Source organism: Schistocerca nitens, chromosome 5 (assembly GCF_023898315.1).
Source record: "Schistocerca nitens isolate TAMUIC-IGC-003100 chromosome 5, iqSchNite1.1, whole genome shotgun sequence".
NCBI classification, from domain to species: Eukaryota; Metazoa; Arthropoda; class Insecta; order Orthoptera; family Acrididae; genus Schistocerca; species Schistocerca nitens.
Window position 1 is genome coordinate 83887150 of NC_064618.1, and position 72089 is coordinate 83959238.

Consider the following 72089-nt stretch of genomic DNA (forward strand, 5'->3'; position numbering starts at 1 on the left):
CTCTGGAGTTTCAGTGAGGCGTAATGAAAACTCGGAGGTCATGTCGTACGGCGCGCACATCACTGTCGGCAATAGCGGCGAGCAGCGAGACATCTCAATGTAACAGGAATTATGTAAGAGTATTGTATAAGGTAAACAAAAAAAAAATAAATAAATAAAATAAATAAATAAAAGGGAAAGTACGGTATACTAGGATAAGTTAAACTGTAGGATTTAACAATAACTAGATTATTATTGTGGGGGTTTTCTACCACAAGCGTGGCGCGCGCCTGTTGAGATGCTATTCTTCAGGTCACCAAACCACAGACCCGAGATGGAGGGAAGACGGGCGAACGAAAGTAGCATAGTTGAATGTTCCTTATAGCACAGTAAAACTTCAGCCTGCATAATAACATAATTTATTCCGAAGACATAGAATGTAGATCGTTGGCATATGGTAGTTAATTCTTGAGCATGTCTACTGTCGATCTATATAAGTAATAGTAATATTGGTGCGGGCCCGCACATTTAGTTGTTCATCCATTACATAGCATCAGTTATCACACACCATGTACAATACTGCGATCGGTCTCTACACACATATCAAAATAAATTATTTCCATGTCTAGATTAGATGTTATAATGATTGCCATAGATTAATAACTATAAAAGTAAAATAAGAGTGTCTGAAATGACAGACCATCAATGTTTCATTATGTAAATTTATTATAACATAGAAGGTCATGGGAAAAAGTTAGGCATAAGATTTTTGTAAGAATTGTGCAGATGACGGGGATCGTGGCAATGCGGAGGCCGGCCGGAGCGGGAACAAGAGGTCTGCGGCTACCTGCAAGAAAAGAGCGTCAGCACCCCACCTGACGTGAAGGGCGAGAGCATCCGGACCTACAGGCTGACAGTCACGGGGCCGTATACCTGAGGAATTACGCAGGACCCTTGCCGGGCCACAAGCGAAAGTGAGGCTGGACGTTGACACTGACACGCGACCCACACGCGACAGCCTGCTAGCTCTCCAGACGCGGCAGCCGTTTGGAGGGATTCCCTGCGGCAGACCACGTTGTCGTGAGTACACGAAGAAGATCACATATCGTGTCAGAACCTGCGCCTCATGTGCCTCAGGACAGAAAGGGATGCTCTATACTCACCTGTTTGGGTTTTTACAACTCACTAGCATTGGCCGATCTTCATACACAAAGCAGTATCGTGCCACACTAACAAATGTATGGTCTCATTTCTTACTTCTCCTCTCTATTAGAGAGCAGTTTTAACAATAGTCGCTCCTAGTTCGATCCTGTATGGATGACCTCACACACTTGTGGAGTCACTCCACGTGCCATCATCCCTCGTCGAACTGCAATATTGGGAAACGTAAAGTTCTGTCCAGCGAGAGAAGAGACCTAGACTAGTGATGTATCCCAACAAGTAGATCTCAGAGACAATTAATCGACGTGAGGAGAGCCTATCACTGTGTCTTCCTACCGTACTACCATGATCATATGCGTGGGTCTTGGTGCAATCTCAACAGAGTACTGCAGAAGCTCCAGCACACCCTATTGCCGTTGCAACAACGTAGCAACAACACCCGACGTTTAGCCTTATGTGATGTCAGTACTGTGGAATTTGTGAAGTGCTACGGATATTTAGTGCCTCATTCTCAGCACAGTCGTGAACTTTGTGCAATGTGCAAGCACAATTTGATGCCCCATGAACCTTGTTTTTTTTCTTAAATTTCTTTCTCTTATGTTGTTTTTGTAATGTATGTTATACCTTGTATGCGTTTGTGTTTTACACTGTAATTCTTATTACAGATTACTGTATTGTTCTCCACACCATGTTTTTTTTGTATTTTGTGTTTATTGTTGTGTGTATGCAAACAGTGTGCCTGAAGTCCCCATAAACTGAAGCAGATACCACCACTGTCATTGTGAATGGACCATCAGTTCAGGGAACATTTTGTAAAGGTTATTCTTGCTGCAGGGAGACAGAATGAATCGGAGGTTGTAACTAGATTCTGAAAGCTCACAAAGAGATTGTTAACTTATATAGTATCATGTGTGAATGAGTTCAGGTTAGTTTAATGATTAAAATTGTTGTAACATCTTGGGCATTTAATTGCGGAGCACTCCAACTCTGATTGTAAAGAATAAACTGCTCCATATTTGGCTCAGATGCCCGGGCCATATTTAGAGCGTGAATGTCTCCGTGAATCGGTGTTTGGAAGGGGCTCCCTGGGTATGGATGTGTGATGTGAGTGTTAGTGTTCCATATTAAGAAGGTGAAGTTGGCTACATCATAAATAATCCTCCCTCTATGAGCTGCATTTTTCAGTTGCAGTGATTTTCTTTATAGAGTGCGGCATGTGGAGCCAGTTTGCGAGATTGTTCTTGGGCGATTGACTCACTACCTTGCTCCTAAGTGAGCCAACCGCTCACCAATTACAATCTAAAATGGCGTAGGGGCTATGAGAGGTGGCATGAGCCCCCTCTCATATTTCTATCTTACGATTCTCCTCTCTAGTTGCATGCGGTGGAGGGTTGTTATTCCTTCACACGCGGACTTCCCACGCAGCGTCTCTTGTCACCCGGGTGGTCCGGTGACAGGCGGGTTAAGCCGACGTGTGTGAGGCACTCGAGTGAATGCTTTGCAGACGCCGACATTGTCAAGAGACACGCCCGCTGGAGTGTGAAGTAGCGGCTGGGCTAGAGGTTCCGTTACTTCGGAGAAACTTAGCGAAAACACTTTCTGGCGGGCTACCAGCGAGGCGTGGGAATGACTTGTGTACCCAGGCAGTTGTGGCGGGAAAATTCCCGCACTTTCTGCAAAATAGTAACGGTGATTGGTTTGCTCAGGGCATAGCGCCGTGACGTAGCAAAATCAGCACAGAAATTGGCGCCAAGAATCTCCATTGGTGGAATGGTAGTGCTCCGGCAATGGTGTGGAATTTCCGCCGGTTTTCGAGTTGCTGATTGGAACGTTTAACCACGGCCACTGTCGTGGGGGCGGGAATGTTCTGTGTTCGGCCTGTACGGGTGCTCTTGTGAGTAGTCGGCGGTCGCCTTTCGGTCGAGGACGTCGAAGCAACCAGCCCTCGCCTGCGGTACGCCAGATCGTGTTCTGGCAGTTAAGAAGACAGTTTGGTAATGTATGTCCGCAGCACCGGCAGATAGGGATTTTCCTAGGTGATAATCAGAGCTCAGCAGAGCGCGCCTGTTCATCCTTTTCTAACTTTGTTCTGTCTTGAGTAGCAGCAATTACTGTTGGGTTAGCTGTGTGTCTCTCTTGAGATTTGAGTGGCAAGGAATTGGCTCCACATACCACTTCGTCTTAAACCTCACGATCTAGTTTAGGGACAACTTCACCTTCACAGCGTTTGTTTGTGTTTCCAATTTGAGCCAATTTAATGTATCATAAATTAGAATTCATGTGTTTTTGTTTATTATTTTGTGCTTAGTCGTAATAAATCATATTGTTATTTTGGACAGAACTTTCATTCTGTTAATCGGTAGAGCAACCCATCATTTCTCACTACGTTTATGAAACCTTCCTTTATTTAACTTATTAATCAAATTAAATTATTGCAGGTGCCAAACTCTTTTCTACTCAACTTGCAGGGTTGATTACAGTCAGTTCGCGTACATTTTTAATCCTTGTGCAACAGCAAAAGTCGGAGTTAGAAAAGGGGGGGCTTAGAGCATCATTTACATATGTAGCTTCTAGAATTTAGTGTTAAATACACTGCTTGCCCCGGCACCTCGCATAAAATGGCGACCCTTGGCCTCGGATCTTTCCTGTGAATCTCTGATAAGCAAACAGGATTCTTAGTAGTAACATTCAATTTTTTTTCCTCTACGTTTTTAATGATTAATACCCAACTTGTTTTTTTCTGGTAGTTCCGCGTTTAGTTTTAACTAGCGGCGCATGATTACAGTTTTTGTTTTCAGTGTATATATTTTTTTTTGTTCATTGTTTTTTTTGTGTTTCGTTGATGTGGTGTCCGTACCACATCGCACTTTGTCGGATTTGTGTGCGGTTTCTGTACCACATCAAATTGTGTTGTTAATTACAGCGGTGGAACAGCGTTGTTGAAATTTTATGTCTATGTGTAAAACTACAGTGAGTAGATAATTTTTACTGTATATTTTAGATAAATTTGTTTTTTCATGAATGATCACGAGAAGTAAGGCACGACTATAAGCGAGCGAAACTAAAACAAAAGAGAATAGCATAATGGATAAGAGGCAGGTTACTGACGAGGATAGGTTCAGAGATGAGATGGGCACATTTTTAGCAGCACAGGACGACAGGGTCATTGATGAGGAAGGTGATTTGGACGCAATCTTAGAGCAACGTCGCGGCCATGCTTATGATAGTGAATTGGAGGATCGAACAGAGACAGGCACACAGGTCGAGACGGTAGCAGAAGTTTATAGCCAAACGAACGAGTGCAGACAGAGGCCAGCTCGGTCACGTCAGAGCTCTAGCGCCCAGGTGTCCAGAGTTACATCGCCCATGTTTGAAGAGGATCAAGAAGATGACGTAAACCCAATACTGAGCTTCCTACGATCAATGAAAGAAGAAGCTGATGAACAACGTAAGAAAGAGAAGGAAGAAGATGAGAAACAACGTAAGAAGGAAGAAGATGAGAAACAACGTAAGAAGGAGAAGGAAGAAGATGAGAAACAACATAAGAAGGAGAAGGAAGAAGATGAGAAACAACGTAAGAAGGAGAAGGAAGAAGCTGAGAAACAACGTAAGAAGGAGAAAGAAGAAGCTGACGAACAGCGTAAGAAGGACACGGAGGCAATAATTTCGCATATAGGGGAAATTCGTGGGGAATTATTAACAATAAAGAAAGAATGTGGAGAAGCAAAACAAATGTCAATGGTAGCACAAAAAGTAGCAGGCCTCGCCAAAACTGCAGCAACAGGGGCAATGAAAATCGCAAGAGTAACTTCTCAACTCGCAGAGCGCTTGCGACGTGCGACACAAGTCCACTCAAAATCCGTAGCGGCCTTAAAGACTCAAGGTAATATTGCGGTTACGAACATCACGAAACGAATGAAAGAAGTAGAGAGTCGGATAGCGAAACTAGAGCGAAACGGGCACACGAGCACTGCGCGTTCGGATACCAATGATGGAGTACACAGGGTTGTGTCTCCGAGGAAAAGCCCGCCGTGCTCTAGCCCAGTGACAGCGTGCGGAACGAACAATGCACACGCAGAACCAGCGAGTAATAGCTCCAATAATTGCAGCCCACTTAGAAGAGTGAATGCTGAATGCCACTTCCACTGTGATACAGACGTAGCACATCACAGTTATCAGCAAGATAGAACAGGACACTCAGCAGACGTGCAAGTATCGGAAACGAGTGACAACACCAGTGCGAGGATCAGACAGGATTTTGATCACAATCACTTCCTGTCGATACTAAAATTCCAGAAGTTCAAAGAAAATGGAGGGTCGATGCATCCGAAGAGCTGGGTGATGCAGTTTACAAATTCATTACCGGCATCATGGCCAACCCAGGCAAAATTAGAATTCATGTGTGGACACATCGAAGGCCAAGCAGCGGAAAAGATGCGGGGCGTGGCTGCGACGTGTCGGACTTATCGGGAATTTGTTGGTGCATTCCTGCGGACCTACTGGTCAAAGGAAACGCAAGACAGGATTAAAGAGGAAATAATATTTTGTCCTGAACTGGAAGTGTCCGGGCATAGGAGCGCAACCAAATTTTTTGATGATTTACTCAAGAAGAATCAGTTTCTAGATAGTCCATATAGCAACGGAGAAATCTTTAAATTTTGCTTTTCGAAATTGCCGGTTAGGTATCAACAGACACTTGTCGGGAAGTGTGGATCTGACATAGATGCATTCAAGAGTCTACTGCGCGAACTCGAAGTAGTCTTCGATAAACAAGACGCAAAGGACAGGAAGAAGGCGCAAAATAACAAATACCACGGGCCAGCAAGGGAAGACGACAACAGATCGCATAATCGCACTGGTCAGTTAGGAAACCAGGGTTACGGAAGTCAAGGTTACGCTATTCAAGGTTATGGAAACCAGAGACACGGAAACCAGAACGTCAGGGAACAGGGTCAATCTAGACAAGCAATCTGGGATAGGAGGAATGACGAACGGCAAAGCGACCGTAATTGGAGAGAGCGAAATCAAGGACAACAGGAGAACCAGGAGATTGAAATTAGACCTCCAAATCCTAATGCACGTCAGAGGAGGGGGAGTCTAAGAAGAGATTGACGCTAGTCCATAGGACTCCACCACTTCTCTCACACAAAGAAGTTCGTGGAATAATAGTAGTTTAAGTGGTGTACATAGTAGAATAGGCAAAGATATGAACCTTTCTTCGGGGAACAATAATCGTTGCATTATAAGATTAAGATTGTTAAAGTATTAACACGCTGCGTTTTCTCGCATAAGAATTTACTACTGTTAACTTTTTGTCTATGTTCGGGATCTCCTCTGTCGTTGCGATAAGAGGGACTACCTTTCCATGAGCAATGTTTTTGTCCTTTCCTATCTGGTGTCCATGTTAAGGGATAAAGATGAGTGACGAAATGTCGCACAAACGGGCGCATACAAGAACATGCTCTTAGCAGCGTTCTGAGAAGTCGTGTTACGCTCAATAGCGGCCACAACCAGTTCGTGAAACGTTCATACCAATGCTTGCAGGCACGCGTCAGTGCACTGCAAGATTGTGGTATATTGCGTGATTTCGAGGATGAATATGGGCAGTATAGTTTTTTGCAGAGCTGCGCCAGCATCGTTGTCTTGCAAGTCGGGGTGATCCTGTGAGGGTTTGACTCCAATGGTGCCCTAGACGAGAGAAATGCGAGCATAAAGCCTACCATGCCAATGTGCTGGTTGGGGATTTAGCGTGCTGCTCGTGACTGTCACAGATGAATAACCAGGGACTTATACTTGGATATTCGTGACACACTGTGTAGCTGGCGTGTGTTGGGCGACTGAATCCTCAACAGGAACCAGTCCTGGTTTGGTCATATTACATTGCCTCTGGAAAGGTGTGCTTTGATCGCGAAAACCGCATCACATAGAGAAGGAAGTTGCAACTATAAATTTATTGTCGTGTATAGCCATGGCTAACCCAGTCTCTGGAGTTTCAGTGAGGCGTAATGAAAACTCGGAGGTCATGTCGTACGGCGCGCACATCACTGTCGGCAATAGCGGCGAGCAGCGAGACATCTCAATGTAACAGGAATTATGTAAGAGTATTGTATAAGGTAAACAAAAAAAAAAATAAATAAATAAAATAAATAAATAAAAGGGAAAGTACGGTATACTAGGATAAGTTAAACTGTAGGATTTAACAATAACTAGATTATTATTGTGGGGGTTTTCTACCACAAGCGTGGCGCGCGCCTGTTGAGATGCTATTCTTCAGGTCACCAAACCACAGACCCGAGATGGAGGGAAGACGGGCGAACGAAAGTAGCATAGTTGAATGTTCCTTATAGCACAGTAAAACTTCAGCCTGCATAATAACATAATTTATTCCGAAGACATAGAATGTAGATCGTTGGCATATGGTAGTTAATTCTTGAGCATGTCTACTGTCGATCTATATAAGTAATAGTAATATTGGTGCGGGCCCGCACATTTAGTTGTTCATCCATTACATAGCATCAGTTATCACACACCATGTACAATACTGCGATCGGTCTCTACACACATATCAAAATAAATTATTTCCATGTCTAGATTAGATGTTATAATGATTGCCATAGATTAATAACTATAAAAGTAAAATAAGAGTGTCTGAAATGACAGACCATCAATGTTTCATTATGTAAATTTATTATAACATAGAAGGTCATGGGAAAAAGTTAGGCATAAGATTTTTGTAAGAATTGTGCAGATGACGGGGATCGTGGCAATGCGGAGGCCGGCCGGAGCGGGAACAAGAGGTCTGCGGCTACCTGCAAGAAAAGAGCGTCAGCACCCCACCTGACGTGAAGGGCGAGAGCATCCGGACCTACAGGCTGACAGTCACGGGGCCGTATACCTGAGGAATTACGCGGGACCCTTGCCGGGCCACAAGCGAAAGTGAGGCTGGACGTTGACACTGACACGCGACCCACACGCGACAGCCTGCTAGCTCTCCAGACGCGGCAGCCGTTTGGAGGGATTCCCTGCGGCAGACCACGTTGTCGTGAGTACACGAAGAAGATCACATATCGTGTCAGAACCTGCGCCTCATGTGCCTCAGGACAGAAAGGGATGCTCTATACTCACCTGTTTGGGTTTTTACAACTCACTAGCATTGGCCGATCTTCATACACAAAGCAGTATCGTGCCACACTAACAAATGTATGGTCTCATTTCTTACTTCTCCTCTCTATTAGAGAGCAGTTTTAACAATAGTCGCTCCTAGTTCGATCCTGTATGGATGACCTCACACACTTGTGGAGTCACTCCACGTGCCATCATCCCTCGTCGAACTGCAATATTGGGAAACGTAAAGTTCTGTCCAGCGAGAGAAGAGACCTAGACTAGTGATGTATCCCAACAAGTAGATCTCAGAGACAATTAATCGACGTGAGGAGAGCCTATCACTGTGTCTTCCTACCGTACTACCATGATCATATGCGTGGGTCTTGGTGCAATCTCAACAGAGTACTGCAGAAGCTCCAGCACACCCTATTGCCGTTGCAACAACGTAGCAACAACACCCGACGTTTAGCCTTATGTGATGTCAGTACTGTGGAATTTGTGAAGTGCTACGGATATTTAGTGCCTCATTCTCAGCACAGTCGTGAACTTTGTGCAATGTGCAAGCACAATTTGATGCCCCATGAACCTTGTTTTTTTTCTTAAATTTCTTTCTCTTATGTTGTTTTTGTAATGTATGTTATACCTTGTATGCGTTTGTGTTTTACACTGTAATTCTTATTACAGATTACTGTATTGTTCTCCACACCATGTTTTTTTTGTATTTTGTGTTTATTGTTGTGTGTATGCAAACAGTGTGCCTGAAGTCCCCATAAACTGAAGCAGATACCACCACTGTCATTGTGAATGGACCATCAGTTCAGGGAACATTTTGTAAAGGTTATTCTTGCTGCAGGGAGACAGAATGAATCGGAGGTTGTAACTAGATTCTGAAAGCTCACAAAGAGATTGTTAACTTATATAGTATCATGTGTGAATGAGTTCAGGTTAGTTTAATGATTAAAATTGTTGTAACATCTTGGGCATTTAATTGCGGAGCACTCCAACTCTGATTGTAAAGAATAAACTGCTCCATATTTGGCTCAGATGCCCGGGCCATATTTAGAGCGTGAATGTCTCCGTGAATCGGTGTTTGGAAGGGGCTCCCTGGGTATGGATGTGTGATGTGAGTGTTAGTGTTCCATATTAAGAAGGTGAAGTTGGCTACATCATAAATAATCCTCCCTCTATGAGCTGCATTTTTCAGTTGCAGTGATTTTCTTTATAGAGTGCGGCATGTGGAGCCAGTTTGCGAGATTGTTCTTGGGCGATTGACTCACTACCTTGCTCCTAAGTGAGCCAACCGCTCACCAATTACAATCTAAAATGGCGTAGGGGCTATGAGAGGTGGCATGAGCCCCCTCTCATATTTCTATCTTACGATTCTCCTCTCTAGTTGCATGCGGTGGAGGGTTGTTATTCCTTCACACGCGGACTTCCCACGCAGCGTCTCTTGTCACCCGGGTGGTCCGGTGACAGGCGGGTTAAGCCGACGTGTGTGAGGCACTCGAGTGAATGCTTTGCAGACGCCGACATTGTCAAGAGACACGCCCGCTGGAGTGTGAAGTAGCGGCTGGGCTAGAGGTTCCGTTACTTCGGAGAAACTTAGCGAAAACACTTTCTGGCGGGCTACCAGCGAGGCGTGGGAATGACTTGTGTACCCAGGCAGTTGTGGCGGGAAAATTCCCGCACTTTCTGCAAAATAGTAACGGTGATTGGTTTGCTCAGGGCATAGCGCCGTGACGTAGCAAAATCAGCACAGAAATTGGCGCCAAGAATCTCCATTGGTGGAATGGTAGTGCTCCGGCAATGGTGTGGAATTTCCGCCGGTTTTCGAGTTGCTGATTGGAACGTTTAACCACGGCCACTGTCGTGGGGGCGGGAATGTTCTGTGTTCGGCCTGTACGGGTGCTCTTGTGAGTAGTCGGCGGTCGCCTTTCGGTCGAGGACGTCGAAGCAACCAGCCCTCGCCTGCGGTACGCCAGATCGTGTTCTGGCAGTTAAGAAGACAGTTTGGTAATGTATGTCCGCAGCACCGGCAGATAGGGATTTTCCTAGGTGATAATCAGAGCTCAGCAGAGCGCGCCTGTTCATCCTTTTCTAACTTTGTTCTGTCTTGAGTAGCAGCAATTACTGTTGGGTTAGCTGTGTGTCTCTCTTGAGATTTGAGTGGCAAGGAATTGGCTCCACATACCACTTCGTCTTAAACCTCACGATCTAGTTTAGGGACAACTTCACCTTCACAGCGTTTGTTTGTGTTTCCAATTTGAGCCAATTTAATGTATCATAAATTAGAATTCATGTGTTTTTGTTTATTATTTTGTGCTTAGTCGTAATAAATCATATTGTTATTTTGGACAGAACTTTCATTCTGTTAATCGGTAGAGCAACCCATCATTTCTCACTACGTTTATGAAACCTTCCTTTATTTAACTTATTAATCAAATTTAATTATTGCAGGTGCCAAACTCTTTTCTACTCCACTTGCAGGGTTGATTACAGTCAGTTCGCGTACATTTTTAATCCTTGTGCAACAGCAAAAGTCGGAGTTAGAAAAGGGGGGGCTTAGAGCATCATTTACATATGTAGCTTCTAGAATTTAGTGTTAAATACACTGCTTGCCCCGGCACCTCGCAATGTTATTAATACCTCCAGCACAAATGTCCGTCATTTTGTATCTTCTCTCACATAACACACACACATCTGCTTCTGTCACGCTTATCTATCACAGTGGTCACTTCGCCAGCACTTTCTGCCAAGGGCAAGATCAGACAGGTAGGTGCATTCTCTGTACACATCAGAGGCTGAGCTAACCTGTAACTTCCGGTTGCTGACTCCTCGTGACCGCCCTCGCATGCAGCCACAGTCTAGTGTGAAGCAAGCTGCTGCAGTTTGGATGTACACATAAGTTCTAAACAACTCCATGCCAACAAAGGTCCATCTGTTTAAAAAACTGACATACTCAATCCGAGGTGACGATGCTGATGACCATACACCTTGCATGTAGATTCATCCCATGTATGTTATTTTCGAAGACAGAAGAAATCGGACAATACACACGTTTCCACATTGCTAAAGTATAGTTACTTTTTTTAGAAATCCTGTATACGACTATGGCATAGGCAATATTCCCTCTAAGTATTCTTTCATCACGTAGAAAAATATCTTTTCTTATCTGTCATGCGCTCCGGTCGCAGATTCGAATCCTGCCTCGGGCATGTATGTGTGTGTGATGTCCTTAGGGTAGTTGGGTTTAAGTAGTTCTAAGTCTAGGGGACTGATGACATCAGATGTTAAGTCCCATAGTGCTCAGAGCCATTTGAAACATTTTTTATCTGTCATATCATGCTTCACATGACTAGAATATTAGACTTATTTTTGGCTCATGATGGGTGTTGCAGGAAGCGTTGGTCATAGACAGTGTGAACAGATCTTTCAGCCTCTAACTTTATCTTGAGAATGTTAGAATACTCTGTGACTCCATCCGCATAGGGAAGTATGGGCAATCGTAATCGTAAATTTCCCACAATGACCAAAATGCTAGAAATATGTAGATCGCTGTCTGGTATACTTTGGTGTATATGTTCAAGAATTAAAAATGAATGGACATGCTGCACAGCCATCTATCTACATTTGCAGCAGTACTCACAAAGTAGTGGAGGGACGGTTTAGCGATGATACAGAAATTGGGAAGCATGCTGCCATGTCACTGGTCGGTGTTGTAAAAAAAAACTGGTAAAATTGCTAAAGTTGATCGCACTATCAACTGTGATGCTTATTGCAGTACATCGGTGGTGTCTTTTTCATCCCATCCATCCATTGGTACTCTTTGATTACCATATGATTGACTGACATTGCTTGTTTGATATGGAGAAAGAATCTTGATGGAGAGGCAAAACCTTCTGGGGATGGCTAGCAGTGAAACAGTCACCCAACAAAACACAGACCCTCTCTTGCCACTGATAGGCTTTGGGTGTGGTACAGGCGATGACATTTACATCTACACTACGTGATTACTCTGCTATTCACAATAAAGTGTCTGGCAGAGGGTTCAAGCAACCACCTTCCAACTGTCTCTCTTGTGTTCCACTCAGGAATGGCACCTGGGATAGCGAGCACTTTTTTCTGTGCGAGCCCTGATTTCTCTCATTTTATCGTGATGATCATTTCTGCCTATGTAGGTGGGTGCGAACACAATGTTTTCGCAATCGTAGGAGAAAACTGGTGATTGAAATTTCATGAGAAGATCCCGTCGCAACGAAAAACGCCTCTTGTTTTAATGATGTTGTTGTTGTTGTGGTCTTCAGTCCTGAGACTGGTTTGATGCAGCTCTCCATGCTACTCTATCCTGTGCAAGCTTCTCCATCTCCCAGTACCTACCGCAACCTACATCCTTCTGAATCTGCTTAGTGTATTCATATCTTGGTCTCCCCCTACGATTTTTACCCTCCACGCTGCCCTCCAATACTAAATTGGTGATCCCTTGATGCCTCAGAACATGTCCTACCAACCGATCACTTCTTCTGGTCAAGTTGTGCCACAAACTCCTCTTCTCCCCAATCCTATTCAGTACCTCCTCATTAGTTATGTGATCTACCCGTCTAATCTTCAGCATTCTTCTGTAGCACCACATTTCGAAAGCTTCTATTCTCTTCTTGTCCAAACTATTTACCGTCCATGTTTCACTTCCATACATGGCTACACTCCATACAAATACTTTCAGAAATGACTTCCTGACACTTAAATCTGTATTCGATGTTAACAAATTTCTCTTCTTCAGAAACGCTTTCCTTGCCATTGCCAGTCTACATTTTATATCCTCTCTACTTCTACCATCATCAGTTATTTTGCTCCCCAAATAGCAAAACTCCTTTACTACTTTAAGTGTCTCATTTCCTAATCTAATACCCTCAACATCACCCGACTTAATTCGACTACATTCCATTATCCTCGTTTTGCTTTTGTTGATGTTCATCTTATATCCTCCCTTCAAGACACCATCCATTCCGTTCAACTGCTCTTCCAAGTCCTTTGCTGTCTCTGACAGAATTACAATGTCATCGGCGAACCTCAAGGTTTTTATTTCTTCTCCCTGGATTTTAATACCTATTCCGAATTTTTCTTTTGTTTCCTTTACTGCTTGCTCAATATACAGATTGAATAACATCGGGGTGAGGCTACAACCCTGTCTTACTCCCTTCCCAACCACTGCTTCCCTTTCATGTCCCTCGACTCTTATAACTGCCATCTGGTTTCTGTACAAATTGTAAATAGCCTTTCGCTCCCTGTATTTTACCCCTGCCACCTTTAGAATTTGAAAGAGAGTATTCCAGTCAACATTGTCAAAAGCTTTCTCTAAATCTACAAATGCTAGAAACGTAGGTTTGCCTTTCCTTAATCTTTCTTCTAAGATAAGTCGTAAGGTCAGTATTGCCTCACGTGTTCCAGTATTTCTACGGAATCCAAACTGATCTTCCCCGAGGTCGGCTTCTACTAGTTTTTCCATTCGTCTGTAAAGAATTCGAGTTAGTATTTTGCAGCTGTGGCTTATTAAACTGATTGTTCGGTAATTCTCACATCTGTCAACACCTGCTTTCTTTGGGATTGGAATTATTATATTCTTTTTGAAGTCTGAGGGTATTTCGCCTGTTTCATACATCTTGCTCACCAGGTGGTAGAGTTTTGTCAGGACTGGCTCTCCCAAGGCCGTCAGTAGTTCCAATGGAATTTTGTCTACTCCGGGGGCCTTGTTTCGACTCAGGTCTTTCAGTGCTCTGTCAAACTCTTCACGCAGTATTGTATCTCCCATTTCGTCTTTATTTACATTCTCTTCCATTTCCATAATATTGTCCTCAAGTACATCGCCCTTGTATAGACCATCTATATACTCCTTCCACCTTTCTGCCTTCCCTTCTTTGCTTAAAACTGGGTTTCCATCTGAGCTCTTGATGTTCATACAAGTGGTTCTCTTATCTCCAAAGGTCTCTTTAATTTTCCTGTGGGCAGTATCTATCTTACCCCTAGTGAGATAATCCTGTACATCCTTACATTTGTCCTCTAGCCATCCCTGCTTAGCCATTTTGCACTTCCTGTCGATCTCATTTTTGAGACGTTTGTATTCCTTTTTGCCTGCTTCATTTACTGCATTTTTATATTTTCTCCTTTCATCAATTAAATTCAATATTTCTTCTGTTACCCAAGGATTTTAATGATTGCCACTTCAATTCACGTATCATGTCTGTGGCACTATCTCCCCTATTTTGCGATAATACAAAACGAGCTGCCCTTCCTTGAAAGGCACTCGTCTGTACAAGCGACTTCGATCACTGGCCACCTGCTCCAATGGATCAATACCTGTATATTTAATAGGATCACCACATATGCTCAATGCCGGCAAGCAGATGTTATTGGTTTTCGATATATCAGAAGAGAAAGTTACGGTAAAACTCTTATTGAGGTCTATGTCGGATGAAGTTAGCAGAGCTTTTATAATTCGTAATTTTTCTATGCTGGATGGTACAGAATAAAGATGATAGAATGTTTGGGTGATAGACGTGAATGGACCCTGAGGGCTGCTGATCTTCTTCAGGCTGCAGTACCTGTATGATTTGGAGTCTTCCTAATTTTCCCTATAAGCAACACCACGGTAACTGTTCGCACTGTCTTTTATACTATCTCACATTGTAGGACAATGCTTCGTTTTGGCGCTGACTTTAAATATTGTGGACCATTGGCGGAGCTAAGACAACATGTTCCCGTTTCCATCGAGTGGTCAAAACACAATCCTGTCACATCAGCTCAGCTTACCCTGCTTTTACATGGGTTGTAGAAGGTGGCATATAAATAATGCTCTTCAACTTCTGCTCAGTTCCGACTTAAATTGGAACGATCACATGTCCAAAGCTACAGGGGTGACGGGAAGAGACTGAGGAGCAGTTACAATTGAAATTTCATGAGAAGATCCCGTCGCAACGAAAAACTTCTCTGTTTTCATGATTGCCACTTCAATTCATGTATCATGTGTGTGGCACTATCTCCCCTATTTTGCGATAATACAAAACGAGCTGCCCTTCCTTGAAAGGCACTCGTCTGTACAAGCGACTTCGATCACTGGCCACCTGCTCCAATGGATCAATACCTGTCTATTTAATAGGATCACCACATATGCTCAATGCCAGCAAGCATATGTTAAAAAGGGAGACAGGGATAATGTTGATAATTATAGACCTATTTCTATGCCATCGGTGTCTGCTAAAGTTATCGAGAGGGTTGTATATACAAGGTTACTGGAGCATTTAAATTCACATAATTTGCTGTCAAATGTACAGTTTGGTTTTAGAAATGGCTTAACAACTGAAAATGCTATAGTCTCTTTTCTCTGTGAGGTTTTGGACGGATTAAATAAAAGGTTGCGAACGTTAGGTGTTTTCTTTGATTTAACGAAGGCTTTTGACTGTGTTGACCACAAAATATTACTGCAGAAGTTGGAACATTATGGAGTAAGGGGAGTAGCTTACAATTGGTTCGCCTCTTACTTTAAGAACAGAAAGCAGAAGGTAATTCTCCGCAATATTGAGAGTGGTAATGATGTTCAGTCCCAATGGGGCACTGTTAAATGGGGCGTTCCCCAAGGATCGGTGCTGGGGCCACTGCTGTTTCTTATTTATATAAATGATATGCCTTCTAGTATTACAGGTGATTCAAAAATATTGCTGTTTGCTGATGACACCAGCTTGGTAGTGAAGGATCTTGTGTGTAATATTGAGACATTATCAAATAATGTAGTTCATGAAATAAGTTCGTGGCTTGTGGAAAATAATTTGATGCTAAATCACAGTAAGACTCAGTTTTTACAGTTTCTAACTCACAATTCAACAAGAACTGATATTTTAATCAGACAGAATGGGCATGTTATAAGCGAGACGGAACAGTTCAAGTTCCTAGGCGTACGGATAGATAGTAAGCTGTTGTGGAAAGCCCATGTTCAGGATCTTGTTCAGAAACTAAATGCCGCTTTATTTACCATTAGAACAGTATCTGAAATAAGTGACATTTCAACACGAAAAGTAGTCTACTTCGCATATTTTCATACGCTTATGTCGTATGGTATTATTTTTTGGGGTAATTCTTCTGATTCAAAAAGGGTATTTTTGGCTCAAAAACGGGCTGTTCGAGCTATGTGTGGTGTAAGTTCGAGAACCTCTTGTCGACCCCTATTCAATAGTCTGGGAATTCTGACATTGCCCTCACAGTATATATTTTCTTTAATGTCGTTTGCTGTTAGCAATATTAGCTTATTGCCAAGAGTTAGCAGCTTTCACTCAGTTAATACTAGGCAGAAATCAAATCTGCATGTGGAATGCACTTCCTTGACTCTTGTGCAGAAAGGAGTGCAGTATTCTGCTGCATCCATTTTCAATAAGCTACCACAAGAACTCAAAAATATTAGCAGTAGCCCAAACGCTTTTAAGTCTAAACTGAAGAGTTTCCTCATGGCTCACTCCTTCTATTCTGTCGAGGAGCTCCTGGAAGAGCTACAAAATTAAGCAAATTTCAGTGTTACATTCTTGATTTTCTTTATTTAAACTAACGACGTGTCACCTGAATATGTTTCTTATATTTAATTTTATCTGTTTCTACAATCGTGTTATAATTTCATCTATTGACTCGTTCCATGACCATGGAGACTTCTCCTTAATGTGGTCCCACGGAACAATAAATAAATAAATAAATAACAAGATGCATAGGGACTGTTTAACACCACATTGGAGTTTTACTGTAGTAAGTAGGTTCGAAAAAGGTGATTCGTTTCGAGATATGAGAGTTCCACCAATACAGAGTGGCTGTAACCATTAAAAGACATCTCCATAGGATCCAACGCAGGTATATTGTTGAATGGCAAGACTTGATTCCAAATCGCATATACCATTTCTACCAGAAAGCGTAACACTATCAGCGATTCTTGTGTGCACCTGCAGAACCAAGACCGCTTTTTGTACAGGGTGATGGTGACATTGTCGTTCTGATCGTGTTTTTAATAGCACGGTCCTTACATTTAAAGTACGTTGCCGGCGGGAGAATCCTTCTGTGGTCAGCTTCAGATGTCGGCTCTCAAAAGTGTTCCTCGAGAAGAACATCCTCTTCCGTCCATGGATTCCCATTTAATTACCTAGTGAGTGTTATTCGACTACTGAAAAAGAAAAACGGGGAGAGACAACAATCGTAATAAAATCGGATGTGTTACTGAATTTATAAAGTGATACGTAGCATAATACTTATATTTAGAACTTCTCTGTGCTGTTACCTTAAGAGACTTCGTATGTGGTGAGACATTTGGTTACCTTAACAGGGAGTTCGAAAGTGAGGAGGCGTCCTGTGACAGTGGTAGATCTTAGCATTCCATCATGAGCCAAAAATGAGTTTAATATTCTAGTCTTGTAATGCATGTCATGACAGATAAGAAAAGATATTTTTCTACCTGATGAAAGAATACTTACAGGGAATATAGCCTATGCCATAGTCCTGTACAGTATTTTAACAACGATACTTTAGAAATGTGAAAATGCGTGTGTTGTCAAATTTCTTCTACCTTCCAAAATAACTCTTATAAATGGGAGGAATCTACATTCAAGATGTATGGTCAACAACATTGTAGCCTCAGATTGCGTAAAACAGATTTTTTAAACATGTGGATCTCTTTTGGGATGGAATTGTTTACGTCCATGCTGCAGCTGCTTCTTTCACACTGCATCGTGGCTGCCTGCAAGGATGGTCACAAGGAGTCGGCAGCAGTAAGTAACAGATTAGCTCAGTCTTTGATGTGTACAAAGAATGCACCTACCTGTCTGATCTGGCAAGTGGCAGTGAGGGCTGGCGAAGTGACCAGTGTGCTGCGTCAATGTGACAGAAGCAGACGTGTGTGTGTTATGTGAGAGAAGAATCAAAATGATGGACGTTTCCGCTGGAGAAATTGATAACATCCGAATTCCTACCACTCCAATCATCCCCAGATGCTCTCCATGGCCGGGAGACTTGTACTCTGGGATACATGTGCATCCACGAATGTGGCTGCAGCAGCTCTTTATGCAGCCTCTATATGCGGTGCTGGCAGTCTACATCGGGGTGGGCGCACTACGTGTGGACCTCAGGACAGGAGTGCACGGGATGTGCGAGTGTTTTCAGCTATCTCCCACATCTAGTCATGACAACTACTGCTATGGACTGTATATTGTTTTAAGTGTGTCGAGTCTAGTGCTTCTCAACACATTGCAGTGGGCTCTGTCTTACAGTGATATTTGATGTTCTTTCTATCGTATCACACATCTTTCTCTCTCCTTCCGAATGTAGTGGAGAGAACCAATTTAGGAATTCCATAGTATTTGAAAAACCCACTCGCAAATCAAATTCCCGATTGATAAATTTATTGTTTATGATAACTATTGGGTGCACGCATGTCTTCAGGTGCGGGTTGCTCTCCTGGCCGGAGCAAACGGGGGCTACACTACAGACAGCAATTGGCAAACAGCTTGCAGCAGTATTGGAACAAAGCCAATTACGGGACAGAGTACCATTATCCAACATACCGGCGATAACGTCATCCAAGAGGGCGGCGATGATGTCAATGAAGATGGCGACGATGACGTCAATCAAGAAGGCGGATTTTGCGCGATGTTCAAATTCCAGCACGATAATGCACCACACCCCAGTTATCTCTACTAAGCAAAGAAAATGGCGGGGAAAAAGTACTTATCTTTATTATTTAACCAATTTCAAGCAGTATGTTCACCAGTGGGTCTGGACTCCAACTGGCTTAGTTCATATCGGTGCCCCCAGAGGGTGCTCTCCTGACATCAGGTGATGACGCAAGTACCGTTACTCAAGATGGCTGTACCCAACGTATCCACCATGAGCTCCATAGCCCAACTGACTTAGTTCATATCGACACCACCAGAGAGCACTCTCCTGATGTCAGATCATGACGCAAGCACTGGTATTCAAGATGGCAGCACCCAGTGTGTTCACCACAAGCTCCAGAGCCCAACTGAATTAGTTCATATCGCCGCCGCCAGAGGACGCTATCGTGACATTGGATGATGACACAAGTGCGTCTGCTCTCTCTCTAGCACGCGTTATAACCGGATACGCAGTGCGTCAGGAGCCTGCATGTGAGTGACCGCTTACATCACAGCCTCAAGCCAACACCTTTATACTCATGCCGGACATAGTCACTATAAATATGCTAACGAATTTAACTGAACACAAGTGATACCAACACCGCTCATCTAGCCTATCAAATACCTAAGTACTTAATTATACTTCAATTTTAATCATATTCAATAAGTCAATTTACAATTTCAATATTCTATGATCAGATTAGAAGTTCCACATTTTCCCACTACCATCGAGGTGTTCATTCATGACCTAGCAACCCCCACACATAGAATGCTGCACTCCTATTGGCTACTGCATTAGTCATGTGATACGACTTTATAGAACCTAGGACTTGGAATCAATTTTCACCAATACCACAACCACCTGGACTTGGAATCAAATAGTTAAAGTCTCCACCACGATCCTCAACCCAGCACCACGCCCCCTTACCAACCAATGTTGGCAGGCTAACGTGTACTAACGTGCACTAATGTGCAATAACCTGTACTAACATGCACAGCACATGATGTTATCCAAAATGGTGGGGCGAAATGGTGGGAAAATAGCTCTGAAAACAAGTCTTTATTTTGCAGGCGGTGTCTCCACCACAAGATTTACTGTCCAACTGACATAGTACACATTTCTGCCATCAGATCGTACAGTCATCCCTCCTATGACCTAATCCCAGATGGTGGTCTGTAGGGGCGACAATTATGCTAAAAGAACTCAGGCTGCGCTAGGCTGCTGGGGAGAGTAAGGAAGGAGTCCACTCTATTTACTTTCGAACATTTTATTTAGAGATCGAATATATTCATCACACTGATCGGCAGATCATCTACTGCTGCTACTACTACTACTACTACTGTTTGTGATCCTCAATCAGTCACCGCCTATAACTCGGCGGATATATCGCGTAACCTCTGATATGGTCTCGAGACACAATGCGTTGCAAATACTAAACAATTTTCTGGTTGGGACGGTGTGAGGGAGTCGCAAATACCTCTTACATACCACGTTCCTTAGCAGAATCACATTCAAAGTTAATTGATTTGCATCGTTGGCTGATAGTATGTATTCTTAGGATCACCGTCACGGTATTTGTCCAGAAAACACCGCCTCATTCAGAAGTAATGTGGTACTTCGATTTGTAAAGAGGGTATAGCATTTAACATGGATACTTGTGCGCACCTGTAGAACAAAGACCGCTTGTGACTGTAACATGCAGTAGTTCTTGGGATCGTGTTTTTTCTTTAACATCTGGTCGATTACGTCTATGACAGGGTGGTAGGACTCGCAGGAAGAATGTAAGAGGCAGGCACATGGATCGTCGATTTTCGGTCAGTATTATTTCGTATCATAGGCAAACAGTTATTGACGAAGTATTATACATAGTGTTAGTGCTGGGTGTGTGATATGTTCGCATTTGAACATGAGGTTTGTAAAGTTTGTTTTTGTGTAAAGGAAATGACTATGTTCACCGGTAAGGTGGGTATGGATTTGACTTGGTGTACTGTGATGGCAAAGGGATGAGTATGTCCAGTAGTAGGGAAGGTACAGATATTTCCATTTCCAGAGTAAAAATCTTCAGCGGGGTGTATTTCCGATACTTCGCGCATTGCCGAATGCCATTCAATTGAGACCGCGATCGTAATATTTAATTGTAAGTATAATGTTAGAAGATATATGAGGCCGGTTTTCTAGAATGTTTCGGTGTACGCAAAGTCTGTGGTGGTACTGATTCACGTTCACCGTTAACGGCAGCAGTCTTCCGAATGCAGAGGCCTGTTGGTGTGTTATTCTCTCCCAGGTAATGTATAAAAGTTCACTTTGCAGTCCTCTACACGGCTGAATAGCGAACTAATACTTAGCATGTTTTGGGCGCCTTTCATGATCAAATGGAAATTTAAGAAGATGGCGTGTTTGCAGTGGAGCGTTATTTGCTCCCATGTAAATTGTTCAGCTCACTCGTTCTGCACATCTAGTGCTTTTATTTAGTTGAGAGGAGACCGATTGTGCTGTGTGCATCTGGCATGTGGAAGACATGCTTGCCTGTTCTCTAGACATGCGAAAAACCTTAGGTAGCTTGTAAATTATAGGGATGATATGGCTCAAAAAATGGTTCAAATTGTTCTGAACACTATGGGACTTAACATCTGAGATCATCAGTCCCCTACAACTTAGAACTACCTAAACCTGAGGACATCACACACATGCCTGCCCGAGGTAGGATTCGAACCTGTGACCGTAGCGGTCGCGCAGTTCCAGACTGAAGCGCCTAGAACCGCTCAGCCACACCGGCCGGCAGGGATGATTTGGAATGTGTTACATCAGCAAGATCGGTATTCGCGGCTGGATATATGATTTTTAATGTGTTTGTTTCCAGTTACTCAGTGGTCTAGAGCACGCTCCATGTAGCTTAAGTTTCAGGTTTGCAGAGAAATAATTTCCAGTGTATATCTTCGGAATTATGTTGCACTAGCGATCGGTAGGCTACTGCTGTGTGCATGGTATCGAGAAGTACGGCGAAAATAATATAATATGATGGTGAAAACAGGTGTGTTCATGTAATCCCAGAGTCTGGGGATGTATGCAGAAACGCAAGCAAGCAGGCAGGTCTGGGCCAGAAAGAGTAGCGCGTTTGTACCGATGGGGAGACGAGTGTGTCTTTGTACATCCGTTCTGAGAGTGACTTCGATTCACTGAGGGCTTTCTGATGTAAAATGGGTGATTTTGTGTGGCGTAGGGTACGAATTGTGTGTTTACTAGATCGATAGGGTACGCCTTGATATATTGTTGAGTTGGAGATCGGTTGCACGTACTAATATTGAAGCTCCTGGCCCCAGTGGGAGGAGAGTGTAAATGAGTAGGTGTGTTTACGTATTTGACGATATGTACGGCACTTTGCGAGGTTAAGTTGTTGGTGTGAAGTGGTGATCAGTGTAGAGTAATTTATTAGCGCTGAATGTCACGTCTGTAGAAAGAAAGAAAAGGCTGACGGTGCTTCGCTAGGACTGGGGAGCATCGTAACATATGGCCAGTGTGAGTGTAGGTGTACGATAATTTTTTCGGGTGCTGTACAGATATAAAAGATACCTGCACATTTGTCTAAAAAGTGTATTGTATTGTATTGTAAAGTTAGTGTTGCTTACATTGTGTAAAATGTGTATATATTGCATTATAAAGTTAGTATGGTTTCTGTTATGGCATGAGTAGAGAGGATGACTGTGTGTCCTATCGTGAGGGACGTATATGCTGAGTAGATTTATAACAACAAGGGGTGAGAATTTTTAAGTGGAAAATTATATTCGCTATAAATACTGAAGTACAGTCGTCAAGAGGAGAGATTACCTGTACATTGATTGGTGTCAGACTGTAGCAGCAATAGTAATACTTAATTGTAGTTAGAGTGGTAAATACGTCCCTGGCTTGCAACATTCTTGTGAGGCTGGTATGTATTTGATAATGTGGAGACAATTTTGCGGGTTTTACTGTCAGTGCAATTTAGTGATCTGTGTTATACAACGGCTGAATGCACCAGAAAGAATAGGTGGATGGTGCCTCGATAGTGGCGGGATAAGTAATTCGGCGTGTAAATTCGACAAGAGCAAATCAGAATGCTCGATTCACTGACATCGTTTGTGCTGGGATATAGGTGTCTGTACGTAGCGGATGGAACGTTTGTGCATGTTGAAATCTGGAGAGGGAAGACGTTAGGAGCGCTGGGATTAGTGCATTCGATGTTATTTTCGTAAGGAGGGTCTGTTAGAGTAGGAATTTCCGTGGATACAAGGTGGGACATATAGAAAGTTAGCATTAACTACACTGCTGGCCACCGTAAATGCAACACCCTGAAGGAAGCATCCGAATCAAGTGAAATTTACACCATGGGTTTGCAGCGATGAGATATGCAACTGATTAGAATTTCAGCGCAGACGCACATCACGCGCGCCTGTGGCGCCACCTCATAGCGCCATTTAAGGCTTGGCGATTTCGACGAGTGTACGTTCGGCACGTGTGTTTACCTTGTGGTTGTTTCACAAGACGATCAGTTATGCCTCGTAGACAACAGCGAACATCTTTTGATCAAGTATCCGAGTTCGACAGAGGAAGGATAGTGGCTTACCGAGATTGTGGATTATCATACAGAGAAATCGCTAGTCGTGTTGGACGTAACCAAACAACTGTAATGCGGATATATGACCGTTGGATGCAGGAGGGTACGACGGACCGACGTGGTCGATCGCATTCGCCTCGGAGCACCACTGCACGTGCTGATAGGCAAATTGTGCGCATGGCAGTGACGGATCGCTCAGTGACATCCCGAACCATAGCACAGCACATTGCGTCTGTAACGCATCATCCAGTGTCTGCGCGTACCATTCGACGCCGTTTACAGCAGAGTGGTCTGTCCGCAAGACGTCCATTGCTTCGTCTCCGTCGCCAATGGTGTGATGACAGACGGATGTGGACGGCAGAATGGAATGACGTTGTCTTTACTGACGAGGCACGCTTCTGTCTGCAGCACCACGATGGTCGGATTCGAGTGTGGAGACACCGTGGAGAGAGGATGCTGGACAGCTGCATTATGCACCGCCACACTGGTCTTGCACCAGGTATTATGGTATGGGGCGGTATAGGATATTACTCTCGCACGCCTCTAGTACGCATTGCCGGTACTTTAAATAACCGGCGCTACATATCCGAGGTGCTGGAGCCAGTTGTCCTTCCTTATCTTCAGGGCTCGGCCACAGCCATATTTCAACAGGATAATGCGCGACCACACGTGGCACGCATTGTCCAAAGGTTCTTCGTCAATAACCAGATCGAATTGCTTCCCTGGCCGGCTCGCTCTCCGGATCTTTCGCCGATAGAAAACATGTGGTCCATGGTTGCTCAACGAGTGACCCAGATTACATCCCCAGCTGCCACACCAGATGATCTTTGGCAACGTGTGGAAGCTGCTTGGGCTGCTGTACCCCAGGAACACATCCAACGTCTCTTTGACTCAATGCCGAGACGTGTGGCAGCGGTGATCTCCAACAATGGAGGCTACTCTGGCTACTGATTCTGGCAGGAACGACATGTCACAGACGTCTGTAAACGTAATCATTTGATACTTGGTCAACATGTTATCTACAAAATAAATCTTGTTGTGCTACCTCTTGTCTTTCTTGGTGTTGCAATTACGGTGGCAAGCAGTGTATTTCTGGGAGAATATACAATTCCGGAGAGGTCGAGTTGGCTATTATTATTATTATTATTATTTATGAATTCTCCCAATAACGGAAGACATTAAGCAAATGACATTAAGCAAATGACAATCAACTTTTTTTCTGGTTCTTCTTGTTGCTCCAATAGATCTTCATTCTTTTTGAGAAGGCTTGCTTTCGCTCTTCTGACCACTTCGGTCTGTACTGTTTTTGTTTTGGTTGCTCTGGTAAAACTTTCCACTTCTCTACTTTGTGCTTAAAAGTATCTCTGTCTGAAATATCGGTTGCTGTTATATCCGCGTTGGTGAGGTCTTTTCTAACTTCGATCATCCAAGGTGTTGAAGCTTTAAGTGAGGTTACGTAATTTATTAGCTTTCTGGTCAAACGGTTTTCTGGTAATCTGCTAAGATGACCAAAGAATTTCAGTCGCCTTTTCTTAAAATCAATTTCTATGTTTGAAAACTTTTCTGTTGTTTTGATTGTTTGCAGTCTGTAGCCATCTTTAGTCTGTCTCGCTCCTAAAATTTTCCTAATGATTTTTCTCTCTTCTTTTTTGATGTCTTCGAGTTCTCGCTTTCTGTTCAGTACTAGTGTTTCACTTGCATAGAGGACTGTTGGTTTTATGACGGTATTGTAATGCCGAATTTTAGTTTGTCTTGACAAGGATTTCTTGTTGTAGAGGTTGTGGACTAACCAGAATGCTTTTTTGACTTTTTGTAAACGATTTTGCTGTGATACTATTTCTTGGCCTGTTGGTTCAATGTATTCTCCGAGGTACTTAAAATACGGGATTCTATTGATTTTGCCATATTTTGTTTTTAAGCTTGCAATTTCTACTTTTGAACATAGGAATTCAGTTTTTTCAAATGAGATTTGTAGCCCAACTTTCTCAGCACATTCTTTGAGTGTGTCAATCTGTTTAATGGCGGTCTGCTCATCCTCCGCTAGTATTGCTAGATCATCTGCAAAAGCGAGGTATGGAATGTAAAGATTGTTTTTGGAAAAGCCAAGTGAAATTGGTTTCCAACACTCATTTTTCCGTAGTTGTTTCTCCCATTCCTCCATAACTTTGTCAAGAACGATGTTGAACAAAAGAGGAGAGAGTCCATCACCTTGTCTCACACCTGTCTGAATGCCGAAGGGCTCCGAAATTTCTCCCATGAATTTTATTTTAGACTTCGTGTCAGTTAGTGTTTGTTTTATTAGTTCTCGTGTCTTGTAATCTAATCCCCTTTCTTCTAAAATTTGAAATAATGAGGGTCTATCTATTGAATCGTATGCTTTCTTAAAGTCTACAAATGTGCATACTAATGGCTTTTGTCTGAGAGCTCGCATTTTGACTATGGTTTTGAGGTTAAAAATTTGTTCTGGGCATGACCTGTTTGTTCTAAATCCTGCTTGGTATTCAGATAATTTTGATTCTAGTTGTTCTTGTGTTCTCTTCAGGAGACAGGCTGACAAAATTTTATAGGTGACTGGTAAAAGCGAGATCCCTCTATAGTTGTTCAAGTTGGCTATTATTATTATTATTATTATTATTTTTTTTTTTTTTATTTTTTTTTTTTTTACAAAGCGATGTGTAGTAAGAATAACATTGGGAATGTTGTTACATGGCGAGCCGCCACGCAAACGTTTCGCCGGGAGATGCGGCGTGAGCCATGCTGGGGCAGGTATGCACAGCTGAACACGTCACGTATGTTCCGTTAGATGGAAGCATGCTGTGCTATTCTACCATCCATGGTAAAGACAATGCTGGCCTGAGGTGTCTCGAGTATGGGGCATCGCCTTGCAATTCTGTGACGTGGCTATAAGGGAAACTGTATAGACGCAACTTCCGCCTGTGCTCGGGGGCAGACTGCGGCTGCCCTCCTGCCCGATCACGTCAGCACGTGTGTCTAACTGAACACGTATTTGGATAGGAATTTCTCAGAAATGAAGTATGAATGAGATGTGGTCGCCTCATGCTTGGGGGACCTGGGTGTGGGCCTGTGAGTAGTCTGACAGCAGACGGCCACACCGTGTCGGTGGGGCTGCCTGTGCGCTCTACTGGACAGGGGTTGGAGGTGGGTGCTTGCTGGCATTGATTGTATCATTTTGTGAGCAGGTGTGTAGGTTGTGATATGAGTTATTTGTACAGTTTACGAGCACTGAGTGTCTCTAGACATAAGGTGCTCAGTTATTTAGGAGGAGTCTGAATGTCTGTAATTAAATTATTCGCATAAATTAGGAGTTGTTTGCATGTCTGCAGACTGTGTATTATGAGCGCAAGCATAAGATGGAGAGTGATTGTGAGCGCAAGCATAAGATGGAGAGTGTTTTACCTCAGTGTGATAAATATATTCGATCTCTAAATAAAATGTTCGAAAGTAAATAGAGTGGACTCCTTCCTTACTCTCCCCAGCAGCCTAGCGCAGCTTGAGTTATTTTAGCATAATTGTCGCCCCTACAGACCACCATCTGGGATTAGGTCATAGTCAGTTGGACAGTAAATCTCGTGGTGGAGACACCGCCTGCAAAATAAAGACTTGTTTTCAGATCTATTTTCCCACCATTTCGCCCCATCATCTTGGATGATGAAATGGGCTGTACGTGAAAGTAGATGTTAGTACAGGTTAGTGCGCATTAGTGCACGATAGTACACGTTAGCCCACCAACATGGGTCGGTAAGGGGGCGTGGTGCTGGTTTGAGGATCGTGGTGGAGACTTTAACTATTTGATTCCAAATCCAGGTGGGTGTGGCATTGGTGAAAATTGATTCCCAGTCCTAGGTTCTATGAAGTCGTATCACGTGGCTAATGCAGTAGCCAATAGGAATGCAGCATTCCAGGGGTGGGGGATGCTAGGTCATGAATGAACACTGCACTGATAGTGGGAAATGAGGAACTTCTCATTTGATCATTGAATAATGAAATTGTAAATTGACTTATTGAATATGATTAAAATTGAAATGGAATTAAGTACTTAGGTAATTGATAGGTTAGATGATCGATGCTGGTGTCATTTGTGTTCAGTTAAATTCGTTAGCATAATTACAGAAGACTATGTCCGGCGCGAGTATAAAGGTGCGGGCTTGAGGCTGTTCTCGCGTCCGTCGGCCGTCGTAATTTAGAATATTATTATTGTTATTTTGATTGTTGCCGACTTACGTGGTGGGCCTTAATTAAAAATGATATTTCATTTCATTTTGATTTACGATTAAATGCTTTCCTGACGTTCTCCTTTTTAACAATATTAATCTCAAATTATTTGTTACGTTAATGAATGTTAAACTCACTGAATCTTAAAACATGAGCATATAAGTTGAACAATGTAATAAATTTTTCATATTAATTTCCTCGGCAAGTCAGTTCACTTTAAAGCAAAAGATCTTGAGTTATTAATTACAATTGCGGCCCACACACGCGCGAGAGTATTTTTTCTTACCTCCGTTAACCATTGTATTGTAGTCGGAGTCCTGGCTCTGGCTCTCGGCTATGGTACTCAAAATAAGAATCTTAAAGCTACGTATTTCTGCAACTTCGTGCGGCTGTGGAGAAAAATTAATATTATATTAATAGCGGGCGAGTTTTTCGCTTCCGCAAATTTTTCATAAGTTAATATCGCCACGTAATGGCGTCGTTGGCTGCATCGGCCGTTGCGATTGTTGAACTGTAAATTACTTGAATGCAGGTTAATTCAAGGAAGGCGGACATGAAATCGGGATCACCTCTTACAAATTAAAAGTGCACAATAATATTCAGTTAATATATTATCTGCTTAACTCATACAAATATGCTCACATTTGCCAGCACTCGAAAGATGTCCGTCGATACACAATCAAGACAAAAGAGGAAGTGAAGTCGACTAAAAAACTAACAAAAGAGCGTATCTTGTCGTCTCTTTAGATCACTTTGTTATATTTCTTTGCATTGCATTTCTTTGCATTTCTCGACAGAGAAATTATTGTTTTACGGCTACATGATAAAAATATATTATTCAATTTTTTAATGTCTCTTCTTTATAAATACTGTTTTTTAAGTCTTTTCGTAATATAGCACTGGGGACGCTATATTGCCCCCGAAATGATTATGTCATAAAAAATGTTCGTGTTTTTTGATATAAATATTTCCTCTTTCATGCCCACAGTGTCCACACGCAGATTTTTCTTTCACAGTCTACATATGTCACATCGTATGTTTAAACCGTTGTAATTACTGAGGTGTGTTGCACACAAAGTGTAATACAGATGAAGTTATCTACATAACAATGTAATATACAATTGGTTACGTATACAGTCATGTACAAAAGAAAAGGACATAGAATACAATTAGTTTAATTTTGGCTGCTTCTTTTTAGGGTTGCAACTTTTGCAGTGTTCAATGGTATACAAGCACGAGCTAGTCCGGAATATTTGAAGTCCCAGGGGTGTCAACTGTTCGCTCCCCATTTGGCGTGGCCGTAGGGAAACCCTGGAGATAAACCTCGGCGGAGCGACAGACTAACTGCTTTGGTCACTTTCACTTAATTGTTTCTGGGATGTCATTGGAGTACAGGATGTGCATACATTACAAATATTTTTTTGTTGCATTATGCAAAGAAATGAGGTAATCATAACAATTGATTGCGGTGTCGTTGATGATCTACGCCGCGACGTTTAGCTCGCGACGGCGCCGGTTGGTGTGTTCGGTGATCGGCGTTTGCGGCGGCTGCGGAGAGGTCAACGCCCGCTCGACGCCAGCGTGTCTCTCGCCGTCGCGGAACGTCAGAATCAGCTGATCGGCTGCACGGTTGGCGATGCGCTTCTGTCTCGGCCGGGCGTGGCGGAGTGGGATGATATCCGTCCCCCCCCCCCCCCCCCCGCGCTTGTTGTCAGGAGTCAGCTCTGCTACGCATCTCCGACGTAGTACATGAAACATACACACAACCAACGTAATATTTGTTTCCCGCTGCAGATGGTTACGCTAGTGGGAAAGAAGCATTTATTAGTGCGGCAGTTGTTAAGTTTTCGCCAGTTTCCGAGTGTCAAGCTAGCACTGTCTTGCAGAATACATGACATGGATCTTCTCCCGTGAATGAAGTTTTGATGCGCCACTGTTTCCATTACACGTCAGTTTTTGTCTTGATAAAATTATTTATGTTTTCGCCGCACTCGCAGGCACTGGTGAGTGTCCCAGTACGAGCTTAGCACAAACATTCGCCGTTTTGCGGTCGCTGTTTTGCAACAGTCCACTCATCGCATTCCAATCTCGCATTATTGTGCTCACTGAAACTACAGTCTGTCCCAAAAATATTGACTGTGGGTTCACTTCACATTTATAAGCAAATTCACAGTTTTTAGTGCGTAATATTGGCGTTTGGCGTCCTTACCGCTGTTGAACGTTCAATACTAGCACTTCACTGTCCGTATCACAGTTTCACCTTCACAGTTTTTCACACTGCTTAAAGTAACTGTTTCGATTAGTTCACATACACTAATGTATTTCATTCAGTCTGAACTGGATTTTGACTCGTGCTGGATTTTACCAGTCTCTCGCACTAATTATCTCTTTTCATTTTCCACTTTGAGTCGCACTTGCCTTCAGATTTTTTGACTATACAATTGTATTTCCGTCTCATCTGAGGTAAGTCCCCATGTCATGTCTGCCCACTCATTGCGTACTTGCCCTCCAGAGCCAGGCTCGACTTAACAAAACTTTGCTTCTCGCATTATCGTACACATTTTATAATCTAGGCCTAGCGTGCAAGTTCCTAGATTAGTGTTAGATTTGTAACTTTTGTATACACGATAAATTCGTGCAAATCTCTGCCTTAGCTGATGGAAATATATTTTAACAGTGCTTAGCGGTAGTCGCGTTTACTGATTTGCTTTGTACCTTGTCCACAACACATGAGGTACCTTGGGTGATGTACACCCTGCACTCATGTTGTTAAGTAAATTATCATTGAGCATATTTCAGGATCGGTATAGACATCAATACATGGAACAACATATACACTATAATATTGAATTTCGTAAGTTGCATTACTACTACAGTTCAAAAATATTCATGACACACTAATGAAAAATTCTTTCATCATTACATGCTGTTGAATTTTTAAAAAAAATATTTTTTAAAGCATTTTTAAACATGAAATTTGTAAAATATTCTTAAATCTACGTTCATTTTTTTCTTCAAAATGCAATTGCTTAAAAATACTATTATTCCTTAACATCTACAAAATTGAATCGCACTAATCTTGTGTGCCTCATTGTCTTTAAATGTTACACTAAAATCTGAACTTTTACTCACAAAAAAATACACTATAAACTTAACCTACTACACACAAATGTAAACGTTGCTCTAATGAGCGAACTTCTTTAGGTCTTTGTATTTTTCTTGTTTCCTTCGTAATTGCCTCCTTCTTTGACCACGGGATGGTGTAGATTGCGTGACAGAAAGTATCGTGACGTACCACTTCGATGTTATAGGTGTAGCCCTCGATAACACCGGGTTTTCCCAAAACACATTCTCATAATCTGTAAGTAGCTGAGTCAATTTGTTTTGTTGTGCTTCAGTCAAATGTTCTGACTCCCTGACTTTCATGGCTATCAGTTTCCCTTTTTCCTTTCTGTCTTGTGTAATAAACTCTTTATATGTTTGTCTTGTACTTAAGTTCAAATGGTTCAAATGGCTCTGAGCACTATGGGACTCAACTGCTGAGGTCATTAGTCCCCTAGAACGTAGAACTAGTTAAACCTAACTAAACTAAGGACATCACAAACATCCATGCCCGAGGCAGGATTCGAACCTGTTGCGGTTCCAGACTGCAGCGCCTTTAACCGCACGGCCACTTCGGCCGGCTGTACTTAAGTCAGAATATAAATTCATTACCTGTATTCCTTCGAATCTGGACTGAAAGTTCCGGCAATATTTACCGTGCACTTCCCGTGTCCTCAACAATGGCAAAACTACACGTCTACCCTCATTCATAAGGCTTATTTCCCCGCACAACGACGGCCGAAGTGGTCGTGCGGTTCTAGGCGCTGCAGTCTGGAACCGCGAGACCGCTACGGTCGCAGGTTCGAATCCTGCCTCGGGCATGGATGTGTGTGATGTCCTTAGGTTAGTTAGGTTTAACTAGTTCTAAGTTCCAGGGGACTAATGACCTCAGAAGTTGAGTCCCATAGTGCTCAGAGCCATTTTCCCCGCACAAGAGGTCGATTTTTGCGTCCCTCTGGCGTAAAAATTCCATCCCCAGGATGCAGGCAACATCTAATCCTTTAACTACTAGGAACGAGCTTTTCATTGCTTCATTTCCTACCGTAAACTCAACTTGCACCTGGTGCTTTATGATATGAGATTGTGCACCTATTGCACCTGTTACACGACAATTCTTCACTGGCAATACTGGTATTCTATTATTTTGACTCAAGTACTTGTAAAAATTTGCACTCATGACATTGGTTGACGCACCGGTATCGACTATTATCTGTATTGGTGCTCCGTACATATCTGCTTGAAATATAGCCTGCACAACACTTTTGTCGGTTCGGTTACATTTCTGCGGTATGTCTACAAGTTCCTTTTCTATTTTTGTTCCCTCATTGTATCTCAGCATACAAAGTTTATGGCTGTCATCCGTGGATGTGCCCTCACTACACCATCCTGCAGCCAACAACGGAGAGCGTATTGTGGCTGTCTTTAGTTTAACGGATGAACACTAGTGGGTTGACAGTTGTCTGTCACTTCCACTAACCACACATTGTGGTTCTGGTTGTTGTTGTTGCTACTGTTGGGTTGGCCGCCCTGCCTCCCCGATGGTGTATTTTGAAACTGTGTCTAGCCCTGGTTTTGCGGTGGTCGGTTGTAACTCCCCGACATGTTCTGTGACGGACCTGGGTTGGCGTTCCATTGTGGCGCTGTGTTTTGTTGCCACTGTGGTGTCGGTTCATTACAACCACGCCACTGGTTTCGGCTGTTCCGCCATTGCGAATTGCCGTTACCATTATATCCATTACTCATGCGTCCATCATGATGTCTCTTTCGATTTTGACGATTATAACCGTTGCCGTTATAACCATTGCCATTGTTTGTGCCTGGATTCTGATGCCGGTGCTCTTGCCTATTTCCGTTACCATTTGGTACTAAGGTACTACCGTTACTGTGGCTGCTATTGTAATCGGCTTTTTGTTGATTACAGCCTCCTTTGGTCCACTTGTTTTCGGTTTTCATATCTTCAATCAATAAGTCAACAGAATCCACTATTTCCATGAATTGTTCTATATCGTATTCCGGCACATTGATGAAATATCTTGTAATTTCACTGGGCAACTTTATTTTTATTAATCTGATTATGTCACGATCGGACATTGGCTCGTCCCAGTACCTGGTTTTGTTTATATACTTTTCGAAATATTTGCGTAACGTTCCCACCTTAGGATTGTACATTTCTGGACTGTACAACTCCTTGCGTAGTCTTTCTTGGACGCTATCGGACCAGAATTTTTGCAAAAAGCACCTTCAAACTGTTGTATCGTTAGACATTTTTCGGACACGTCGGTGGCCCACAGTGCCGCGTCACCTTGAATAAAGGAGACCACGAACTGTATTCTTTGTCTTTCCGTCCATGTCCTGGGAAACACATTCCTGAAGCTCTTAATAAATACAACAGGGTGGACATTTCGTTTTTCGCTATTGAAGGGTGGGAATGTCCTGTGTTTTATCACATCGTCCTCTTTTTTGCACATCTGATTGCTACATTCTGTGACATTAATTACTTCGTGATGTGCGCTGCACGGTATCGCATGTTGTTCGTGCCCGTAATTCACATTAGGTTGCGGTTGCGCACTCGCACCCTGCATAACTTCTGCGTTATTATAGTAATCAGTACGTGGAGTTGGATTCATTTACATTGCTTTCCAACACAGTCTCCGCGAGACCTCCTGTTGCCAATTCGGCAACTCCGCTGTCACATGGGATTTGATCTGTGTTAATTCGGCGTGTAGTGCGGCAGCGCTAGCGTCAATATTTACACTCGCGGCCGCAGTCGCTTGTTCTACAGCTGTTTTTACGTCGCTTTCAATCTTTGCAGATATCTCGCGATCCTTTACTTCTAGCCATTCATTTAATTCCTTTTCGACTTTTTGAGCTTGCACTTCCAAATATGTATCAATACTTTTCCGTGCATGTATCTCCACATTATCCACGCGGTTGGTTAAAGTCTGGACATTGTCTTCAAGCCTAGCCTGTGATATCTGTAATTTTCGCATCTCGCCGGCTAAGCTTTGCACAAGATCGGGGATTTCTTTGCAAGCGTCCCGCATCTCGGCAAGTTCGCTTTGGATACTATCTAGCTTCGCTTCACTTCGCTGCTCTTGCTCAATGAGCTTTTGCGTTAATTTTTTCTCCTGCTCATGTAGCATCTGAGCCAGTTTTTCGTCTCTTTGTTTTTCCCTCTGTTTTGACATTCTTTATTTTTCCCTATCTTTCTTCTAACCTGCGCAGAAATTCTGCAAATGGGTCTGCAATCGGTGAGCATACTGGTGCCCCGCTTAATCTAGCACTCGATTGGCCCCCCTGCCCAGGCAGTGGAGTTGTTACTCTATTCCCATTCTGCTGTGGAGCGTCATTCACCGTCCACAGATCCTCGCCCCCCGCTCCGGAAATTATGTTATCCGAAGCGGTGGCCTGGGATTCGTTTACGTTTTGCAACTGACCCTCACTTTCCATATTAACAGAATTTTGTTCTTCTGGTACGGATGCTTTAGGTTGTCCTATCTTACCCATAATAAATTCACTTTAAGCCACTGACGAATCTTTAACACTGATACACACACGAATAATTATCCCCTCCTAAAATAAACATATAAATAAACAAAACGAATACTTATCCCCTCCAAAAATAAACACATAAATATACAAAACACCGAAGGTATCTCATGTGCACATGTGTTCGCTATTCCGCACAGAGCTACACAGGATGCTTGCACAATAGGCCTTACCTTACTTACTTTTCTTTCTCGCAAACCTTTTTCTTTTCTACACTTTTTCTTCTCCAGATCTCCTCAGGGTGTGGTTTTGTTGTTGTACATGTAAAGGAATTCATATAGGCATTAATATTTTACAACAATTAGACACATACATAATTACATTCATTACAATACAGTCAGATTTAGTAAATTTCGTATTTTCATTGATCGGGCCCTAAAGTTGCGGCGCCAATCTCGCGTCCGTCGGCCGTCGTAATTTAATATATTATTATTGTTATTTTGATTTTTTGATTGTTGCCGACTTACGTGGTGGGCCTTAATTAAAAATGATATTTCAATTAATTTTGATTTACGATTAAATGCTTTCCTGACGTTCTCCTTTTTAACAATATTAATCTCAAATTATTTGTTACGTTAATGAATGTTAAACTCGCTGAATCTTAAAACATGAGCATATAAGTTGAACAATGTAATAAATTTTTCATATTAATTTCCTCGGCAAGTCAGTTCACTTTAAAGCAAAAGATCTTGAGTTATTAATTACAATTGCGGCCCACACACGCGCGAGAGTATTTTTTCTTACCTCCGTTAACCATTGTATTGTAGTCGGAGTCCTGGCTCTGGCTCTCGGCTATGGTACTCAAAATAAGAATCTTAAAGCTACGTATTTCTGCAACTTCGTGCGGCTGTGGAGAAAAATTAATATTATATTAATAGCGGGTGAGTTTTTCGCTTCCGCTAATTTTTCATAAGTTAATATCGCCACGTAATGGCGTCGTTGGCTGCATCGGCCGTTGCGATTGTTGAACTGTAAATTCCTTGAATGCAGGTTAATTCAAGGAAGGCGGACATGAAATCGGGATCACCTCTTACAAATTAAAAGTGCACAATAATATTCAGTTAATATATTATCTGCTTAACTCATACAAATATGCTCACATTTGCCAGCACTCGAAAGATGTCCGTCGATACACAATCAAGACAAAGGATGGAAGTGAAGTCGACTAAAAAATTAACAAAAGAGCGTATCTTGTCGTCTCTTTAGATCACTTTGTTATATTTCTTTGCATTGCGTTTCTTTGCATTTCTCGACAGAGAAATTATTGTTTTACGGCTACATGATAAAAATATATTATTCAATTTTTTAATGTCTCTTCTTTATAAATACGGTTTTTTAAGTCTTTTCGTAATATAGCACTGTGATGTAAGCGGTCACGCGCTCGCGGGCCACTGACGCGGCGCGTGTCCAGTTATAACACGCAGGAGTGAGATAGCAGACGAACTTCGTGTCGTCACCCAATGTCACAGTAGCATCCTCTGGCGGCGACGATTTGAACTAAATCAGTTGGGCCCTGGAGCTTGTGGTGAACACACTGGGTGCTGCCATCTTGAATATCAGTGCTTGCGTCATGATCTGACATCAGGAGAGTGCTCTCTGGTGGCGTCGATATGAACTAAGTCAGTTGGGCTCTGGAGCTCGTGGTGGATACACTGGGTGCAGCCATGATGAATAACGAACGGTACTTGCGTCATCACCTGACGTCAGGAGAGCACCCTCTGGTGGCACCGATATGAACTAAGCCAGTTGGAGTCCAGCCCCACTGGCGAACACACCTGCTTGAAATTGGTTAAATAATAAAGAGAAGTACTTTTTTCCCGCCATTTTCTTTGCTTAGTAGAGATAACTGGGTGCATTATCCTGCTGGAATTTGAACTTCGCGCCAATTTTCTGGGGGGGGGGGGTGTGGGGCAAGGCACTTCCCCTTCAAAATTCAAACTTCCCGCCAAACTTCGCCATATTGATTGACGTCATCGTCGCCATCTTCATTGACGTCATCGCTGCCATCTTGGATGACGTAATCGCCGTCATCTTGGATGCACATGGTTTTTTTTTAGGCTAGGCAGTAGTGCGAAATGTCCTGACGAACACTCACCAGTCGACGTGCAGGCAGGGAAATCAGGACGCACTCAGTATGAAGACACTTCAGCTATCAAGATATTAGCAGTTAATTTTCAGAGAGTTTGGAATAAAGTTCCTGAATTTACTGCCCTCCAGGAAGCGTGTGGCGCGCAAATTATTCTCGGGACTGAGACCTGGCTGAACCCTGAGATAGGAAGTTCTGAAATATTTAGTGAGGGTTGGAACGTGTATCGAAAAGACAGATTAGACACTGTAGGAAGTGGTGTCTTCATTGCAGTTGACAAAAATATTGTGTCTACTGAGGTCGAAGTAGAGTGTGATTGTGAAGTTATCTGGACACGCTTAACAGGGCTAGGGGAAATAATGTTTGTTGTGGGGTGTTCTACCGGCCACCAGGTTCCACCGTGACTTCTAGAATCATTCAAAGGGAGTCTACACTCTGTATCGCAGAAGTACCCGGATCATGCTATATTAGTCGGAGGCGACTTCAACCTGCCTAGTATAGACTGGGATGTCTATGGATTCATTACAAGTGGTACAGACAAGCCGTCGTGTGAATTACTTTTGAACACATTATCCGAAAACTGTCTTGAGGAGCTAAATTGACAGCCAACGCGTAATGGAAATATTTTAGATCCGTTAGCCACGAACAGACCAGACCTCATCGACGGTGTCAGTGCTGAGACAGGGATTAGTGATCATGATGCTGTCATTGCGACTATGGTTACGAAAGTTAAAAAGTCGCTCAAGAAGGCTAGGAGAGTATTCTTACTAGAAAGAGCAGATAAACAGTTGTTAGCATCCCACTTAGTAAATGAATCGACTTTATTTACTTCCGGTACGATGGACGTGGAAGAATTATGAGCAAATTTTAATCACATGGTAAATCACGCATTACACAAGTATGTGCCGAAAAAGTGGGTTACGGACGGAAAAGACCCACCGTGGTTTAACAGCGCAATTCGGAGAATGCTCAGGAGGCAAAGGCAGTTGCACTCGCGGTACAAAAAAGATCGGGTGAATGAGGACAGGCAAAAGTTAGTTGAGATTCGTGCTGCTGTAAAAAGAGCGATGCGCGACGCATTCAACCACTACCACCGTCATACCTTAGCAAAAGTTCTTGCTGAAAACCCAAGAAAATTCTGGTCTTACGTAAAATCGGTAAGCGGGTCGAAGGCTTCCATCCAGTCACTCACTGATCAGTCTGGCCTGGCAAAGGAAGACAGCAAAACGAAAGCTGAAATTTTAAATTTAGCATTTGAAAAAATCTTTTACGCAGGAGGATCGTACAAACATACCGTCGTTTAAGTCTCGTACAGATTCCCGTATGGAGGACATAGTGATAGACATCCCTGGGCTTGTGAATCAGCTGAATGGGCTGAAAATAAATAAATCGCCAGGACCTGATGGGATTCCAATTCGGTTTTACAGAGAGTACTCTACTGCATTGGCTCCTTACTTAGCTTGCATTTGTCACGAATCTCTTGCCCGACGTAAAGTCCCGAGCGACTGGAAAAAGGCGCAGATGACGCCTGTATATAAGGAGGGTAGAAGGACGAATCCTCAAAATTACAGATCAATATCCTTAACATCGGTTTGTTGCAGGATTCTCGAACATATTCTCAGTTAGAATATAATGAATTTCCTTGAGACAGAGAAGTTGCGGTCCATGCATCAGCACGGCTTTAGAAAGCATCGCTCCTGCGAAACGCAACTCGCCCTTTTTTCACATGATATCTTGCGAACCATGGATGAAGGGTATCAGATGGATGCCATATTCCTTGACTTCCGGAAAGCGTTTGACTCGGTGCCCCACTGCAGACTCCTAAGGTACGAGCATATGGGATTGGTTCCCAAGTATGTGAGTGGCTTAGTGTTCATCGGAGGTGAGGGTATCATCTGGAGTGCCCCAGGGAAGTGTGGTAGGTCCGCTGTTGTTTTCTATCTACCGGGTGATAAAAAGGTCAGTATAAATTTGAGAACTGAATAAATCACGGAATAATGTAGATAAAGAGGTACAAATTGACACACATCCTTGGAATGACATGGGGCTTTATTAGAACCAAAAAAATATAAATGTTCGAAAAATGTCCGACAGATGGCTCAAAATGGTTCAAATGGCTCTGAGCACTATGGGACTCAACTGCTGTGGTCATAAGTCCCCTAGAACTTAGAACTACTTAAACCTAACTAACCTAAGGACAGCACACAACACCCAGCCATCACGAGGCAGAGAAAATCCCTGACCCCGCCGGGAATCGAACCCGGGAACCCGGGCGTGGGAAGAGAGAACGCTACCGCACGACCACGAGATGCGGGCTTCCGACAGATGGTGCTTCATCTGATCAGAATAGCAATAATTAGCATAACAAAGTAAGACAAAGCAAAGATGATGTCCTTTACAGGAAATGCTCAATATGTCCACCATCATTCTTCAACAAAAGCTGAAGTCGAGGAATAATGTTGTGAACAGCACTGTAAAGCATGTCCGGAGTTATGGTGAGGCATTGGCGTCGGATTTGTCCTCCAGCATCCCTAGAGATGTCGGTCGATCACGATACACTTGCGACTTCAGGTAACCCCAACGCCAATAATCACACGGACTGAGGTCTGGGGACCTGGGAAGCCAAGCATGACGAAAGTGGCGGCTGAGCACACGATCATCACCAAACGATGCGCTCAAGAGATCTTTCACGCATCTAGCAATATGGGGTGTTTTTTTGTGGTTGTGATAAAACCCCATGTCATTCCAAACATGTGTGTCAATTTTTACCTCTCTATCTACATTATTCCGTGGTTTATTAAATTTTCAAATTTATCCTGACTTTTTGATCACCCGGTACATAAATGATCTTTTGGGTAGGGTGGATAGCAATGTGCAGCTGTTTGCTGATGATGCTGTGGTGTACGGGAAGGTGTCGTCGTTGAGTGACTGTAGGAGGATACAAGATAACTTGGACAGGATTTGTGATTGGTGTAAAGAATGGCAGCTGACACTAAATATAGATAAATGTAAATTAATGCAGATGAATAGGAAAAAGAATCCTGTAATGTTTGAATACTCCATTAGTAGTGTAGTGCTTGACACAGTCACGTCGATTAAATATTTGGACGTAACATTGCAGAGCGATATGAAGTGCGACAAGCATGTAATGGCAGTTGTGGGGAAGGCGGATAGTCGTCTTTGGTTCATTGGTAGAATTTTGGGAAGATGTGGTTCATCTGTAAAGGAGGCCACTTATAAAACACTAATACGACCTATTCTTGAGTACTGCTCGAGCGTTTGGGATCTCTATCGGGTCGGATTGAGGGAGGACATTGAAGCAATTCAGAGGCGGGCTGCTAGATTTGTTACTGGTAGGTTTGATCATCACACAAGTGTTACGGAAATACTTCAGGAACTTGGGTGGGAGTCTTTCGTGAATGGCTACTGAGGAAATTTAGAGAACCAGCATTTGAGGCTGACTGCAGTACAATTTTACTGCCGCTAACTTACATTTTGCGGAAAAACCACAAAGATAAGATAAGAGAGATTAGGCATATAGGCAGTCATTTTTCCCTCGTTCTGTTTGGGAGTGGAACAGGGAGAGAAGATGCTAGTTGTGGTACGAGGTACCCTCCGCCACGCACCGTATGGCGGATTGCGGAGTATGTATGTAGATGTAGATGTCCCTGAACAAGCTTTGTTCCTATACTCACGGATGCTAGTTTGTGTGATCGGTAGGATTTTTTTTCATCAGATATGTTTAGTGGAACATTGTGAGGAATCAGGGTGTCTGTGCTCTTAAATGTTGGTGCATACAATATGTCAGATATATTAAGCGCTATCAACTATTTATGATGGAAATTTCATTAGATGATTCGCATAATGTTTGTGTGTGATACTCAATAGTTGAAAATATGTTCTACTATAAAGAAGGAACATTGCAAAGTGGAGGAGAGTGTTTTAAGCGATCTATTTGACTGCTGGAAATTGTTGAATAATTAAGTTGAAAGGATACTGCAAATGGTTTATTTTTGATATGGAAATCGCATCCGCTCTTCCTTTATCTCCAGCATCAGCCAATAGGAACACTGTATTCTGCAGGGAGATGCAAACCTCCTTCTGCATGTTTAATCAGAGTGTGGCCTCTTAAGGGAGGCACAGACAGGAAGCGAACCTGGAATTTCCCGATCAACAGAATGCTACCACTTGATGGTTTGTTTGGGGGCTGCGAGATCAAATAAGGCCAATTTGTGGTCCATGGTCTGTGGTATTTAGTAATGTGATTTGTAATTAGGACACTGGGTGGAACTGACCTTTGTTGCAGTGCACTGACGATAGAGACATGCACGGGAGATCGAAAACCGTGGCTACTATACAATACTTCATTCCATTCATGATCTGTAGACCACTTTTACATGGTTTAGCTGTCAGTGCAATATTACTGTTGTATCTTTCTCGATCTGTACAAAAGAGTTTGACTCTGAGATGCTAGTAATTTGTCTGTCTGCAGAAAGTGGCTGTGGGTTTCGAAATATGTCATGTACTTTTGGTTATGTAATTGTTCTGATTTTCCTGTCTGTGCTTAGACACCAGTGTGCTTCGGAAAGTGAGGAAAATAAATTATAAGAGCATTAACATCCCTGGCTCCAGCATACGCAGCATACTCTGCATTTCCAAGCACAATCAGGATAAAAAAGGGCCGCAGTTGTTTAAATATTGCATATTGCGATCGATTTCCTGGCAAATCTTTTAAACTATATTCTATACACTATCTTGTGTCCTGTAAATTTTTTAAATAAAGAGTGTTCCATAGACTGACCAATTCTTTAACTGAATCAATAAACTATGTTTCAAACTCCACCTTATATTGTGTAAATTGTTTAAATAAATAATATTCCACACATTGTCTTGTTTAAGCAATATTCCATACACAGCAATCGATTTCGCTCCAAATGACCAATCAACTTTTTCCCTCCAATTTCTGGGAGATGGAGGGCTGCGGGTTTTCCTAGAAGGTGCATTTAATTAATTGATGGATTTAATTAATTAGTCAATCGTATTGATGTCAAAAGTGTTCTTGTATTGGGAGTTCCTTGCGGGATTGGAAGGAGGAGATGGAGGGGTCAGGAGGTGGGGGGGTGGAGTGGGCAAACAATAGTTAAGGACCTGTCAATCGAAAGGACGGATTATCCCCAGGGGGTCTCAGAGCAATTGGTTTGCACCTGAATGTATGCTTGCCCCCTATGTAGGCAACCTGCAATGTCGGCTGAAACGTAGTTTGCCCTACTACTGATACGTAGATTAACTTCCTCGGACTCGACAAATTTGGGGATTTCTTAGATGCCAGAATCAACTAGAACGGAGGTTGTGTTTTGCAATTTTGTATTTTTTGCATTATCAATGTGGTTCATTTCTAATTTTAGTAGTCTGTTGAGCTGCACATACTCCATCACTTCTTTTGTTCAGGTATCTGGCTCCTCAGCTGTTGTGGCATAAATATTTGTCCACATTTTTCATATAGGCCTACATTTTTCATGCATTTTTGGCTTATTCTTCTCAGTTTTCCTATCTCTAAACCTACGGTATCTTATTCCTTACAAAAGTATGATCGGAGACCTTTTATCTAACACTTGACGCTCAGGGCAACACATATCAAATTTTTATTCAAATAATATTCAGAAACGGCATTCCATACGACTCTCTTCTTTGTCTGCAATCATCTACAAGCTTCGGTGTGCTTCCTTGGGAGTCAACAAACATTATTGCACATAAATCGCTCCGCAGTGTAACCTCAACACACTACGTAATCAAACACATATGGGCCCCGGCTGCCTTTCGTCTGCTAAAAAGCGCAAAGATTCCCACCGAAGGCGGCAGCAATGCGCTTTACGCACGGCCCTCATTTCCAGGAAATTACGCACGCAGAAATTGAGCTGTTGGATTTTATGCGCATGCGCAAAGTTGAACAGAAAAAAACGCATCGTGTGGACGCAACTTAATCGAATGATGAAAGCCTGCCCTCCCTTCTTTTTAACGTAGATCTGTCCTTGAAGGCATTCGGGTAATTTACTTTTCGCATAAACACCGGTGTCGCCAACCTGACCACTCGTTCCAACATTGGCGTCAAGGAGTTTGTAATTTGCATCAACAAGACCAAGTAATATTATGCTATTGTAAGACTTGTAATTAATTGAGGCAGTGAGACCGAGCAAGGTGGTTAGCACTCTGGACTCGCATTCGGGAGGACGACGGTTCAAACCCGCGTCCGGCCATTCTACAGGCAAATGCCGAGATGGTTCGTTTGAAAGACCACAGCCGAATTCTTTCCCCTTCTTTCCCTAATCCGAGCTTGTGCTCTGTCTCTAATGACCTCGTTGTCGACGGGACATTAAGCTCTAACCTCCTCGTCCTCCTGCTGCTCGTAAGGAATGTGAACCTCTATCACGTGGACAAGAAATGCGCACACACTGTTCATGAGTTCAGAAATTCTTCGAATTCCTTCGCCATAGACATTCCCACTCTTCCTCTGCTGCGGCTACCTATTGAACGACGTTCATTAAGAGTCGTCTTTCAAGTTATTCATTTGTACACGAGTTCTGAATCGCTAAACTATTGGGATTGACTGGTTACGTGAAGGTGTGTATGTAGTTGATACTTTGGAAGTATAGTTCTCTGACCAGCCAGATGGCCACACGGCAGAGTTAGGTCAAAGCGTGTGCTCCTTTCAACACTAGACAAAGGCGTTCTGTATCCAGTACCCAGCTGATGACTTTCTGTTTTCTGCATTTCAGCGGTTTCTGTTCTGTATTTTCATGCTTGTCGGAGAGGCTTTGTGGACGCTGCGTACTAAGCTGCGGTTATGTTACGATGGTTGGTCCCGTGCCGTAAGCTTCATGGATTTTGGTGACGTCGTCGCAAAGCTCGCGCAGTATCTTGTGTGCAACGCTTTCAGGACTATAGATGTACTTTCAGTCGCGTCCTGACCTAACTTCCGTTCTTCAACGAGAGAGATCTTGTTCCATGGTCGTTGCACTGTGTTGGCATTTCGCGTGTCCATCTGTGGGATTTGCGTAAGACTTTCAACATTTTCTCGCTGTTTTAATTTTGCTCAGAGTATTCTAGAGTGTATGGAGTTAGTTATTGTTCTGATTCTTATGTAACATGGAATTCTACACAACGTGATCCATCGTATGAGAAGTAACATTTGTTGCTTGTCGCTGGATATTGAGTTACGTTTTACTGATTAGGAATTTCAGTAAAGTGTATTCGTTTTATTTTCATTCGCCACTCATTTGTGAAGTCCACACGATTTTCGAACTGTTCACACACGCTCTTATATTGATGCTTGAGACAATACTTGATTTGAAAACAAGTTATTAAAAGCATTCTTCCTTCAGCAGAACCATTAGTCGAGACAAAAGGAATCGCCATCAGTTGAAATATTTTGGATTCCTTGCGCACTTTTACAGCCAGTAAGGTTAGTCAATGTGGCGGGACTTTGAGACTTCGTGCTGCTCCAGACTATGTTCTACGTGACTTATTACGATTCATGTGCTTTTGTGCACAGACGTTAGGGTTTCAGTGTGATGCTGTACATCCCCATTGCACGTGATCTGCCTGTGACGGAGGCGGCGCTTATGAATCATGCCGGAAAATTACAAGGTGTAATGCTGATCTTGAAATTATTCAAATATCCCTTCAAACTCACTTTTTAGTGGCCGAGCGGTTCTAGGCGCTACGGTCGCAGGTTCGAATCCTGCCTCAGGCGTGGATGTGTGTGATGTCCTTAGGTTAGTTAGGTTTAAGGAGTTCTAAGTTCTAGGGGACTGGTGACCTCAGAAGTTAAGTCCCATAGTGCTCAGAGCCATTTGAACCATTTGAACCAAACTCACTTTTCCTTTTCCACTGCGCAATGAAAGATGCTCCTACACCTGAAAATTTCAACTACGCGGTGGTCTGTTTTGCTTTGTTTTGTTTGGTTCTATTTTAGGGCGCAAAAAGAACTGACCATCCAGAATACCTATCTACACATTGATATCAAATCTGTATTGGATTCTCTGGACATGGGTCGCATGCGGGCTTTCGTCTGTCCAGATATGGCTGTTGAGAACACAATCACTTGTAAATTTACATTCATCTTTGGAGAGAATGTGCCCTGGATATGTCAACTGCTTGTTGATGCAGCGGCGCAGAACTGCGCACAGAACTCAAGGTGTGGTGCAAAATCGGTTGTCATTATTGACTGGGGGTGATGTGGAGGTAGTTGCTGGTCATGCAGAACATATCAGACGGTGCAACATCCATTGCACGCATAATTGCTCGTGTGATAGTTGGCGGATTCACTTCAAAGTGATGAAGTAGGCCTCATCCAGTCCAGGTGTGTGGTGTCTCCTTGGGACACTGCAGTCATGTCTGCTGACGATGAAGGTACTCTTTCCCAAAGCGGTCGCGTAAACGTGGCAAAAAGCGTATGCGATGGAGTCGAACGATGTGGACGACGATTTTGATTAAGGCGACAAGCAGTTCTTCCATTACTGTGAGCTTCGCCATACACAAGGATCATGTCGCTGTACTCCTGCAAAAGTGTACTCAACGAAATTGCTCTGACTCTCACGTAGAAGTGAATAAGGTTCTAACCAGATAGGAGAGGTAGGATAAACGTCAAATGACATCAGCCGATCCGACGTAAGCAGCCCCCCACCATGACTACCCTGTTGCATACCTGCCCAGCAAACACATTTTCAGACGGTTTGTCTACTCGCTCCCCTCTACAAGGCCTAGAAGTTTGAAAGATGAATTTTTGAGCACCATGTATACAGGGTGTTTCAGAAGCGATGGTCAATACTCAGGGATACGACAGGAACGATCGCTCGAAACTAAAAAGTCAAGTAAACCTGGGCTCTACAACGTATACCTCAAGAGCTGTGAGCAATTCTTAATCTGCGCTTTTCATATTTTGGGCAGTGGTAGTATGGGCCAAAGCAAGAAGAAAATGTCCAGTAAGTGTGGGCTCTAAAGCGAATACCTTAAAAGTTATGAGCAGAGTTGTGTTTCAAAGTAGCGAAGATGAACAAGTGCTCATAACTTCTAAGGTATGCACTTTAGAACCCACACTTACTGGACATTTTTTTTCTAGTTTTGATCCATGCTAGCACTTCCCAAAATATGGAAAGCAAAGAGCTTACAGTACAAGTACAAGTTTCACAATATTGAAGATCAAGAATTGCTCACAGCTCTTACGGTATGCGTTTTAGAGCCCATGTTTACTTGAACTTTTAGTGTGGTGTCACCGCCACACTTGCTAGGTGGTAACCTTTAAATCGGTCGCGGTCCGTTAGTATACGTCGGACCCGCGTGTCGCCACTGTCAGTGATTGAAGACCAAGCGCCGCCACACGGCAGGTCTAGTCTGGAGAGACTCACTAGCACTCGCCCCAGTTGTACAGCCGACTTTGCTAGCGATGGTTCACTGACTACATACGTTCTCATTTGCGGAGACGACAGTTTAGCATAGCCTTCAGCTACGTCATTTGCTACGACCTAGCAAGGCGCCATATTCAGTTACTATTGTCTTCTGAACAGATAATATTGTGAATCATGTACCGTCAAGAGCGACGTTCATCAGTAATGGATTAAAGTTAAGCCGGCCGTTGTGGTCTCGCGGTTCTAGGCGCGCAGTCCGGAACCGTGGGACTGCTACGGTCGCAGGTTCGAATCCTGCCTCGGGCATGGATGTGTGTGATGTCCTTAGGTTAGTTAGGTTTAAGTAGTTCTAAGTTCTAGGGGACTGATAACCACAGCAGTTGAGTCCCATAGTGCTCAGAGCCAGTTTTTTGATTAAAGTTAAGTATGAAACTAATTACGTCCGCTTTCTGAATTCTAATTCCTTGTCATGTTCCAGACCTCACGTCAGTATAGTTCTTCCCTCCTCACGCCAGCCTGCGTGAGCTAAAACGCGTGCATTTCGGCCTCCTCTAGTAACACGGTGTTGGCTCTTCTGCCAACACAACATTTAGTTCGATCGATATATAGCCGGTACAGCTTATAACATTGATACTTGTGTGCACCTGTAGAACCAAGACCGAATATTCAGTAATGGTTGCGATCCTGTTTTTTAACATTTGGCAGTTTGGAAGACGATTACGTCTCTCTTTCTAAAACAGAGTGGTACCACTCGCAAGAAAAACTTATGAGACATGTCCACTCATCGCTGATTTTCGGTCAGTATTATTTCTTATCTACAACAATCAGTTATTGGAGAAGTATTAAACTTAGTAGCATGGGATGCGTGATGGGTTCGCCTTGAGCATCAGGATTATAAGGAATGTGTGTTCCAACATGTGCAAAGGGAATGACTATGTCCAGTCGTAAGGAAGGTATGGATTTGACGTGGAGAACTGTGATAATAAAGAGAAGAGTGTGTCAAGTCAAAAGAATGGTACAGATATTTCTATTTCCCGAGCCACAGCCGTCAGCAGGGTGTATTTCCGATACTTCTCTCATTATAGAATGGCGTCCAATTGAGACCGCAATCATAACATTTAATTATGAGAACGGTGATAAAATATGTATGTGCTCGGTTTCCTAGGATGATTCTGTCTGCACCAGTGGTCTGTGGCGGTAGTAATCCATGTTTCCGGCTAACGGTAAGAGCTGTCGGAATGGAGAGGCCTGTTGGGATGCAGGAATGTAGCTGACTTAACCGTGTCGTCCTCTAGACAGCCAAATAGCGAACTAATACTTAGTATGTGTGGGATAGCTTTCGTGATAGTGTGGAAATTTGAGAAGATTCAATAGGGATGTGTGTTTGCACTGGACCATTATTCCCTTACATGTAAATTGTCCGGTTGACTGCATCTACACATTTCGTGCCTTTATTTAGTTGACGGAACATCGATTGTGGTGTGTGCATCTAACAGGTGAATGACGGGTGGAAGACATGTTTGCTGGTTCTCTAGGCATGAGATACACCTTAGTTGACTTTGTAAATTATAAGAATGATTTGGAATGTGTGACATCACCAACATCGGTATTCGTGAGTGGAAATATCAGTTTCCTGTCAAATGGTTGAAATGGCTCTGAGCACTATGGGACTTTACATCTGAGGTCACCTAGAACTTAGAACTACTTAAACCTAACTAACCTAAGGACATCAAACACATCCATGCCCGAGGCAGGATTCGAACCTGCGACCATAGCGGTCGCGCAGTTTGTTTCCTCTATTTTTTTTCGAGTTTTCACGTAAAGGTCTTTTACAGACGGAATAAGTTTCTAGTTACTCAGTGGTTTAGAGCAAGCCCCACCTCGCTGTAGTTTCGAGTTTGTAGACAAGTAATTTTTGGTCTATATCTCATACTGTGCGAACGATGCTGCTGTGCAAGCGATGTTGGTGTGTGCTTGATATCGAGAAGTATCACCTAAATGATATGATATTCTGGCAAACCGTTTGAAGTTACATATGTTCTTGTAATCCCAGAGTTGGGAGATGGATGTAGAAAGCAAGCAAGCAAGCGGGTCGGGGCCAGAAGCACTAATGCTTTTGTGCTGAGGGGAAACGAGCCTTACTTTGTACAACAGTTTGGAGATTGACTTTGGTCCACTGGGAGCGCTCTGTTCACGCAGCGTGGGTGGTTGACTTGTGACCATTGGCTGCGGTGGATGACCACACAACCTCGCGGGAAATTTCTAGTGCTGTGAGGAGGATGTCTACAGTGCATTTGCTTATGCTGTCTGTCTTAGTGGTATATGGCGGTCGAAAGCTATATGCATGATGCAAAAGGAGCGATTTTGTATGGCGCAGGATACGAATTGTATGTGTACTAATCGACATGGTAAGCGGTGATATCTCGCCGGGTTGGAGATAGGTTTCACGCTCTAATATTCAAGTGTCCATTCTCAGTGGCAGAGCAGTGTAATTGAGCAAGAATCTTCCCGTATTTGACGATCTGTAGGCCAGTTTTGCAGGGTTTAACTGTCAGTGAAATATGGCGATCTGTACAAAATAGTTTTGCCACTGAAAGTCTCGTCTGCAGAAAGAAAAAGGCAGACAGTGTTTCCACCTTGGTAGCATCAGTAATAAGGCAGGTAATTTCGGTAAGAGCCGATCAGAATGCTCCATTCATTCGTAAGATATCCTTTGTGCTGGGAGCCTCTACATAGCGGTTACGACGTTTATGTATTGGAGATGTTTGTCGAAAGCAGGACAACGATTTCCAGGTAGGGTAACAAGTGATGGATGGGGTGCCACGTTAGGACAATCATGAGGAATGCTATTCTGGGCTATTTTCGTAAACAGGTTCTGTTAGGAGAAGAATTTCCATGCAGACAAGCTGAGACATCACGAAAGTTCCTTCAAAAGCGACCATTAACTATTTACAGAGCACTTTTCTATTCTTGAGAGGTAGACTTGGCTCATATTTATATAGACATGATACATCAATACAACATAGAGAACCTTTTAGATGCATCTGCAATGGTGAGTCGCTACGTGAGTATTTTGCAGCTATGCATCAGCCACAGAAAACACACGAGCAGCCGAAGGTGTCTCACATGTCCCGTTAAGATCGCTAGGCAGAATGCACCCTGTGCTATTCTGGGAAGCACTGCAACAGATTTCTATAGAGTGTTCAGAGACTTGGCTCGTATTTACATACACCTGTGATGTCAGTATAGCATTTCCAACCTTTTATCTGGGTCTTCAAGGGTGAGTCACTCAGCAATTAGGTCTTTGCTGGGCTGCAGGTAGAGGGGCATTGCTCTAGCAACAGTAAAGAGGTGCGCATCCAGAGGTGACTTGGCTCTTATTTCCATAGAGATGTTGTAACACCATAGCTCTAATGCTGTACGGATTTATTTTGCCTTTTGCTTTGGTTTAATGTTATTACACTGAGTATCTGTAAATGTGTTTGAATCAATAACATAAAATTGTATACTCCTTTCTTTGTTAAAACTTTGATGTCGTGGTTTGATTCTATGCAATGGAGTATATCTGTCATTTAAATTCTTTGTCCCATTTGGAGGGAACAGAACTTACTATATATAATTGTAATTTCTGTGTGAATAATTTTTTGTAGAAATGTCAATATGTCCAAATGTTCTGTTTTATTTAATGTATTCGGTTACTGTTATGTAAACTGCTGATCCTCGCTTAGGGTTCTTAGTTATTCTGTGTATAAGAGGTAGTGTGGTTCCCCTCGGGAACGGAACTGTGTAGCGCGCGCAAATTGTGGTTGGCCTAGGTAGAAAAGGTGGAACCAAGAGTTAGTCGGGGACGAGCTACCAAACTGTGCACTGCCATGTAAATGTTGCATATTGTGCTGGTTCCGAGAGAGGCTTTTTCTGCCACTTTCCAATGCCTCCGAAGGATGGATAAATAGCTGGAACGATTCTGGAATTGGTATCCATCATCGCCACCCAGCAATTCTGCCTGCAAATCCACCTACCAACATGCAGTTGCCACCACATTGCGCAATCACTGTAACGGAATGCTGTAATAATGTACAGTGAAGGATCAGCTTCTTGGATGTGTTAGTGTGCTCAAATATAAGGTAACTTATAATTGAATTCATGTACCTACCTTGATTTTTCCCTATCACAACACCTTTCAGGTTCCTCTCCATTTAAACTATGATTGCCGAGTGTCCTATTTTGTGGAAAAAATTAAAGCCTCAAAGTTAGACAGTTAATCACATAATGTTGTTTGATCTTTGATGAGAAGGGAATATTCAGATTTACTGTGGATTTAGTGAAATTGTGGGAGGCAGTAAATGTAGTTTTGTGAAGTTTCAAAGTCACCTATTTAACCATTTACTTGAAAGTAGAAGACTGTGGTAATAAAGACAATTTGCTGTTTCTTTTATAAATTAAAGTTCTTAAAATTGAGGCTTATAAAGTTTTGCTTAGGTAATGATCATAATGCTACCTGTAGTAAATTTTAAAAGGTGAGTCAGTTTCTTGCAAATTTGTCAACATTGTGTTTCACTGTAGTAAAAGTGGAAAACTGCAATTGTAGAAAATTATATGTTCATGATTGCTAAGTGTCTGTCTCTCTTGTGTATTGGAAGTGCATATTAATAGTGTAACAGGATCCACAGTTTGTCTATTGTGCTAATGCTAGGTAATAAGTAACAGGAAAACCATAATTTCTTTATTCAAAAGATAGTGAGAAGCAACCTGTTAGTGGATTCCAATTAACTCTCATTTTAAATAGTAAAGTATTTAACTGAGAGAGACTTAACCTATGTCCAATTTATGATCCTGCAGTGAATGTTAATAGTAATGTTATAAAGACCATTCAGTTTGAACAAGCCCTGAAAGGAATACTGTGTTTCGGTATCTGTTATGTTTTTGCCAATAGTTTGTGCTGCTCTAGCTGTTAGCTTCAATCTTACCATAAACATTGCACTCGCGTGTGACAAAGTATAGGTTGTCTTTATCCGTTAAAGTTACTAATAACTATTTTCTTGAACAAGAATGTTAATCATTATCTTGCCTAATTAGGCTGGCGACCGTTTTCTTTATCCGTTAAACAGTGCAGATAGGCAAAAATTTTGTTTGTTACTGTTCAAATATTTACGCAATTTGACTTTCATTTCCGATAAGCCACCCCCGTTAGGTACAACTCGTTCAACACAACAAAATTCCACTCAGAGGGTAACACTGCTCTGTTGCTTTATACCATAATTGTTTTAACTAGATAGTTACATTTCACGACCTGCCTCCTACTTTAAGGTTATGGTATGGCAGTAGCAGACGGTAGTGTTATAATGTGGCATCAGTATAACACTCGAAGAATTCTAACTGCATACCCGAAAGTAGATGCGACTTTCACCTGATGGCTGCAGGTGTCAGCAGCCTGAGAACAATGGCTCACACCCCTCCATTCATCTGTCCAGTGGTGGCTTGCAGCGGCGGCAGGGTGTGTGCGCAACAGAGCCTCTGGTACGCTGCGGTTGAAGATTGTTCGAAAGCGCTTTTAATGTGCAATGAGTGTTTGTGCACTGTATTATTTTCGGCTGTTTAAGCGTTGTGAGTGTGTTTGCAGAGCCTTTTACATGCATTATTTTGTGACTATTTACGAGTTGTATGAATGACTGTACATCTGTATTCTGCATTATTCCGGTAATTTACGAGTAGTTTGCCGGTCTGTATGCTGTGTACTGCATTATTTGGACAGTTTAGAATTAGTGAGTTAGTCTGCAGAACGTTATACATGCATTATTTTGACAATGTACGAGTTGTTTGCACATCTGCACACCAGTGTACTGCATTATTTCAGTGACTTACTAGTAGTCTGCAGGTCTGTAGGCTCTGTAGTGTGACCCCAAGCATTTCAGAGCGAGTGTTTTGTATCAGTGTAATAAATAAAGAATGTGAAATCTATTCCTAAATAAATTGTTCTGAAATAAATAAAGTACACTCCTTCCTATCCAGCAGCCCAGAACAGGCCGAGTCCTTTTCCCGCCATTCCCCCTCCCCCCCCCCCCCAGACCACGATGGGACGAATGCATCACCTGGTGGCAGTACTGTGTACTAGGTCAGTTGGACTCCAGACCTCATACGGAACACGCTGGATGGAGCTACTGCCTCAAATTGTTTAAATAAAGACTGCCTGCAAAATAAAGACTTACTTCCATCCTATCCACCTGCCAAGGGCTGAGTCCTTCTCCCAACGACTCCAAGGAAGAGGTGGTCGTCGGACGACTTAGGTTAGTGGAGGTAGCCCAAGTGATCTTTTTTCCGCCAGAATTTGAGCTTCCCACCATTTTCTAGTGGTGGGGAGGGGAGAGAAGAGGGGGGTTAGGTTATTGGAGGTATCCCAAGTGAGCTATTTTCTAGCCAAAATTTGAACTTCCCGCCATGATGTCATTGCGATGTTGCCATATCTATTTTCGCCATCTTGGACTCGCCATCTTGAATAAATTTGGCAACAATGGAGAGTGGGGTGACATCCTTGTTGTTCCACTACTGTTGGGTCCATACCATGTCGAGTTGCCCCCTTACACTGGCAAAAGCAGGTCCGACACGATACCCCATGACTTTTGTCACTTCACTGTAAATTTCACATATGTTTGCTATGACTGTACACTGTACATGAACGCTATGTACACTACTGGCCATTAGAATTGCTACACCAAGAAGAAATGCAAATGATAAACAAGTATTCATTGGACAAATATATTATACTAGAACTGACATGTGGCCGGCCGGAGTGGCCGTGCGGTTTTGGCGCTACAGTCTGGAACCGCGTGATCGCTACGGTCGCAGGTTCGAATCCTGCCTCGGGCATGGATGTGTGTGATGTCCTTAGGTTAGTTAGGTTTAAGCAGTTCTAAGTTCTAGGGGACTGATGACCTCAGCAGTTAAGGCCCATAGTGCTCAGAGCCATTTGAACCAGAACTGACATGTGATTACATTTTCACGCAATTTGGGTGCACACATCCTGAGGCATCAGTACCTAGAACAACCACCTCCAGCCGTAATAACGGCCTTGACTCGCCTGGGCATTGAGTGAAACAGAGCTTGGATGGCGTGTACAGGTACAGCTGCCCATGCAGCTTCAACACGATACAACAGTCCATCAAGAGTAGTGACTGGCGTATTGTGACGAGCCAGTTGCTCGGCCACTATTGACCAGACGTTTTCAATTGGTGTATCCAGAAAGGCCCGTACAAGACCTGCAACTTGCGGTCGTGCATTATCCTGCTAAAATGTAGGATTTCGTAGGGATCGAATGAAGGGTACAGCCACGGGTCGTAACACATCTGAAATGTAACGTCCACTGTTAAAAGTGCTGTTTGTGTATGAAAAATCGGTCGGAAACTTTCCTCGTGTCAGCACGTTGTAGGTGTCGCCACCGGCGCCAACCGTGTGTGAATGCTCTGAAAAGCTAATCATTTGCATATCACAGCATCTTCTTCCTGTTGGTTAAATTTCGCGTCTGTAGCACGTCATCTTCGTGGTGTAGCAATTTTAATAGCCAGTAGTGTACGCATTCGACATTTCATGCAGTACACTGATTGACGAAGGTTGTGAAACCGATTAGTGTGACATTCCGTGTGGTACGGCAACATGTCTGCGAGACATCATTCGAATGCTTGCGATCATGGACGAACTATTTGACGGCTCGAAGCCGGTCAAAGTGTCACTGCTGTGGCCGCAGCAAGGGGTGTGTGGGAAAGTGTTGCCTCGTGATTAAAAAAAGACAGCTGAAGGCGGAAATACTACAGAAAAACATGCCCGTGATCGTAGATGGACAACCACACCGCAAGAGGATCGATTCGTAGTCCTCCCTAGTGGCGGGAAGGAACAGAAATCTGATTCCTAGGCAGGACATTGCAGACGCTACCGGTCCGTGTCTCTGCCAGAACCATTTCATGGCGATTAAATCGGGCTGTGTTTTATGCTCGGAAGCCTGTTAAAAGCATCCTACTTCAAACACGCTATCGTCGGGAAAGTGTTCGTTGGTGCGGGGAGCATGTCGGTTGGGGTCAGCAACAGTGATCCAGACTGATGTTCTTCGACGAATCCCGCTTCACTGTGGCCAAGTGATTCTGTCCACCAGCTAGTGTGGAGAGGGAGGGGAACACATTACACACCACACAATATTCACGAGCGTCATCGGTATGGCCTAGGCGTTGTCGTGTGGACAGGCATTATGCACAATGGCAGTACAACGCTGCATATCTTTGTGCGAGGTGCCGTTACAACACAGCGGTATTGTAGGGAGATTATCTCGGATCGTGTCAGTCTGTTTATGGGTGCGTTAAGTCCCAACTTCCTGTTTGTGGACGGCAGTTCCCGCCAACACAAAGTCGCTGAAGTGCAGAGTGAAGAAACGGAATGGCCTGCATTCTCCCTGGACCTAACTGGGATGCTCTGGGCAGACGTGTTTCTGAATGAACACCTCCTCCCCGAACCGTGCAAAGACTGAAACCCGCCTTGAGAGAGGAGTGGGTCAGTATCCCCCAAGAACTCTTCAACAATCTGGTAGTCAGCATGAGCAACAGCTGCAAAATGTGCATTAGTGCCCGAGAAAGGCATATTCCTTACTGATAGTCCGATATAGGCCTTTATGTATGGACTCTGACTTGTCTCAGACATGACCGTTATTAATGTTTGTTATCCTGCTTACCCGTGAGGTGAAATCTGTACCATCTTTCGTTATAAATATCTCCACGTCTTTTACCCACAGTATGTGCTGCTTTTCATGTCGTCCATTACTGTCTGTGATTGTTCCTGTGCAGCAACATCTCTGCTCCTCAGCAATTGTCAAGTTCGTTTTAGTACTCTCTTTAATTTTCTTAGTCAGTTCATTGTACTGTTTATCTCTTTGTAGAAACGCTGTTTTGAATCTTATTTATTCTTCCTTCGCAAATGTAAATTCAATCTAAGTATTGTTCTATGGTCATGGAAAGCGCTGTTTGTGCAGCATTTATGACTGTTACTTTTGATGTCCGCAAGTGACTGGTAAAGGTACCCACGTAGCGTAGTTAAAATCTCCATTCTTTTGAACACATCTTTACGATCAGCTCGACTACTATTTTTTGTTATGGCCCTTTTCTGTAGTTTGAAAACTGTGCTCATATTATGCGCATTTGTTCACCAGAATAAAAATCCATAACTAAGAATAGTATGATAACAGCATTCAGACCGTTGGGGAAAGCGCGGAAGGAGAACATCCTCAATATCTCTGGACTATCATACTTATGAGAGTTGAGCAGATTAAATAACTGCGATTGACAGCACTCATTAAAATGGCATTTATCAGGAAAAAAAAAAAACAGATTAGTAGCAGCCAACAGATCCTAGTTTGCATTAAAAAAGGAATTTTTCTCAACGTTCTTAACTCGTATTACCGAATTAACTACACTACTGGCCATTAAAATTGCTACACCACGAAGATGACGTGCTACAGACGCGAGATTTAACCGACAGGAAGAAGATGCTGTGATATGCAAGTGATTAGCTTTTCAGAGCAATCACACAAGGTTGGCGCCGGTGGCGACACCTACAACGTGCTGACATGAGGAAAGTTTCCAACCGATTTCTAATACACAAACAGCAGTTGACCGGCGTTGCCTGGTGATACGTTGTTGTGATGCCTCGTGTAAGGAGGACAAATGCGTACCATCATGTTTCCGGCTTTGATAAATGTCGGATTGTAGCCTATCGCGATTGTAGTTTATCGTATCGCGACATTGCTGCTCGCGTTGGTCGAGATACACTGACTGTTAGCAGAATATGGAATCGGTGGGTTCAGGAGGGTAATACGGAACGCCGTGCTGGATCCCAACGGCCTCGTATCACTAGCAGTCGAGATGGCAGGCATCGTATCTGCATGGCTGTAGCGGATCGTGCAGCCACGTATCGATCCCTGAGTCAACAGATGGGGACATTTGCAAGACAACAACCATCTGCACGAACAGTTCGACGACGTTTGCAGCAGCATGGACTATCAGTTGTGAGACCATGGCTGTAGTTACCCTTGACGCTGCATCACAGACAGGAGCGCCTGCGATGGTGTAGTCAACGACGAACCTGGGTGCACGAATGGCAAAACGTCATTTTTTCGGATGAATCCAGGTTCTGTTTACAGCATCATGATGGTCGCATCCGTGTTTGGCGACATCGCGGTTGAGAGGCACCCACTTGCCTTTCTCATACTGTGGCATCAAGCAGTCAGGCTTGCAAGATGAGTGGTTTGCCAAGCGAGTGGATTCTTCCTTAATTTATCGAGTAATATGAAATCTCGTATCTTACTATTTAGTTACAAATTATCCTCCTGTGTGAATAACACGCAACGGAAACACGCATCTGACTATCAGTGATTTATAGAACTCTGACTACACACTACGCATTGGCAATACCACATTTACTTTTTGTCTTTGATTTAACGGCTTTTATATAAATTCGGGATATTATGACAACATACAATTTAATGAAAAAGGCCACCAATCTCTTTCTTTTCACTATTTGATTTATTCCTAAACACACAAATTCTACAACCTACAACAATATAACATGAGAAATTCCGCCCAGTGGGCATGGCTTTACATTAGTGAATCTCGATACTATGGTCTCGTAATCTATTTACCGCAACAGTGCACTTCCTGGATAGGATGGTGGATCTTTTATTATATCTCACGCTTCGATTCTCACAATCATCCTCACGAAACTTTCCTCCAAATCGAGCGATACAGAAGGAACAAGCATAACCCACAAATCTTTCGAAACTACCTTGCTACTCCCATGCAAAACACACATACCCAAATTACATGACATACACAACACAACAATATGAAATATTACACAAAGAACGGTTACAACTTCATCACTTTCCGCATTCCCACTTCAATCAATATTTATCCCAGTTTCACACGACACTGCCCCACTTTGTAATTCTACTTTCCTACTGTGAACTCTGGAGATAAACGCACGTCTTCCTGTGCAATGCAAGCCAAGTGGTGTTGCTGGAAAGACGGCCGACTCACCTTGATTCTCTTTCAGAGTTTAAATTTAGCGTCACACGGAATGATATTTCTTAAATATTTCAACTTATGATACACACGCTATTTCTTAAATATTTCAGCTTATTGTACACATGCTATTAATTCAGCTTAACTTAAGCACACGGAAGTATCTCAACTTACAACTACACGTGGGCTCATTGTGACCGTTGGTTTACTACAATCCCCTTAAAATTACCTGCCTCACATTTAATTCTCCCCACAAAAGTTCCTGAGGAAGAGAAATTATTAATTCTAACTACTCTTAAATATTCCACATCCATACCATGCCTCCACTCTTTCATTACGGAGCACAACAAAAAACAGGTCTTTACAGCAGAAGGTCCAGCGGCAGAGTGCCGAAACATGGCCGTATTCCGGTTCTCTCGCACCTCTGTCGAAGTGGGAGAAGCACCTTGCTACCTTATTGGTCAGCCACATTTCAGGCGCTCAAAGCTCTGGTAAAATTTTCATCTCTTTGGTCTCACCAAAGGTAGCCAAAGGATCGACTCAAAGATGATCATATATTCCCATTCACTATCTGTGGTTAGCAGACGACCATACATTCATTCATTTCACAGATCTCACCAAACTGGATGTAGGGATTTATTTTGAGGGAGTGCACATGTGATCAATTAAATGAATAAATTGTCATTCTTTCCCACATTGGTATCCGGCTTCGCTGTATTAATTGAAATTGAGTTACTTTTACACAAAAAATGTGTTGTTCTGACAAGAATATCGAAGTATTTCGTACCTATTTTCAATGTTGGGCGGTACTGTACCCTTTCACCACCGGCTACCCATGCAGAAAATAATGGCACGGTACTATCCTTGCAATGCGAGGGTAGTTCCGAACATTTTTTTAAGAAAACTGTATTAGAACAAACATAGCAAGTCATCAAAATACCCAGGAGGAGACCTTAGCCCCTGGTGACCTCAAATAGACGACCAAATATTGTTACTTTACCAAATTGTTGACAGTTGTTGCATCATTGTACTCTCCACAATCCGGAGTAACGTACACATACAAATTTATAACAATCCACATGACAAATAAAACCTCACATCATAGAAATAAAAAAATATTGAGATAAAAATTTGCTTTAGTGACTGGGATCTTCGTTATTTTTATGAGTAATCCAAATTTCAATAATTCTAAAACAAATAAAAAAATACTAATTGTACTCATGAAATTTTAAATAGCTCACCGTCCAAACACAGAGCAAGTAATCTGACATTCATAAATTGCGCTGTAAAAACCTTTACACAGCAAAGTCTAAATACAAAACAAAATCAAAAAAAGAAAAAAAAATTCGTACACTAGTTACACGTAGAATGTCAGGCTCCATACCATTACTCTAAAATATACCTCAAACCTACAGAGAAATAAAACTGAGAAGAAAAACAATGAAATATACCACAAGTTACATACTGGTTACGTAATATAGTTCGTCTAAGACATCATGTCATACATCATTAACTATCATCACCTAAGCAATTGCCACAACTACTCGACAGTGAGTTTAACCTTATCCTTGTCCATCAGTACAAATCCTGCTGCTGAGCTTGTCAGTCCATGAACTTTGATCAATACACGCAATAAATCGTTTAGCAATAAGTGCTTGAATCCACCAGTAGCTCTCTTATCTTACTCTACTGCTTATTTCTCTGTTGTCACACATTTAGACGACAAGAACTTGCATTTCGACTAGCCTTCGTTACACTTTAATGTGAAATGTCACAATAAAATAAGTGGCTTCAGTCAAAACACCAACAAGATTATTACTATGCACGACATCAAAATGCATCAGTTAATTCCGATATTTGTTGTGCAATGCAAACTCTTCTCCCCTGTGACAACCTTACTGATCAATGCTACAAGAGCCGCTACGTTAGTATTACGCCACTGGCTAATAATTAAAGCATCATTGTACCAAATATTCTAATAAACATGCTACGTGAACTTGATAACCCAGAACAGACAAAAAACAAACACTAACTATTCTAAACACAAATATTAATAAAATACAATTACGCTTGCTGTCCCTTCAGGAATGAAACATACAAAAAACATTTACACAATTACAAATACATTATTCCCTATCTTGCGAGTCACACGGAAACATTTCATTCTGTGATTTTCTTGAGGTCAAAAAGTTGCTGATAGTTTTCCTAGAACCACTGTCTCGGTGTCAAAGCTCTCCCATGGTTACCCGGACGAAAGTCTTTGAGTCACTCAAATCGGCATTTTGAACACGCACTGAACAGTAAACTGTATCTCTCATTAAACACAAATGTCATAGTCACTCTCAGAGTACCATCCACACGAATCTGTTCGTCCACAAAATGGCCCTACAACTACTATTACCCACGGTTCTGTCCTTTCAGTTCATGGTGTAATTAAAAGTCGTAAGTTCCAACAAACAGCACTTATTCCCGCACCAATTCAAGAAATGTCTCCTACTACAGACGCAAATGTCAATGTCCCACTCTAGTTTCTTGCCTTCATACAATAATTGTTCACCAAACGACAACTGTCCTCTAAGTATACCAAGTGTCCCACATGCAATTCTCCAAGCACACTTAACAAGTCACTGCCAAAAGTTTATGGATCCCACCATTCAGTGGTCAAGACAAAACAAAACAATCGTCCTGTCTGCTAAAGACAAAATCTTTTCCACCACTCACAACGTGGAATCACCAGTCCTTCACTTTCCACCTTATAGAAAGTCGCAGTCATCTTGTTTCACGGCTCCACAGTCCAGTACTAGTTAATAGTTGCTGGTAACAAATGCTCGCCGGGCTCTGCCGCGCCTCGTCCATTCTGCTAAAAAAAAATGGCTCTGAGCACTATGGGACTCAACTGCTGAGGTCATTAGTCCCCTAGAACTTAGAACTAGTTAAACCTAACTAACCTAAGGACATCACAAACATCCATGCCCGAGGCAGGATTCGAACCTGCGACCGTAGCGGTCTTGTGTCCATTCTGCAGTAGCGCCGCTGCGCGCGCCGTTGAGCAGAAGAAACCACCCGCTGTTGCCTCTGCGGGATACCTTCCCCAGTCGTAAGGGTGGCGGAACTCATGAATGGCCAGTGGTACATGCGTGTCGCCCCAGGCCGTTGACCTGCTGTAGCGGACGCGTGGAGTGTACCCCGTCCGACAGTGGAGTGGGGAGTGCCGCGGCTCTGTTGCCTGTCGCCATGGCGACGTCAGCTCGGCCCGTTAGCGGTATGGGCGTTATGACACCCAATTAGCCAGACCTTCCGTGCATCTCGCAACATTACAGACAAAAGGATATTCTTACATTATTTAAATACTCATTGATTACATGTATGATCTATTAGATACATTGGTAATAAAAGAATCTTTGTTCTAAAAAACATAAAATTATACACCCTAATTTTCTACCCATACAACATCAACACTTATCCATCCCTTTTCTATAGACAGCCCACACTCGTGCTATTCATTGTACCTGTCGTCCCTCATACAAAACATGAAAGTGTAAAAAAAAAAAAAAAGGAATAATAAACAATCTATACAGCTCATAATTACAATATCAAATAGTAGGCTACTCTAACATTCTCTCACAGCGAAAATATTAGAAACAGTTTATTCTAAACTACAATATACAGTGAACCTTTGTGCTTGTGACAGACTGAAAATTAATACCCCTTGAAAGTGATCTAACAAAAAAATAAGAAATAATCTAAAATAATCTACACAGCTCACAATTACCTACCACATGTTATTAAATAGTAAACTACTTTAACATCCTAACACAACAAAAATTTTAGAAACTGATGACTCTAAATCTGCAACATACAATGCACCTTTGTGCTTGTGACAGACTGAAATTAGTATCTCTTTACATATTTTACATTTTATTATATATAACAACATTTCTAGGACACGTATGAACCAACCACATGATGTCAGATCCTGACCTGCCATCGAGGTTCATCGAAATCAAACAATACATAATAATGTTTTAGTTACAGATCGGTAGCATCCCCTTTACAGGAGTGTGCGCATTGATCACACTACTCTACGACTCTCACTCACCAGACATCACATTTTCCTTCTCATTCATTCCATTAATACACTAACAGAATAGGTCTAGAAGTCAACTAACCTTAACACCACCACACTCACTACAACATACCATACCTTTGCTCCCTTATACTCAACCACATAACACATGAAGCTGCTTCGGAGATAGCTTTCCAGTCTCCGAATTCGTCCTTTCACTCTGGCACCTCTCTCCATCAGCTTACTTCCGCATTCGCTTTACCCATTAATCATTCTGCTAAACACCAACTTAGAATTGCGACATTTCATCTAAGAACAAAAAATACACAAATTAATCAACCTGCAAAATAACTGTACACATTCTTGGTACCGTTTTGATTGGTTATACTGGTACCAGGCTTCAACAACAACAAAAAATATTATTTTTGCCAAATCGCAAATTTTATGCTAAGAATTAGATCTACACTTATATCACATCTTACGTCAGTATTCCACAACGTTCACCATCTGGGTCTCATACTCCCTTTACGTCCTTTCACATTGTGCAGTTGTCCTCATCTCTTCATTCGTATTTCGGCTCTCCGTCCGTCCATTACTCCATCATTTCCTGGTCTTCCTTCGCCATTGGCATCAATCTCTATTGCAGCATACATTGTAACATACATCTAAGACATCTCCACATTATTAATTCTACTCACCTTTATTTACCACTGTTTCATCACGTCGAATCTCTCTTTATTAATCACACTGCTTCACGTCGCTTTTCTCCTCATATACCACCTTTATCCACTACTATTTATCACGTCGCTTCTCTATCTACCATCTTTAACAACTCATTAATCATCACGTCGTTTCTGCTTGATCCTCATTCATACGACAAAAAATACGTACATACACCACTCTGTCGACTCCTGTTCATGACTCATTCGACCAGTCTATTCCGTCATACTTCCTGACATCCCGCCTGAAAATTCTTATGTTCGATTTGACCCTGCACAACGTTACACACCACAAATAAATACACTGACTATCTACCATAAATTGCCTACTTTAGATCTATCCTTAACTTTTCCATAATTTGATGTTAGAAATGTGATGAAGCCCACGAGATTGCTTTCCCTTGATCGTCTCAATCAGTACAGCATTATCCTGGACAATCCGCCTCACTCTTAACGGTCCACTATACACAGTAAAGAAGTTGCTAGTTTGGAATCTGTGCTTACATGAAAATTAAATGTGCGCAGAGAATATACAAGCTGGGAGAGATGGGCAGCCCAAGTGTTAGAAACTTAGGTCCAAGTGGCCTCTTTCACTAACACCAGATTCCGAATAACCATACACATCACTTCATTATAGCTGTCACCACGACAATGACATCAGATGGCATCTAATTTAAAAACTTCGATCACAATGTTTACCTCTTACATTACGTGCTTAGTACCTGCAATAGTCAAGTCACACTAATTCAACTGGACTCATTGGCATTATTACATAACATTTCTTTTACTTTACTGTCCGAAATAAAAATTTGCAAATTTTACTGAGATACCAGCCTAACAGATTCCATTACTGCCGTTTTATTCTCTGATCAGAAGTATGGTATTTGCATTCCTACATATTAGTAGAGTTTGTCTGCTACATAGACAATTTTCAGTACCAGCTGCATGTGTTTTAGAGCAAGATATTAAGGGCTGATATGTTGGATTAGTTTCTCCTATTCTTCAATCTATTATGACAAGAATGAAATGCCTGGATTCCACGCTCTCCTGTCATTATGATAGTTTCTGCCGTTCCTATCCTCGACACTAACTGACCTATGACTCGTGTCTCCGTTCACGATATTGCTCTCATTACCCAGTTCCTGTAACAAGTGCTGAAATGGCACAGAATCGTCTACGCCTCTGCCTGCTATCGCTATATCTCTGCGCAATTTCACTGGCAACTTCGTTATATGGATCCTAATGAACTCCGCTGGTTCGTATGTCACATCCAAGTACCTGTTTCGTCTGAACATCTCCTGATAGCACGACACTGAATCCCTTATACCACATTCGTTACGATTTGGCATCATCAATATGCTTAGCGTAACCTTGTCCTGCTTACTTTTCGGCCAGAATTCATTTAAATAGCTACTATCGTCTTTAATGTCTTCCTGCATTTTCGCTCTAGCCTCGTCCCTCAAATAGTTATACACAAACTTCGTTTTGAGGCGCAGTCCCCACTTTGAAGGTAATGAATCGTGAAATTGAGACAGCCTTGGACTATACCCAGTTGGGTCTGCCACCTGTTTTATCCGACACAACCGTTCTTCTGACTCTCTGTATTCGTCTTGCTCTTTCTGCCTATTTCCGCCTTTTGAGTTTATCTCACTCTCCCTCTGCAATCTACCTGGTGGGGTGTCACCTTCGCTACTGCACGCTAATTGCAACTGTGCTAATTCTTCAGTATGTTTCCTACTTATTTCTAATTTTGCCTCTTTAAACTGTAATGGTGGTTGTATCTCCTCCTCGTCGGCATAAACCTCTCGCTGCGTACTGTCAGAACCTGTCTCGCCTCTTGTACTGATCTTTTCTGCATCTGCACTAATCGTATTCTTTCTGACCACTACCTCTTTGATTCGCTCATCCGGCAAAACGTCCCTACGTTCAGTAGCATCACTCTCTATTGCAAATACTTGTACCTCCAAATTATTATCTTTTTCTTTCACGGCGTCACATACTTCCTTCAACGCACACAGATTCTTCTCCTCCTCATCTAACCGATTATTAACTGCGGACAGACGCTCATCGATAACTGTGTGTAGCTTCTTCATTGCCTCTTTATTTCCCTTATCCATTGCCTCCAATTTTTCCGTATTCGCTTCCAATTTTTCCTTAGTTGCTTCAAATCGTTCCTTATTCTCCCTATCTCTTTCCTTATTCTCCCTATCTCTCTCCTTATTATCTCTATTCATTGCTTCTAATCTTTCGTTATTTGCTTCCAATCCTTTCTTCATCGCTTCTAATCTTTCGTTATTTGCTTCCAATTTTTCATCCATCCTCTGCAAAAACTGCAGTACCACACTGTCATTTGCTACCTTCGACGCGCTCACCTCGCTCGCCTGAGAAACCGTAGCTTCGCTAAGGGTAGCTGCACTTTCACTGCACACCTGGCGTAGTCCCGAGCCCCCGTCGTCGGGAAAAGCCCGCATTTGTGGACAAAGCCCGCCGCATAAAGGATCCCCTTGCAGCGGTCCACTGAACAATACAGCCTCTTCGGAGTGTCTGCCGTCCCCGCTCATTAACCCATGGTCAACCGCTACTTCCTGCTGCACTGCTACGTTCACGCCAGAATCGCTATTCTCCATTGTGGCTACGTTTTTCGACTGCGACCTAGTTACTACGGACATTACGCAAAAAAAATTATAAAACTATCTTCCAGCCTTGTGCGATATAGCAATTAAATACACAAAAATAAAATAAATAAAAGATCCTCACCAATCCAGAAAGAATTTTAGCGCTATCACAATATATTTCAACAAAAAATAAAAAATTAACAGCAAACCCTAACAACAAAATATCCTAACAAAAATAATCTTGGCAACAAATTAAATATCCTAACAAGAGAAATCCTGGCAACAAATTAAATATCCTAACAAACGGAATCCTGGCATCAAAAAATATTGTAACAAAAGGAATCCTGGCAGAATATCCTGGAATAAAAGGAATCCTGGCAGGGTCGAAATTATGAGAGGCACCCACTTGCCTTTCTCATACTGTGGCATCAAGCAGTCAGGCCTGCAAGATGAGTGGTTTGCCAAGCGAGTGGATTCTTCCTTAATTTATCGAGTAACATGAAATCTCGTATCTTACTATTTAGTTACAAATTATCCTCCTGTGTGAATAACACGCAACGGAAACACGCATCTGACTATCAGTGATTTATAGAACTCTGACTACACACTACGCATTGGCAATACCACATTTACTTTTTGTCTTTGATTTAACGGCTTTTATATAAATTCGGGATATTATGACAACATACAATTTAATGAAAAAGGCCACCAATCTCTTTCTTTTCACTATTTGATTTATTCCTAAACACACAAATTCTACAACCTACAACAATATAACATGAGAAATTCCGCCCAGTGGGCATGGCTTTACATTAGTGAATCTCGATACTATGGTCTCGTAATCTATTTACCGCAACAGTGCACTTCCTGGATAGGATGGTGGATCTTTTATTATATCTCACGCTTCGATTCTCACAATCATCCTCACGAAACTTTCCTCCGAATCGAGCGATACAGAAGGAACAAGCATAACCCACAAATCTTTCGAAACTACCTTGCTACTCCCATGCAAAACACACATACCCAAATTACATGACATACACAACACAACAATATGAAATATTACACAAAGAACGGTTACAACTTCATCACTTTCCGCTTTCCCACTTCAATCAATATTTATCCCAGTTTCACACGACACTGCCCCACTTTGTAATTCTACTTTCCTACTGTGAACTCTGGAGATAAACGCAAGTCTTCCTGTGCAATGCAAGCCAAGTGGCGTTGCTGGAAAGACGGCCGACTCACCTTGATTCTCTTTCAGAGTTTAAATTTAGCGTCACACGGAATGATATTTCTTAAATATTTCAACTTATGATACACACGCTATTTCTTAAATATTTCAGCTTATTGTACACACGCTATTAATTCAGCTTAACTTAAGCACACGGAAGTATCTCAACTTACAACTACACGTGGGCTCATTGTGACCGTTGGTTTACTACAATCCCCTTAAAATTACCTGCCTCACATTTAATTCTCCCCACAAAAGTTCCTGAGGAAGAGAAATTATTAATTCTAACTACTCTTAAATATTCCACATCCATACCATGCCTCCACTCTTTCATTACGGAGCACAACAAAAAACAGGTCTTTACAGCAGAAGGTCCAGCGGCAGAGTGCCGAAACATGGCCGTATTCCGGTTCTCTCGCACCTCTGTCGAAGTGGGAGAAGCACCTTGCTACCTTATTGGTCAGCCACATTTCAGGCGCTCAAAGCTCTGGTAAAATTTTCATCTCTTTGGTCTGTCCAAAGGTAGCCAAAGGATCGACTCAAAGATGATCATATATTCCCATTCACTATCTGTGGTTAGCAGACTACCATACATTCATTCATTTCACAGATCTCACCAAACTGGATGTAGGGATTTATTTTGAGGGAGTGCACATGTGATCAATTAAATGAATAAATTGTCATTCTTTCCCACATTGGTATCCGGCTTCGCTGTATTAATTGAAATTGAGTTACTTTTACACAAAAAATGTGTTGTTCTGACAAGAATATCGAAGTATTTCGTACCTATTTTCAATGTTGGGCGGTACTGTACCCTTTGTTTGGCGACTTCGCGGTGACCGCTTATTGGAAGCGTGTATTCGTCATCGCCATACTGGCGTATCACCCGGCGTGACGGTATAGGGTGCCATTGGTTACACGTCTTGGTCACCTCTTGTTCGCATTGACAGCACTTTGAACAGTGGACGTTACATTTCAGATGTGTTATTATCCGTGGCTGTACCCTTCATTCGAACCCTGCGAAACCCTACATTTCAGCAGGATAATGCACGACCGCATGTTGCAGGTCCTGTACGGGCCTTTCTGGATACAGAAAATGTTCGACTGCTGCCCTGGCCGGCACATTCTCCAGATCTCTCACCAACTGAAAACGTCTGGTCAATGGTGGCCGTGCAACTGGCTCGTCACAATACGCCAGTCACAACTCTTAATGAACTGTGGTATCGTGTTGAAGCTGCATGCGCAACGGTACCATCCAAGCTCTGTTGGGTATCAAAGCCGTTATTACGGCCAGAGGTGGTTGTTCTGCGTACTGATTTCTCAGGATCTGTGCACCCAAATTGTGTGAAAATGTAATCACATGTCAGGTCTAGTATAATATATTTGTCCAATGAATACTTGTTTATCATCTGCATTTCTTCTTGGTGTAGCAATTTTAATGGCCAGTAGTGTATTTCAAGAACCATTGCTTACAAATGTCTCGAACACTTGGTCGTTAACATCAAAAGGCACTGAAGTACCACATACTTTTGAGGGAACGGTACTTCAAAGAATCATCAGACAAACATGTGAGAGAGGAAGATGGGGGAGGAGGTACAGTCGTGAGCTGTGCACATGCCAACTGCCCTGCGCTGGCCTAGCTCCAGACCGCGGAAGGATCCATTACATTCGTCGATAGGTGGGTTTTGTTTCCAAGGAATTGTTTCGGCTTCACTTAATAATTGTTTCAAAAATTTCGTCTTTTTCTTGGGATTGGCTGTACGGTGCTTTACGGCCGCAGTCTGAATGGAGTTTCATTCTGTAACTGCCCAGCATTTGGCGAAGTTTTGACGTTTCCTTGGCTAGGAGTCTAATACTGTACCTTGACGTTCTGTGACAAATCTCAAGAACAGAGCTTTTGACGATTTTCTATCCGTGCTAAGGAAAGGTTTTAATTTTTGCACCGACGCGCAAACGTTTCTGTTGAACAAGCTGCTTTCAAACTGCCTCCAGATTTCGCAGCGAAGGCTAGGAGGGAGGCACGCCCTGTGTTGACTGGGGCACGTCCACCCAGGAGAAATATCAAAATGGCTCTGAGCACTATGGGACTTATTTTCGGAGGTCATCAGTCCCCTAGAACTTAGAACTACTTAAACCTAACTAACCTAAGGACATCACACACATCCATGCCCGAGGCAGGATTCGAACCTGCGACCGTAGCGGTCACGCGGTTCCAGACTGAAGCGCTTAGAACCGCTCGGCCACCCAGGCCGGCAGTAATATCACAGCGGCCGAGAGGGCTGCTTCATGTTCACTCAGAGTTGTTCGGATATTTTTATTTTACCTGCGGACAAGGGGAACGCTACCGTTGTTTAGGATATGCGGGATTATGTTCAACAAATGCAGTATTTGCTGTCTGATTCAGCCTATCGCAGGATCGGTGCTGACACCCACAAAAAGTGTTGAAAGAAAGACTAACAGCCTCCTGAAGAAATGTTCATTGTCTCAGGAGACTAACAAGAGTCCTAATTCTTATTGTGCTCTTCCTCCTAGGCCAGATGGGCTCCCTAAGGTCCACAGGGAAGGGGTTCCTCCTCGTCAGATTGTCATTAACACTGGTGCACCGACATATCGTGTAGCAAAACAACTTGCTGTCCTGTTGAACACTGTAGTAGATCGGTGTGAGCACCACTTTAAGAACTCGGCGGATTTCTTACATCGATTGGAGGGAATGCGTTCGAATGATTCTGATGCTCTATTAAGTTCTGATGTGGTCTCTTTCTTCACTGGTTTTCGTCTGACTGATTCGTTACGGTCGACAGGTAAGGTTTCGTGCCGAATTAACGAACCTATTTCGACATGTCTTGACTTCCAGTCAGTTTTTATTGAATGACCAGGGCTACGAGCAGACAGATGAAGTTGCAATGGGAAGCGCGTCGTCACCTATTATTGCCAATTTGTTTATGGAAGGTATCGGGCAACGTGCCTTGCAGTCGTCTGCTTTGAAACCTGCGCGTTTTATCGGATATACAGGGTGAGTCACTAACTGTTTCCACCAAGAATAACTCCGAAAGCATGATAGTAGCTGAAAAATTTCTGGGACAAATGTTGCATGGACAATGGGGGCCATAAAATGACGTTTGTTTTTGGTTGCTAGGTGGGGTCGCTTCAGAGATATGAAGGTCAACTGTGTTTTATTAAGTGGGATGCTGTAGTTTGATACTTATTTTCTGATAGCGGCTATCGAGACGAATCCAATTATGTGTAACAGTAAGGTCTTTGAAGGTCAACGAAGGTCACAAAGGTGGCATGAACGTCCATTCACAAAAGGTGTTCGAAGTGGTGACCATTGGCGTCAATGCAGTGCTGCAATCTTCTTATCATGGACTGAATAGTGTTCCTTATCACTTTCGCACTTATCGAAGCACATGCTCTGGCAATTCTCTCTCGTATATCGTGCAAATAGCAAATACACTACTGGCCATTAAAATTGCTACACTAAGAAGAAATGCAGATGATAATGGGTATTCATTGGACAAATATATTATACAAGAACTGACATGTGATTACATTTTCGCAATTTGGGTGCATAGATCCTGAGAAATCAGTACTCAGAACAACCACCTTTGGTCGTAATAACGGCCTTGATACGCCTGGGCATTGAGTCAAACAGAGCTTGGATGGCGTGTACAGGTACAGCTGCCCATGCAGCTTCAACACGATACCACAGTTCATCAAGAGTTGTGACTGGGGTATTGTGACGAGCCAGTTGCTCGGCCACCATTGACCAGACGTTTTCAATTGGTGTGAGATCTGGAGAATGTGCTGGATATGGCAGCAGTCGAACATTTTCTGTATCCAGAAAGGCCCGTACAGGACCTGCAACATGCGGTCGTGCATTATCCTGCTGAAATGTAGGGTTTCGCAGGGATCGAATGAAGGGTAGAGCCACGGGTAGTAACACATCTGAAATGTAAAGTCCACTGTTCAAACTGCCGTCAATGCGAACAAGAGGTGACCGAGACGTGTAACCAATGGCACCCCATACCATCACGCCAGGTTATACGCCAGTATGGCGATGTCGAATACACGCTTCCAATGTGCGTTCACCGCAATGTCGCCAAACACGGATGCGACCATCATGATGCTGTAAACAGAACCTGGGTTCATCCGAAAAAATGACGTTTTCCCATTCGTGCACCCAGGTTCGTCGTTGAGTACACCATCGCAGGTGCTCCTGTCTGTGATGCAGCGTCAACGGTAACTGCAGCCATGGTCTCCGAGCTGATAGTCCATGCCGCTGCAAACGTCGTCGAAAGATGGTTGTTGTCTTGCAAACGTCCCCATCTGTTGACTAAGGGATCGAGACGTGGCTGCACGATCCGTTACAGCCATGCGGATAAGATGCCTGTCATCTCGACTGCTAGTGATAAGAGGCCGTTGGGATCCACCACGCCGTTCCGTATTACTCTCCTGAACCCACCGATTCCACATTCTGCTAACAGTCGTTGGATCTCGACCAACGCGAGCAACAGTGTCGCGATACGATAAATCGCAATCGCGATAGGCTACAATCCGACGTTTATCAAAGTCGGAAACTTGATGGTACGCATTTCTCCTCCTTACACGAGGCATCACTACATCGTTTCACCAGGCAACGCTGGTCAACTGCTGTTTGTGTATGAGAAATCGGTTGGAAACTGTCCTCATGTGAGCACGTTGTAGGTGTCGCCACCGGCGCCAACCTTGTGTGAATGCTCTGAAGAGCTAATCATTTGCATAACACAGCATCTTCTTCCTGTCGGTTAAATTTCGCGTCTGTAGCACGTTATCTTCGTGGTGTAGCAATTTTAATGACCAGTGGTGTATTTGCCGAATATGGCTTATCCATTTAAGATGCGATTGACACGTAAACACCATTCGACGATTTCACAATACGACACTAACAGGAACGATAAGACTAGTATCGTCAAATCAAGCGAATGTGAATGATGTATTCCTTCGAAGAACAAGTCGATATTCTTCTGATTTATGGAGAATGCCAACCAAATTCAGTGAGAGCTAGAGACTTATATGCTGAAAGATATCCTCAACGAAGTCGCCCTATATGTCGTACATTTAAATACGTATATGATAAATTTAGAATAAATGGATGTTTAACGCATCGGAAACATACGCGGCAAAGGAAAGTTACTAACGAGGAAACAGAAATTGGTACTCTTGGTACTGTGGTTCTGAAGCCTTGTGTTAGTTCGCGTCAAACCGCGAGGGAATCTGGCATGATCCAGAGTAGTGTTGTTCGTGTTCTGCATCGCCATAAGTATCATCCTTACCATATCAGTCTCCACCAAGAGCTAACTGGTACGGATTGTATGTGTCGCACTGAATTCTGTCGATGCGCTCAACTTCAGATTCTGAGGGATGACACATTTATTAATTTGATTTTTTTTACTGGCTAACAAGGGGAGGCCGCCAATTGTGAAATTCAGATTCGATTCATACTGCGCATAATAAAAGCTCATGGCCAGAGGTGTAATGTGGCAAAGCACCAAGATGCACTTCTCAGCCGTTGTCGAGAAAATCGACAGTTAAAAGAAACCGTTGCCGTGAAATACTCTCTACGATCATCAATTTTCTACAGCGTCGTGGCGCAGCGGTACGCGCACGGGTTCGTAATCCGAAGGTCGTCGGATCGAATCTCGCGCCATGCAACATTCTTTTTTAGTATTAGTTTATTGTAAATATGAATTACAATTCGTTAATAGTTTATTTATATATATTAATGAATTGCTTATGCATGTTGGTGAAGGCGGATCGCTCTCCAATTGTATCGCCTCCATTTTTACGTTTGTTTAACAGGGTGTACCAAAGCTCTCACGTCCGCACTGATTTTCGGCGATGTTATAAGTTGCGCTAGGGACCGCATCTACCTTCTTTCGAAGTTAGCAGGCAACTACGCTGTTATGCGGCGGCTCGTTTCGGCCCATTCAACGTTTGTCCTTCAAGTGTAACGAGCGAGTAACGGAGTTTATATTTCATACCTGCCATAGCAAATTTGTGTTCGTGGGGTTTCTATTCTAATTCGAACGTTTGACTTACGCTATACGTATTCGTTTCGGAATATCGTTTCTACGTCTTCCGTTAACTATACGTGGTTAACATTATGAAGAAAATTAATAACATTTGTGAAATACAACTTTGTTTGCGGAAAAGATAATGATGTTCGAAGTCGCCAGTTTTTCCACGACAAACGACTTTCAACAACTTATTATATGCATAATTATTGCAACTGATTGCCGGGAATTGCACACACACACACACACACACACACACACACACACATTGAATTACCAAAAAAATTACTTTAAAAAAAAGTTGCATGGCGCGAGATTCGATCCGGCGACCTTCAGATTAGGAACCCGAGCGCTTACCGCTGCGCCACGACACTGTAAGTAATTGATGATCGTAGAGAGTATTTCACAGCAACGGTTTATTTTAACTGTCGATTTTCTCGACAACGGCTGAGAAGTGCATCTTGGTGC